This window comes from Wolffia australiana, chromosome 20 (assembly GCF_029677425.1).
Source record: "Wolffia australiana isolate 7733 chromosome 20, ASM2967742v1".
Taxonomy (NCBI): domain Eukaryota; kingdom Viridiplantae; phylum Streptophyta; class Magnoliopsida; order Alismatales; family Araceae; genus Wolffia; species Wolffia australiana.
The window spans coordinates 6,335,376-6,400,000 of NC_135854.1; the positions used below are offsets into that span (position 1 = coordinate 6,335,376).

Sequence of the window (64,625 nt, forward strand, 5' to 3'; positions counted from 1 at the left end):
TGATATCAATTACATTTTACAAGTTTTTTTCTTTTTGGGAAAACGCACATTTATTTGAAAATTCAGTTATTTTTTTCCCACATACGTATTTGCACGTCCATCTGTGATGTGGGTGATACTTAATAAATCTGCATAGCTTTATTTTGATAAGTTTTACTCTTTCGTAATTATAATTTTTTATTTAAGTTTAAAGATATATTTTAAAATAAGAAGAATGTCAACTTAATCAACATTAGTCAAACTTGAGAAGATGTCAACTGTCTTTATTTTGTAGTCAAATCTCCTACTGGGCATGTATTCAACAAATATGTCCTCACTTCAAAACATATAAGACTCAGGGATATGAGACTATGTGATGCATTTTTATCCAATCTTTGTCTCTTTTATTTGTCATGCGCATCTTCTCTATCATCAGGAGCTGGAAGCTAGAGCCAGTTAGAGCTGTTGGACGTAGACGGAACGGGACTGAACAGACTTCCGTTCAGTTATCCGTTCAGTTATCCGTCCAGAGCACTTTGGTTTGTACGATTCGTCATCCGTCCGGGTTTCATCATCGTCACAAGCCGTTCCGTCATTTGTCCGTCACAAAAACGGAACGGATAATGGACGTATGGATGACAGAACGGCGGCCTTTTTTATAAAAATAATACTAGAAATTTAGGATTTAGGCTAAATCCTAAATCCTTTGGCCCCCTCTCGTTCATTATTCTACTCTTTTTCTCTCTTTTCTAGTTCTTTGGTGTCTCCCATCTCTCTCTTTCCTGTGTGTCTTTTTCTCTCCCTCTTATTTGAAACTTGTGGTCTTACTTACACTACTTAATGAATAAACGATCACCTATTGATAAATCTTTATACGATCGTTCTCTCTTCTCCTACTCTTTTTCTCTCTACCTTTTCGTTCTTTATTTAATTTATCTACCTTTCTTCTATAACTCCCTCTCTCTGTTCATGCACAGGACCTCTCATTATTAGTTCTCCCTTTTCATACTGATGGCTTCGCTTTCTGCATTCTCTCTTGTTGTAACGATGACCTCTCTTTCTTTGGTCTTTGCGCATAAACTACCTTCTTCGTTCTTTCTCTTGTCATACTCCATGAATCCTCTTTCTTCATTTTTTTATCTTGTCTTCATAAACCCCCTCTATTCATTCCCTCTCTTCTTTTAGCCATTACATTTGTTTTTCACTCTCTAGCTCGTCTCCCCATGTTGGTCTTGTTTCATTCCTCTCTCTTTCTCTATGTCATTCTTTCACTTGTATTACCATCACCTTGCTTTCAGTCTTTCTTCACTCTCTCATCACCTACCCAGGAACCCTAACCATGACCTCTCTCTTATTTTGGCCACAAACTCTCTCATCCTTCATCGCCACTCTTCTCCGACTTAACCCTCACCTCTCTTTCTTCATTCTGTCTCAAGTCTCAACCTCGCTCTCACTTTCTTGATTCTCTTTTTTATTTTGCCTACAACTCTACCATCCTTCATCTTCTCTCTTCTCTGATTTACCCATCCTCTCTCTTTCTTCTCTCTCTCTCTCATGTCTCACCCACGTACTCTAGGTTTTGTTGATTTACTATGTGCCGATTTTACAGAAAAAGACAGAACTCCAGTTCTGGTACTGTGCCCGTACTCGCTTGTGCCCATCCTCGGCCTTCGCTGTCCAGTCCCTTGATGGTATTTGTCCCCGCCCTTGGTGATGTCATCATCCCCGTCCACATCCTCGGCAGTCGTTCACCCGTAAGTTGGGGGAGTCCAACCTGTCCTCGGTCGTCCCCATCCTCGCTTGTCGCCGTCCTCATCCTCTGCGGTCCCGTACCTGTCCTCGGCATTCGTCGTCCATGCCCTCGATGGTATTCATCCCCGCCCTTGGCGCCGTAGTCCTTCCCCTCATTGTCGTCATCCTCGTCCGTGTCCTCGGCCTTCAGCTTTTAAATTGAATAAATAGAATTTTTGGTTTTATTAATATTTTTAATAAATTTGTCATCCAAAAAGTCATATGTTCGTTATTTCCTTCATCTATCATCTGTCACAGATGATGGATGACTAAAATCTCTCTGTTCAGTCATCCATCTGTAGCTCTGGACAATGACGGATTACATTTTTTGAACAGACAGATGACAATCAGTCATCCGTCCTACAGCTCTAGAGCCAGTGTTCGTAACATCATTGTTATGTCAGATACGATAGAACTGATAACAGGTTAGACCTTACCAATGAATGTCAAATAATCCATTTTTCATATCCATATTTCATAATTCATGCGCTGAGGGCATGACTCACAAATTATGCAGAGTCAATTAAATAGTTGTGGGTGTGAGATTATTAGCTTTGATTGATGGTCCAACATGATCAACATCGTAAAATAATGGAATGGAACCATTGAAACAAAAACCAATAGATGGTCTAATCACATTGCGCAGAGTTGAATCATTTAGTAGGTGATTCCTCGAATGAGCGTCTTCAAGCCACACAGACATCTGGCCTCTAGATGTATCGACAAGATCCTTACTACGTAGATCTCCTCATCATCTTCTTAGACAATGCATCTAGAGATCTGTGAAGATCTTCTCACCATTCTCATGACTTGGTGGCGGCGAGGGCACTCAAGAAGAAAACAAGAATGGGCGGCAACTTTGGGAAACTCACTAAGATGTTTCTAGAAAAAGGCTTCAGGATCTTTATATTTAAATGTGAATTTTTAATAAAAAGCACTTACACTTATGTGTCTAATAAACCTTATGTGTGTGACCCTTTAGGCCCATATACTAGAAAAATTAATAACTCAATAAGCCCTGTAACTCTTTATTCAATAGGCATTCACTACATGCATATAATTTATAGAATAAATAATGATGTACTGCTTTAACCTAGCCAATAGGTCAAGTCACGAATATGTCGGGTGCCAAGGTACACAATATGCTAATTATTGAATGGAAGTTTACAAAACTATTTCACCAAGATAAATGATTTTATTTATTATTTCATGGAACATTGTGGCATCACTTATCAGATTTGTATGATCCTTCACCCATGCAGCATTGCTTGGATGACTTAGGGCAGTTTCTTGTTTTAAAAAAATATATTGCCCTAACGCCACTGGACTGAATCCTATATAAAATTTAAAGTCTGTTTTTTTATCATGGGTTTCAAGGGGAAGTTCTGTATGGTATATTTTAGTGGCAATAGCTAGAAAATTTAATCAAGCAGCATTCAAACATTAAAAAATCAGGAAAACGTGAGAAACAAAGCATCCAATTATAACAACCAAAACTAATAAATATTTATTGAAACCATATAAAACAATTCTAATAGATGCACAAAACCATATCCAAGCATAATGCCTTAGAAAATCTGTGTTAGCTTTATTCCTATTCAAATTTAGCACATGGGAGAATACCTACCCGTTCAAATCCCAAAATTATTTCAATATTCGCATCTAGATACATCTTAGTCCCCCGCAGTGAGGGTTGACTTGTTCAATTCTCATGTTCTAGAAACTTCCAAAATTGTTTAGAATTTTGTTGACAGTCTTCTATATGTCGCTCGAAACTTTAAGATTCTTCTAGAGCCTTTGATGCTTCTATAGTCTTATGGAATCCTCTATACTATTCTAGAAGCTAATGGATCCTACTAGAAGCTTGTGGAGTTTTCCAGATGTTCTAGAAAGGTGTGGAAATCTTCTAGAGCCAGAGGTGTCTAGAAGCTTCCAAAGAGCTCTATATAAAGAGGTGCCTACTTCATTTTGGGGGGGAATTTCGACAGAGATCTGGATGGAATTCTTGAGAGCATCATGTGAACAACCTTGGAGGGTTTGAGCTTAACTAACTGGAGAGTTGGAGAAGAGTTGGGGACAACATCGCATATTGTAAAGAGGCTTTTGTTAGGAGGTGATACCAAGTGTGTATATTCTTGTTGATTAGTCCCTTTAATAAACTTGTTCACTTTTATCCTTTTCTACTTGTTGTTTCGGACCTCTATTGTGAATATTTATCATCCCATTCAAGAAGGTTGTTTTTTCTTCAATCAGTATGCGGGTTTTGTTTAGTCTCATCCCTTTAATCTTGGTGGGTTCTTAAACTTGGTTGGATACACATTTAGGCTACATTAAGTTAAGATCCTCCACACCCTCACGTTAGCTCCTCTGTCTTGTTTCATTATGTTTTGTCGTGTTTTACATCATATGATGTTCTATGTTGTCACAAAATGTGCTGCACAATTTTTTCTCTTTACTTGAGGCGATCGGCTACATTTTAATCATTTCCTTTATGCAATGAGGTCAGTTCCTGGGATCATCGTATTCTTCCTGAGATCAGTTCACTTTTAAGTTTCAGTTTTGGTGGGCTTTAGCTGCTATTATATTCCTCTATATGTCATCCCATTTCTGAGGTCACATCCCTATTTATATTCTGTTATGTCCCTTGATAATACCTCTTTGTGTCTATAGTCCTATAGTATGAAGAAGGAAGACAGGAATTTTCAATTTCAATGGGTCGACTCAGGAAGAATGTCAGGCAAGGTCTCAATGTAGTTTGCACTCCTCGATCAGAAATTTTCTCCAAATTTATCTGTTCCCACTTCATAACTAGTCCCTAGGGACCACCCCCCCCTGTCAACACATGTGGTCTAGGGCAACAAAAAGCATGCCAGATATATGTGTTTCAGTATGGAGAGAACCTATGTTGTGGAAATGATCACATCAAATGTGTGATTAAATATTTTGATACGTAATATTTTAATATTTTACTTAGCTAATTTTTGTGATAGGTTGAGATATCATTTATTAAATACAAGCAACAAGAAAACCCATAAATATATCGAAGACTCTAATGTTTATAATAATAATAATAATATTTTATTTAGTTATCTGAAGTTCATATCGAATAAAATATTCTAGATTTTGAGTTATCCATCCAAATACACAAGATACTGAATTATGAAGATGAGAGAAGTGAGAGAGGAGCGAAGGGGGAGGAGAGGGAGAGGAGAGAGGGGGAGGAGAGAGATGAGAGGAGAGAAGGGTGAGAAGAAAGAGGGGAGGAGAGAGAGAAGATAGGAGAGGAGAGGAGAGAGAGAAAGGACAGACGAGAACGAAGAGAGAAGATAGCAGAGAGAGAGAGAAAGAGAGCGTGAGGATGGAGGCGTGGGGAGAGAGAAGATGGCCAAGGAGAGAGAGAGAGAAAGATAGAGAGATTAAGGGGAGAGAGAAGTTTGGAGATGAGAGAGAAAGAGAGAGAGATAGCGAGCGAGAGAGGGGGAGAGAAGAGATGATAGGAGAGGAGAGAGATACAGTAGGAGAGGATAGAGGGACAAGAAGAGAGAAGATAGGAGAGAGGAGAGAGAGAGAGGAGAAGACAGAGAGCGAGAGAGAGAGGAGAAGACAGAGAGATAGAGAGAGAGGACAAGACACAGAGAGAGAGAGAGAGAGGAGAAGACAGAGAGAGAGAGAGAGAGAGGAGAAGACACAGAGAGAGAGAGAGAGAGGAGAAGACAGAGAGCGAGAGAGAGGAGAAGACAGAGAGAGAGAGAGAGAGAGGAGAAGACACAGAGAGAGAGAGAGAGGAGAAGACAGAGAGCGAGAGAGAGAGGAGAAGACAGAGAGATAGAGAGAGAGGAGAAGACACAGAGAGAGAGAGAGAGAGGAGAAGACAGAGAGCGAGAGAGAGGAGAAGACAGAGAGATAGAGAGAGAGAGGAGAAGACACAGAGAGAGAGAGAGAGAGGAGAAGACAGAGAGCGAGAGAGAGGAGAAGACAGAGAGAGAGAGAGAGAGAGGAGAAGACAGAGAGAGAGAGAGAGAGGAGAAGACAGAGAGAGAGAGAGAGGAGAAGACAGAGAGAGAGAGGAGAAGACAGAGAGAGAGAGAGAAGACAGAGAGACAGAGAGGAGAAGACAGAGAGAGAGGAGAAGACAGAGAGAGAGAGAGAAAAGAGAGAGAGAGAGAGAGAGAGAGAGAGAGAGAGAGAGAGAGAGAGAGAGAGAGAGAGAGAGAGAGAGAGAGTTTTGTAATTGCCAGCATTCTCACAAAGTCTTTGCGATGACGAATAGTCCCCAAGACGAACCTTATCCAGTCTGTGTATCTCTTCTCTTCCCTTGATAATCACTTCCCCTTCTGACACTACCCCTGGTCCTCTTCTCTCTTTGTCCTTCCACTGGGTCCAACTCAGACAGCAGACCTCTCCGTGACCATCTATTTATTAAACCTTCTCCTTGTATTAATTTCTCTCTTCTTCCAAGCTTTCCTTGGACAATTAATACCAAAGTCGTAGAAGACGTTGAGAAAATGAAAGAATGACAGCAGGACCCATTCTACATGTCTTGATGACAACGGTCCCTACTTTCTCTCTCATATTTACAACCCTAACTCAACATTTGAGGATGAAATTTATTTTAAACTTATAAGTTTTACTTTAGTTTGTTTCGAACCTTTATTATGATTCCAATATACTGAAATAAGAGAAAGACAAGAGAAACCCAGATATCATCAAATACCCTGTCATACCTTCATTTGAAGATGACATTTATTTTAAACTTATAAGTTTTACTTTAGTTTGTTTCGAACCTTTATTATGATTCCAATATACTGAAATAAGAGAAAGACAAGAGAAACCCAGATATCATCAAATACCCTGTCATACCTTCATTTGAAGATGACATTTATTTTAAACTTATAAGTTTTACTTTAGTTTGTTTCAACCTTTATTATGATTCCAATATACTGAAATAAGAGAAAGACAAGAGAAACCCAGATATCATCAAATACCCTGTCATACCTTCATTTGAAGATGACATTTATTTTAAACTTATAAGTTTTACTTTAGTTTGTTTCGAACCTTTATTATGATCCCAATATACTGAAATAAGAGAAAGACGAGAAACCCAGATATCATCAAATACCCTGTCATACCTTCATTTGAAGATGACATTTATTTTAAACTCGTAAGTTTTACTTAAGTTTGTTTCGAAACTTTATTCTGATTCCAATATACTGAAATAAGAAAAAGACGAGAAACCTATTTACCATTAAAATATACTGTCACACCTTCATTTGAAGATGAATATTAATGTCAACTTATGTGTTTTGCTTTAGTTTGTTCGAAACTTTATTCTAATTCCTATATGCTGAAACAAGAAAAGACGAGAAACCGAGATTTAATAATATATCCTGTCATACATTCATTTGAAGATGAATTTTTTTAATCTTTATGCGTTTTACTTTTGTTTACTCTAAAACTTTATTGTGATTCCAAGAAAATGAAAAAAGAGAGAAACCCAGATATCATTAAATATCCTGTTGTACGTTCATTTAAAGGTGAATATTATTTTAATCTTCTAAGTTTTGCTTAAGTTTATTTCAAAGTATTATTGTGATTCAAATATACGGATACAAATAAGACGAGAATTCCATATATCATAAAATATCATGTCATACATTCATTCGAAGATGAATATTATTTTAAATCTGTAATTTTACTTAAAGTTTATTTCAAAGTATTATTGTGATTCCAATATACGGAAACAGAAAAAAAACAAAAAACCCACCAGGCATATTCATTTATAGATGAATACTACTTTAAACCTGTAAGTTTTACCTAATTTTATTTCAAAGTATTATTGTGATTCCAACAAACGGAAACAAAAAAATCCTTGAAACCCAGATATTCAAACTCTTCAATTTTTTCAGTAATTTTTTCATTTTTACGTTTCAGTTTAATTCGTGAAAATTTTTAATGCGATTTTAATTGACACAAACAGAAAGTAGGACCGTCCCCAATACCTTAGAATATCCATTCATACTCTTTAAAGGTCATAAATAAAATTCTCTCGTCATTACAGTACTTTTTTTACCTTTCTGTATTTTACCCAATTGGGTAGCGATAATTATAATTTACCCAGTTATTATAAAATAATACATCTGTTGCCACTTGCCAGTCTCTACCTTTCTCTCTCATCCACGCGTCGCAATCTCAGCTGTCCTTTACGTAATGGGCAACGAAGATCAACCTTTCTCTATGCCACGTGTTTCAATCTCAGCTCTCGGCCGGTCCTATTTGGTTATAAACTTATAGTTAAACTGAAATATTTTCAGAAGCTATTCAGTCACAAAAGCCTAAGGTATACTATGCTGAGATCAACCATATAGTCTCCTCTCTCTCTCTCTCTCTCTCTCTCTCTCCGTCTGTCTCTCCCCCTTCATCTCTCTCTCCTTCTCTCTCTCTTCTGTCTCTCCGCCTTCATCTCTCTTCCCTCATCTCTCTCTCCCTCTTTGATGCAGGACAACTAGGGAAAAGACGATTGTGGAGATGGGTAGGACAACGACAGGTGGAGGATACAGAACGGGTTTGGATGGACAGATAAAACAGACCACAGAATCCACACGATCGAATTCGAAACTTAAAACTGATGAAATGATGGAGGTGCAGCCCCGTTCCTCGTCGAGGGCGGAAGTACTATCTTCAACCACCGCGACGATGCTGAAGCACCAAATTCAATACTCAAATTCACATCACGAGGGAAACTCACGATAGAGAGAATTTTAGGGAGTTCCAAATCAAATCAAATCTGTCGGTGGTGGAGAATTCTCGCGAAACACTGGACGGAGAATACTTCGACACCAAAGAGTTCAGGCGTACCTCGGCAAATTCTGATCGTGACGAGACTGGGCGATTCCGGGCGATTCTGATCGTGGTTGTGGGGAATTCTGATCGTGACGAGACTGGGCGATTCCGGGCGTTGAATGGCCCGCTGGACGGGAGGGTTTGGTATTATGGGCATTGTATGGCCCTGGCAAAGAGCGTGAAGGACGAGTGCAGACACGGACAGGGCGGGCGTGTGCGGGCACCGATGTGGTTGGTGCGCCTTGGGCAGCCCTAGGCGGGTGGCCTTGGGCGGCTTGGGGCTGTCCTGGGCGGCAGCCTAGGGCGGCAGCCTAGGGCGGCAGCCTAGGGCGGCCTAGGGTAGGTTGCCTTGGGCGGCCCTGGGCGGCGGCCTTGGGCTGTCCGGGGTGGCAACCTTGGGTGGCCTAGGGCGGCTGCCTCGGGCGGCCTTGGGCGGCTGCCTTGGGCGGCCCTGGGCGGCGGCCTTGGGCTGTCCTGGGCGGTAGCCTTGGGCGACCTAGGGCGGGATTAGGCGGACGAGGAAGAAGGGTGGGGTGGAGAAAGAGGGAGAAGGAAGAAAAAAGGAAGAAGGGAAGAGAGACGGGCGTGAGCTAGAGAGGCGGTAGCCGGCGGCAGCGAGCGGCGGCAATGGCAGCGATCAGAGATAGAGATAGGGAGGCTGGGTTGGGGCAAGTACTCCAAGAAGAGAAAAATAACTCAATTCTTGAAATAAACTTGCCTAACTGTTTCTTGAAACAATGGCATATACATATAGACCTTGGAGGAAAGAGAAAATACAAATTACTAAAAATTAAAGACGAGGGACGTAGTTCGTGTCACGTCAAGGGGCAGTTGTTGATCTGCCTTTGGCGACGTGTCATGATGCGTGAAGGGGCATGCGTGCGTGAGACGTACCTAATGCTGGCTCGTTGACTTGATCCGGTGACGATGGCAGCATGTCTTTGGCGGTCGTGTTGACTTCAGATGACGGTGGTGACGCGTCCGGTGTCAATGTGTTGACGTCGTCGCCACCACTCTTTGTCTCTCTCCTCTCTCCCTCCTCATCTCTCTCTCATCTTTTCTTCTCTCTCTATCTCCCTCTTCGTCTCTCTCTCCTCTCTCTCTTTTCTTTTCTCTCTCTCCCTCTTCGTCTCTCTCCTCTCTCCTTCCTCATCTCTCTCTCATCTTTTCTTCTCTCTCTATCTCCCTCTTCGTCTCTCTCTCCTATTCATCTCTCTCTTGTCTTTTCTCTCTCTCCCTCTTCGTCTCTCTCCTCTCTCCCTCATCTCTCTCTCATCTTTTCTTCTCTCTTATCTCCCTCTTCATCTCTCTCTTCTTCTCTCTCCCTCTTCATCTCTCTCTCTCTTTTCTTTTCTCTCTCTCCCTCTTCGTCTCTCTCCTCTCTCCCTCTTCATCTCTCTCTCATCTTTTCTTCTCTCTCTATCTCCCTCTTCGTCTCTCTCTCCTTCTCTCTCCCTCTTCATCTCTCTCTTTCTTTTCTCTCTCTCCCTCTTCGTCTCTCTCCTCTCTCCCTCCTCATCTCTCTCTCATCTTTTCTTCTCTCTCTATCTCCCTCTTCATCTCTCTCTCTTCTTCTCCCTCTCCCTCTTCGTCTCTCTCTCTCTCTCTCTCTCTTTCTCTCTCTCCCTCTCCCTCTCTCTCTCCCTCTTCATCTCTCTCTCCCTCTTCTTCTCTCTCTCTCTCTCCCTCTCTCTCTCCCTCTTCGTCTCTCTCTCTCTCTCTCTCTCTCTCTTTCTCTCTCTCCCTCTTCATCTCTCTCTCCCTCTTCATCTCTCTCTCCCTCTTCGTCTCTCTCTCTCCCTCTTCATCTCTCTCTCCCTCTTCCTCTCTCCCTCTCCCTCTTCCTCTCTCTCTCCCTCTTCCTCTCTCTCTCTCTCCCTCTTCATCTCTCTCTCCCTCTCCCTCTTCATCTCTCTCCCCTCTTCCTCTCTCTCTCCCTCTTCATCTCTCTCTCCCTCTTATTCTCCCTTTCCCTCTTTGTCTCTCTCTCTCTCTCTCTCCTTCTCTCTCTCCCTCTTCATCTCTCTCTCTCTCTCCATCTTCATCTCTCTCTTCCAATGTCTTCCTCTCTGTGTGTATATATGTCTCATTTTGTCTATCTAATCTATCCGTTCATCCATCTAGGTATCTATCTACCAATTATTTCTCTCTCTCTCTCTTGATGTCTGTTTATACGTATAAATTTTGTTTCTGTCTATCTATCCATGTATCTATCTATCTACAATTTCTCACTTTCTTCCAATGTCATATTATTTTTTATAAATGCATACCTTTCCACCTATCCATCTATCCATTCATCCATCAAAGTATCTATCTATCACTTCTCTTTATCTCCTCTCTCTCTCCCCCTCTCTACTGATGTCCCCTCTGATTTATATATCTTTCTGCCTATCCATCTATCCATTCATTCATCTTTGTAATTATCTATCTATCACTTTTCTCTCACTTCCCTTTTGATGTCCTCTCTGCTGATATATATATATATATATTATATTTCTGCCTCATCTATCTATCTATTTGCCTGCGTATGCATGCATTTACGTTTATATATATATATATACCTCATGGGTAATCTTTCTCATCAACACATCACAATCCCAGCCTCTGTTTAGCTGCACATATGGACTGGCAGTTGCTGTCCATCGATCCTTCGATGTCGTTGAGATATGATGGGGATGGTGCTGAAGATCAATGCCATGTATGATGTGTTTTTATTAACAAATTGTCTACATCCCATCTATTTGTCATCTATATCTCTTTCCTCACATAATTCCAGGAGAGGAAGCTTTTATGCAATCTCATCAAGATGCTAGCATCCCAGCTAGTCTCTCTAGTTTTCCTTTCCCTCTCATACATCTCTCTCTCTACCTCAATCTCCATCTCTCTCTCCACACACAATTCCACATGAGATAGAAACCCTTGGTGCACTCTCATCAGGATACTATTATTTCAAATATCATTTAATATTTTCATTTTTCACAGATACATATGTGGGCATATATTATAGATTATCGGACACGCCACAAATACATAACAAAAACATAAGTCTATCAAATAATAATTTTTAAAGGGATAATGGGCTTTATCAAAAAAAGGAAAAAAAATTGAAAAGCAACCCTCTTTTTAGACGAACTCCTTTAAGGGCCAATAATCTATTTCGACGTGTCATATCTTTTTTTAATGAAAATTAATATTTTAAGTATTTTAGCTATTTCCGTTACTTACGTTCGTTAATATTATTGGGCCTCGAGAGTGGCCCATTAAAGGAGTTGACGGTTTTATCCACGTGGCATCGGCGACGAGCGACATTGTTCCACGTCAGCGTCCAGCGTGGACTGGCGCTTACGTGGCGGTAATACAATAAGAGTCGGGTCACCGCGGTGAGCTTACCGCTCCCTCCGTTACTGACAGGATATCGCCGGATGACGCCAGCCAGCGACGAATCGAAGAAGAGCTTTGACTTCTCCTAGAGAGAGAGAGCGAGAGATAGAGAGAGAAACTAGAGAGAGAAAGAGGATTCAATCCAATCCAATACCCCTTTGACGTCCGCAAGGAACGACGCTTTCTCTCTCTAGATTTTCTCTCTCTAGACTTTCTCTCTCTAGATTCTCTCTCTCTCTCTCTAGATTTTCTCTCTGAGGATATAAGGAGGAAAAGGCGGAGAGAAGAGAGGGGGGAGAAGAGAGAGGTCGGCGTTGTTGCAGGCTGCTGCCGAGTGAAGGATCGCTCTGCAGAAGAGAGAAGAAGAGAGAAAGGAAGAACAGCGGCAGAACCGGAATTCTAGGGTTTGTTCGTGGTTTTGGCAAGCTGGTTCGATCATTCGATGTGAGTAACGCTTTTGATTCACGGGAAACTCTCAAAAATCTCATCTTTCTTCTTCCTCACCAATGATTTCTGCAGATTCCGGAGAGCGGAACGAACTCTTCGATTTCGCCGGAAATCGATCGGGAGTTGGTTTTTTCTTCTTATTTCGAGTTTGATCCGCGCGAGCAATGTCCAGAACTAGGGTTACTAGACTCGTTTCCTCGATCGTTCCCTTCTCTTTTCTCTACTTGTCTCGCATTCTTTGAGATCAATCTCGAGGAAAAATCGAAATCGGAGAGCTCCGATTTTCGATTTCGATGGTGCCTTCCGGGCATCCTGCATCAGTCGGGGGAGCGCAATCCGTCTCTCCCACCATGCTCAGATCCAACTCCGGCGTCTCCGTTCCTTCCCAATCCCCCTTCTCCTCTCTCGTTTCCCCAAGAACACAGTTCAACCACAACAACAACATCAACAACCCTAACACCATGAACATCCTCGGAAGCATGCCCAACGTCTCCTCCCTTCTGAACCACACATTTGGGAACGGAGCTTCTCTCTCTACAAACCTCCAGCAGCGTGGGAATGCAAGCAATTCGGAGCTCGGTGGCGCCGCCGAGCCCGACCCGCTCTCGTTTCAAAACCCTAATGCAAATCAAGGTGTTTTGGAGAATCTCCAGCCCCACCAGCAGCAGTTTGCTTTGTCCCATGGCCAGCAACAGCAATTGAGAGGGTTGGGGAACATGGTAGCGGTTAAATTGGAGCCCCAGATGGGTTCTTCGGAGGCCAATTTATCTGCTCATCAGTTGCAGAATCTGCGCGGTTTGGGGACTGTTAAATCGGACCCGCAGGCGCAGTTGATGCCGGTCAAGATCGAGACTCATCCGCATTCGGATAATTCGATGTTCATACAACAACAGCAGCAGCAGCAGCAACAACAACAACAACAACAACAGATGCTTAATTTGCCAAGACAAACGTCTCATCCGGCGGCGCAGATGAATCTTCTTCAGCATCAGCATCGGATAATGCAGATGAAACAGCAGCAACAACAGCAGCAAATTCTAAAATCTCTCCCCCAGCAGAGAATTCAGCAGCAACAGCAGCAGCAGCAGCAGCAACAACAACTTCAGCAGCAAGCTCTGGCTTTGAGACCTCAAGTCAAACCATCGGCTTACGAGCCCGGGATGTGTGCTCGTCGTTTGACCCTCTACATGTATCACCAGAAGCACAGGCCCTCGGTGAGATCAATTTTTTGGTTTTTTTTCTTGGGAATTTAATTGGAATGTGTGATTTTTTTGGGGAATGATAGATAGATAAACAGATAGATAGATAGATAGATAAACAGATAGACGGAAAGACAGAAAGATAGATAAACAGATGGACAGATAGATAGATAAACAGATAGACAGATAGATAGATAGACAGACAGATAGATAGATAGATAGGTAGATAGACAGACAGACAGACAGATAGATAGATAGATAGATAGATAGATAGATAGATAGATAGATAGATAGATAGATAGATAGATAGATAGATTTAATTGGTATGTGTTTGATTTTTTATTCAGGATAATAATATTGAGTTCTGGAGGAAATTTGTTGCCGAGTACTTTGCCCCTCATGCTAGAAAGAGATGGTGTGTTTCGTTGTATGGAAGTGGCAGGCAGACGACTGGCGTATTTCCTCAGGTGGCCATTTTTCTTTAATTTTTTTCTTAAATGTGTTTCCTTGTTCAGGACTGTATCAAATACTCATGTTTTTCTCTGTGCTTAAATAGGATGTCTGGCACTGTGAGATATGTAACCGTAAGCCGGGACGTGGCTTCGGTACGTGCGGCCACGTCATAATCCGATGGCTTTTTTATAGAAAAACCTAATTTTTGAAGTAAAGGGCTGAATTTTTCATCTTCATTGTGATCATTTCAGAAACTACTGTCGAGGTTTTGCCTAGGCTTTATAAGATCAAATACGACAGTGGGACTCAAGAGGAACTTCTTTACGTGGACATGCCACGTGAATATCAGAATGCCTCTGGACAAATCGTCCTCGATTATGCCAAGGCTATTCAAGAAAGTGTGTTTGACCAGTTGCGGGTTGTTCGTGACGGGCAATTACGAATTGTTTTCTCTTCTGATCTCAAGGTTAATCACTTAACGCTGATTATTTTCATCCATGTAACTTTGCTATGTCCTTTCTTGTGAATTTATGAGGGTTTGTTATGATTTATTAGATATGCTCTTGGGAGTTTTGTGCGAGACGGCACGAGGAGCTAATTCCTAGAAGATTGATTATCCCACAGGTATTCATCCATTTGGCCATGTCTCCAAAATTTTCATTCTGAATACTAGTTTATCATTAATAAATACTATGTTTGTTGTAATTTATGTATGTTTATCTTCAAATCAGTGGTAACTTTACTGGGCTTCAAGAATAATAGGAAACTCCGCTGCAGGTTAGTCAACTCGGGCAAGTTGCGCAGAAATACCAGGCTGCCACGCAAAACGGAGCATCCAACTTGTCAACACAGGAGGTGCAAAACAGCTGTAATCTGTGAGTCTTTTATTTTTCTTCATTTATTGGTTTTCTGCTCTATTTATTCACTATCTATAAAGTGTAACCCAAGGGACTGACTCTATCTAGCTGAAATTTAAAGTTTTTACAATGTCATTCAATCGTACCATCAAACTTTGACATCTATGTTAATATCTTTTTGTCGATTATCTTCTCTTTTGTGGATTTACCACTGTAGATGACGTCATATTTTCGCAGATTCGTAGCTTCAACACGTCAGCTAGCTAAAGCGTTGGAAGTGCCGTTGGTCAACGATTTGGGATACACTAAGAGATATGTCCGTTGTCTACAGGTAATGCATTAGCCTTCGTCCACCATTATTTATATGGTTGGTTGAGAGAGAGAGATAGAGAGAGAGATAGATAGATAGAGAGAGAGAAGACTGGAGTGTCTTGTTGACCAGTCAGTGTTTGACGCAGATTGCGGAGGTTGTGAACTGTATGAAAGACTTGATTGATTACAGCCGGGAAACGAAAACGGGGCCAATGGGTAATTATCTTTAGTTTCATTATAATTACTTTTAAGATTCCCATTTTAGCGAATCTTTGTGTGTTTCTGCTATTATCAATGCTATTTTTCTTGTGTGATATAGTTCTTATTTAACGGCTGATGATGATCCGAATTCTCCGTCCTCAATCCGAATTATGTGTTGCTAAACTAAATCACTAAACAGTTAGTGCTCGTTTTCTTGACAAACGCTCGTTTTTTCATGATTTTGGATAAAAGGGTAAGAGAATGCTATTCGAATTCTGGATTTATGTTAAGCAAGCTATTAAGTTCAATAAAAGCATGAAGAATATTATACTTCCATAAATTTCTATAATTTGATGGTATTATTTTTTTAAAGCATTATGCTGGTAGAATGGAAACTTATTCATCTCATTAGATTTATGCTATCTCATGAGACTTGGATTAGCAAAATGATGGGCGGGTAGTTGGTTGGGTAGAAGGATAGGTAAATTAATCTATCTCACTTAAACATCGTACCATCACATGGACAGGCGCATGTCATAAGCTGACTCCTGAGTAGACATGGTCGTTCTGTTCTTTTTGTGCGAATTTGTGCGAATTGTTCGTTTTGTTCGGTTTTCCGAACAGAACAAAAGCGAGTTTGAACAGAATATTGCACAGACCCATATGCGGTTCTTTTGTTCTAGATTTGTACGAATTTGTGCGAATGTGCAAATTTCGTTCGTTTTTGAAAAAAAGAACAGAACAAAGAACAAGGCCCTGTGCAGTTCTTTTGTGCGAATTTTTTGTTTGTTTCAAACGAACAGAACAGAACAACCATGTCTACTCCTGAGTCATTTATGGCAGATAGATAAATAGGAAGATAATGCATAGTAACATAGATACATATAATTATGAAGATATAGATGTAATATATAAGCATATAAAATTAATATAACTCACTAAAACATTTTCCCATCTCGCTAGACAGACGCATGTCAAAAGCTTTCTCATGATAGATGGAACATTCACGAACCCACATTGTAATAATTTCAGAGAGCCTCGTAAACTTTCCGCGGAGGGCAGCCTCCTCGGCCAACATGCCCACCTCGATAGTGGACGATCAGCTGCCGCCGACACCGTCAAATCCCCACCTTGAAGACCAGACCTCTGTTCGGCAAGCCGGCACCAATGCTGCCGTGGTCAGTGTAAATAACCCTCTCAAACCCTCCTTATCCTCGTCCTCGGCCCCGGCCGGGCCCTACCCTGTGGCCCAGATCCCGTCAACCAGCTCCTCCAACTCCGTACCTCCGTCCCAGCAGAACCCCTCGGCATCAAACAACAGCGGGCAGCTGCTGCCGCCGCCGTCTTCCCACTTGAGCTCGTCCCCCATGCAGCAGCAGCAGCACGGCACCGCCGCCCAGTTCGGCGAATCGGACTCGGGCAGTGCGCAGAGCTCAGTTCAGCAGATCTTGCAAGAGATGATGATGTCGTCGTCTCACATGGGTGGGGAGATGAAGATGGCCAATGGAATCATGCCGGGGCTCGGCGGCGTGCTCGGAAGTGGCATGGGTGGCGGCGGAGGATATGGCGCATCGTTGGCGGCGGGTGGAATCAGAGCGATGATGGGCAACAACTCCCTCAGCTTCAACGGCAGAAATGGATTAGATTCGTCGTCGATGAGCCACCAGCAGCAGGAACTGGGGAGCAGGCTATTGAGCGGCGGGCTCGGAGCCGCGGGCAACTTCAATAATCACCAGTTTGGTTGGAAGACGTCTCCCTGACCAGTCCAGATGATGATGATGATGATGATGATGATGATGATGATGATGAAAGGAGATGGGGAAGAGAGAAGTGGTTTGGAAAGGTGCTGCCTCCCGGCCTCTGGGTTTTTACTCTAGCCGCCATTAATGTGAGTTTTTTGATACATGTTTTAACTAGATGATTACTGTTTTATGCAAGATTTGGGGAAACTAATGGTGTATGTTGGCATATGATCTTTGATTTTCAGGTGGTCATTTGTGTGGCTATGTTTCTAGTGTTTAGTAATGTAAGAGGTAATTAGGGATGACGCCAAACTCAATGGAGCCCCTCAAGGCTGCAGCAGCACTCTCAGATCCCTGTCTTCGAAAGTTTGTAATACAAGCCCAACCAAGGAGATGCCCATCTCTCTCTCTCTCTCTCTCTCTCTCTCTTATATCTATCTCATCTCACTATCAATATAGGCAATTTTTACTGCTCTCTCTGACAGTTTCTGTGACATGCCATTGCTGGGAAGGTACTGGGCGTCAAAGATGGACAGGGTGGGTGAGTTGGCTTGGCATCAGCGTGATGATGGTTCATCAAATTTGAAACACAGATAGAAAAAGAGAGAGAGAGAGAGAGAGAGAGAGAGAGAGAGAGAGAGAGAGAGAGAGAGAGAGAGAGAGAGAGAGAGAGAGAGAGAGAGAGAGAGAGAGAGAGAGAGAGAGAGAGAGAGAGATTGGAAAATGAGGAAAAAACAGGAGGACAAGGGAGAGGAGCACAGAGATTTAAACAAAAAGAGAGTTTGGGAGTAAGTGAATGAGCTGTAGAACTTAGATGGACGGGTAGGTAGAGTAGAGATGGGGAGAGAAAGATAAGTTGAGCTAATAAACATATGTGGCAAGAAAGTAGAAGAATGAACAGAGAAAGTAAGCTATTACTATATGATGGCAAATATCCCTTGAACTAATTGAATTTCCAGAGTAAACTAAAATCTATTACCAAAACCCAGTAACTAAAGACTAAGTTGATGAAAAAAGACGATGACTAAAGACAAAAAAAAATATATAGAAAGCACACGAATCTGTTTAATAACTTATCACCCCTGAACCAGTTGAATTTGGACAAAAAAGTTACATGTACACCCAAAACTGATTACTTAAAACTAGATAGAAATAAACATAGACGGATGCAGTGAGGGGATCAAAAAGAGTAGTACCCATGAGATAAAACAATACCCATGAGATACATCAAAAAGAGTAGTTACCAAGATCAGCCTTGTAGTCTCCAGAGTCCATGTCAGCCAGGCACTCCTCAGCAGACAAAGGATGAAGCTGCCTTGTCTTCCTTCTCAGATTATGCTTGTGCCACTCGCTCTTGAAATGCTCCCTATACAGACTCGCATCCTCGAAAGTCGCATCACATGTGCTGCACCTATTCTTCGCCGCACGTGCCGTGGTACTTCGACCTTCATCGATGACTCTCGTACTTGCAGACAAGTCCTGCCTTTGTATCTCTGTAGCCAGCTGGTCAATTGAGTTAGTGGTTGCCTTGGCCAAGCGAGGGCGAGGCTCGTCGAGCTCTTCTTGCTGGTCAACCTGGGTCTCGCCCTCCGCGTGAGCAGAGATGGAAAGAATTTCAACCCAGCCAGAGAGGCTTCTCACGAAGCTGTCGCACTCCCTGAAGGCACCTGGCTCTATCTCACACGCCTGCATAAGTTGCACACAATGCCACGTAAGAATGTGCATCCATTCATTTTTCCATTTCTCTGTCCATCCATACATCCATCTGTCCCTTCCCCCATCTAAAATCGATGTTTCAGTTTCTCCATCCGTCCCTTCATCTCTCTTTCTATCTATCTATCTATCCATTGATCAATCTGGCCACCTGTCATCCACTCATCCTTCTACCTCTCCCTCTACATCAGATGTCGACCTTTCCTGCTGATCTCCGACACCGATTCCATTGAAACGTCCAGGATACCAGTTTGTAGGATTAGGATTTTCAGGAACTAAATCATCATTACTGAAGGAAAACAATCGACTCGCTATTATTGGACCAGTGAGAAAGAAAGAAAGTCTACTTAAAGAAAAATAAATTAAAGAAAGACCGAATTAAAGTACTCCACAGTTGACAATCTACGGTGGATTTATCAAATATGTATTTTCGCCCTTCTGCCCATCAATCAGTCTATCCATTGCCGTTCATCTGTTTATCCATACATCCATCCATCCACCCATACATACATAAATACATTCATATCCATACATCCATCCATCCATCCTTCTCATATGCTTATATAAGATATTAATTAGACAACGCTACCCAACTCCGAAGTCATCAAATAGGATCGACTATTACCAAAATACTGCTACCCTTATGGATTTTCCAGAATTTATCTGATCATTAGACAGGAAACTTACAATATGCAGCTGTTTCTCGGATTGTTCTTTTGATTTTATATCTGCACCCCACGAATCAAGCTTCTCCTGAAGAGCAGATGCACTTTTCTCGGGAACGACGAGTCTCAGCCTCATTGGGCAGCGCCGGATTGGAAAGTGTTTCTGAATTTCACGAATCACTTCAAGAGCCTAGGGAATAAAAGGAGAGTAGGTTAAAAATGTATAATTTAAAGTAAAATGCAGATTTAGGAGAAACACTATATTAGATAACATCTCATATTTTCAATAATATGATTATTTCCGAAAAACCCACAGTAAAATTTCATCGACCAATACAAATTATTTCAAGGCAAACGGGCACCTGATAAACATCTCCTAAGAACTGCATAAGCATATGATACAAGAGACAAAAGGAGGGAAGTAACTGCGACACGCAGACTGAGGAGGGGATCAACATGGGCTCGGATGTGGAACATAAGATCATCACTTGAGTAGCACGTGATAACTAACAAATGAATGAGCTACGACCGGCCCACTAATAAGGGTGGGGAGATAAGCCCACTAAAGAATAAGTGCCCCGCTGGAGAGTATCTAAGGACCAGCAAGGGGGGAAGCTGGTAGTTGGGCGTTCTCTAGGGACGGCCTGCATTCGGTCGGGTCACGGGGTGGACAACGACGCACTAGATTCGATGACCCCCACAGGAAGACTGAATTTGAAAGGCCATCTGATCTTCTACAAGCGAACATGCAGTGATTTCCACTGCAGGGTGCAGGTGCGAGCAGTTTTTCTTGATTGATACCTTTCTTTTGAGATAAAATCGTATCAGTATATTTTTATGCCAGATAATTGCGTAAAGATGGGGAAATTTTCTGAGGAAATAGAGCGGCCCCAGGATATAAACGACATACAAAAGAAGAGAATTACCTGTTTCTTAGAGTTCTGATTAGGGTCCACAGCAAAATGGATTTCATGCATGAACCGCTCGATCATACTAATCGGATAAGGCCGGTTAGTTTGTGGGTTTATAGTTTTCTCCATGATTATTGTCGCTATATCACGAAATTGGCTAGATAGCTGAGAATCCCTTTCCTTTCCCGCCACTTGGAGTTCCCCTTTTTCCATAATCTGATTCAAGAGCTTCGGTTAGAACATTATACTTACTGAAAACCAACAGTAGCAGAAAGCAAGAGAAATGTTTTTCACTCATTTTTTATTAAAACTATTTCCCATACTTTTCTAGTCTTCAATTTTTCAATGGATTCAACAGTCTCTTATAATGACAATTACAAAAATCCAACGAGTTGGTATAGGTTCAACTTCAATCCTTTGCTTGCTTTCGGGGAAAAGCACATGATGATACTCGATTATCTGTGACAACTTTTGAGGAACATTAATCATTCTAAAAAGTCAGAAAAACCCGAGAAGATCAATCCTGTACTTCAATTTCAGACTAACAATTGTCTACATCAAATACTTTTTTCGTTCAAGATCCATCTCTTCCACAAAGTAGTCATCCTTATTCAGATAATACCTTAAATCCTCCCAATAACAGTGAAATCGACCCAGATCACGCACGAATAAGGAACAAATATAGGGGAAATAATTTATTTTGAAGAAAGAATAGGGCAAGAAATGATTATATATTTTTGTTATTCCCAATTATGTACGATTCCAATTCACCCGAACTCCTTTACGACGTGATTGAGAACTCGCCATCAGCAATCATTCAATTACCTCCATCAAGCAACCAAATAATTTTTTTTTTGAATAAACCAGCTATGTCGCCCACCACACGCGCCAAATTTATCGTAGGCGATTAAATATTACTTCTATTTCTCAAGGAGTCATCTTGATTAGAATAATACCTTCAATCCACCCAGCTAAAGCCGATAAAACAAACAAGCCAAGCGCAATTGAATATTAATTCTGTTTCCCAACCCACTAGGATATTAATTCACATGAACTGATCAACGTAGTCATCGATTAACCATATTCTCAATAAAAAAATCACGAACATAATCTATGCTTGCATAAATCTGCCAAATTACTCCACCAAGCACGCCAAAAAAAAACATTTTTTTCAACAAGAAAAAAAAACAAACCTCGAGACAAATCTTAGATTGATCGTCGGTGCCAAACGCGGCGATCAAATCCTTGGACTTGGCGAGGACACCCTTGGAGACATTGGAATAAACCGTCTGCGACTGCAACACCTCGTCCAGGTCCTTCTCCACCCCAGAACGCCATGAAAGAACCTTGTTCTTGTAGCAGGCGATTTCGAATCGAAGGCCGTGCTTCTTCAATCGGACCACCGCTACGTTCGTCAATCTCTTCTGCCCGATCGGCTGCAGCAGCGACCGCGACATCTCTCTTTGCCCTCCTCGGAAGAACAATTAGATATGATTTCACAACAGAAACTTATATAAATAGAACTTGTTCATATACTTTATATATACTCAGTGAGGAGAAAATGCATTATTTCCAACTTATTATTGTTATTTATATTTGATTATCATCGTAAACTTGTTAATTATCAGTAGTTTGACTTTGCCAAAATCTCTCTCTTCGGATTTCAGTATAGTTATATAAACTTGGAGATTGGGATTTTCATAAACTTGTTAGTATCAATGTTTACAAATTGCTAGATTCCCACTCTTTGGATTTCATTAGACTTATTAAAACTTGGAGAATGGAATTATCATAAATTTGTTAGTATCTATGTAATGAAATTGATAGATTCTCACTCTTTGGATTTCAGTATAGTTATATAAGCTTGGAGAATGGGATTGTCATGAACTTGGTAGTATCAATAGTTTGAATTTGCTAAATTCTTACTCTTTGCATTTCATTAGACTTGTATAAACTTAAGGAATGGAATTATCATAAACTTGTTAGTATCAATGTTTTGAAATTGCTAGATTCTCAATCTTTGGATCTCAGTAGACATGTATGAACTTGAGGAGTGGGATTGCCATGAACTTGGTAGTATCAATAGTTGGACTTTGCTCAATTCTCACTCTTTGGATTTCATTAGACTTACTAAAACCTGCAGAATGATATTTTTATGAAATTGTTAGTATCAATGTTTTGAAATTGCTAGATTCTCAATCTTTGGATCTCAGTAGACATGTACGAACTTGAGGAGTGGGATTGTCAAATACTTGGTAATATAATTGGTTTGAATTTGCTAAATTCTCACTCTTTGGATTGGAGCATACTTGTAAACTTGGAGAATGGGATTGTCATATACTTGGTAAGATCAATATTTTCAATTAAGTGTAAGTAGAAAATATCTCAGTAGACTTATATAGACTTTGAGAATGGGATTATCATTAACTGGTTAATATCCTTAGTTATGTTTGCTAATTTCTCATTCTTTGGATTTTAGTGGAATTCTTAAATTATCACTTAATAGATATCAGTAGACTTATAAACTTGGAGAATGGTCCATCATAAACTTGTAGATATCAATATGTTTACTTACCAAATTCTTACTCGATAGATTTCAGCAGTCTTATAAACTTGGAGACTGGGACTATCAATATTTTGTACTTAAATTCTCACTTGATAGATTTCCTTAGAGTTATAAACTTGGAGAATAGGACCCTCATAAACCAACTTAGATAATGTATAGGGACCAAACAGTCATGTAAATTTAAGGGAAGCACCTATAAGCTTTTTGCAGCTACAACATATGTTCTACATACTTAACTTGCACTAAAACCTTCATTAGATATTGTTTTTTAAAAGGCACTGTTCTTATTTAGATCCTCAGATTTACAAAAATATTATAAAGAAGTTGATTAAAAGATTAAAATTTTATGTTAAATGATAAGTGTATGTTCTACTAATGTATTATTCATGAAAAAAAGTTGGTGTGGAAAGATAATGAGATCTTATTTTAGATTCATGGATGATTTTACGCCAAATAAAAATGAATAGGTATTATTTCTGGATCTCAATGTTGGATTGGATGCTTTACATGGGGGAAATCCTACTTTAATGTGTAAACTTCGGTGCTTTTATTGAGGATTTAAAAATTGATCATATTGGAACCAATGGCAACTGCTACTTACATCCTTAGGCCTATTGGTACTAGGTTTAGCCTAAATAATCGTCTGGTTGCATGAGGTTGATGAGCTGGAAAATCTATCAAGAAACTGGAAAAAATGTGGATAATGTTATATTTTTTATTCTCATGGATGAACTCAAACTTCTGTCTTGGATCCAACATTATTTCAATGATGAACATAGGCTTCAGTGCCAAGTTGGGTTGACACTCTACCAAATTCTACTTCTATGCAGTGGACACACTTTTAGATGACCTTGTTCATTCAGTGCTAACTTTTACTGTAGGATGAGGATTATCAAACACATCAATTCCACAGTATAATTGAATAAATAAAAGTTCTAATTACATGTGACTGTGAAAAAAATTAGTAACCTCAAGAAAAGGTAAAAGCTCATCCGCAAACATTTATAAGATATCCCACTTTTCAGCCATAGTGTAAAAAATCATTATGTTTGTATTGAGATAATCAATCAACATTTTGTCTATATTATGCCCAAATCATGACGTAAACTATGATAGTAACGGTCTTTTTTGTGGTGAGGCTCCAATGGCAATGAAAATTTTTCAAAGTCTACAAATTATATCTCTAAATGAAAGTTCTTTATTATTCATGTCATTTTTCTTTTTATCACTGTCCTCGTAATCTGATTTGTCCCTTGTAAATGCATAAATTATGTACTAAGGATGGATCAAACAAGAAATTAAATACAAGCTATATTTAAGCCAAATACTAGCTCATTGAAGCCTTGTCGTACATGGGTCTTCCATGGTAGGTGATAAAAGTTGCTGAACTTTGAGCCATTATCCTTCAATAAACTTATGAAAGCATTGAATATTTTTTTACTGCTAGCATTAAAAAACATACATGGAATATAAAATAGAATGGAATAAAAGTAGAAGAGTTCATAAATTATTATTTACTTGCTCAGAGAGGTTATAATCCTTCATCACCAATTTCAATACGTCCACCAAGTATAAATCTAAATAAGATCCAATTATTTGATGAAAAATGATAACTCATTCACAGGCTGTCATGCATCATCAATACAATGCACGATAATCCCACGTATAGCAACATAGTTCAAGGTTGTCCAAGTGTGCACTATAAGTGACACTTTTTCAACGAGGCACATAAATTCTTTCATCTTAAACTTTTCCCCTTCCAGTTTTTCATCTTAGGCAGAGAAATTCTTCCAGTTTTGTCAATGTGATGGAGGACCATCCAGCTTTGAAGACCCCATCAAATCAGTTCGTTGAGCAATTGCTCACTCACAAGACCCAGCCTTTGGAGTACCCGACCTCGTCAACGGGCCACAAAGGTTTGGCGTTATCTTTCCTTATGTTTTCTTTTTTTAGTAGGCCTTGTATGTCGGCCACGTATGTGTTTGTTTTTTTTGTTCGTTCGCACGTGTTTGGAGCCGCTGTATGAACCAACACATTTGTGTGTGTGTGTGAGCCCGAGTGTGGGCATGGTAGAAGGTCTCTCTCTCTCCTATTAGGGGGCCCTAATTACTTTAGTTGGGCCTTCTCCCCTTTATTTCTAAGGGGGAAGGCCCATTTGCCCCTATAAAAGGTGGGGCCACCCATAGGAGAGGGAAGAGAAGAAAAGATTGAAGAAAATGTGATTTTTAAAGGATTTTTCCTGATTTTTTAGTTTTTATTGAGTTCTTGCCATATTTACAAAAATACCACTGTAAGGTTAGTAGAGAGCAAAAAACCCTAGAGTTTGCTGGAAACCGTCCCCGTCTTCGCTGGAAAGTGCCACCACCGCCTTCGCCGAAGCTCCGATCGCCGCATCCCGAGGCTATCTAACGCCGCTCGCGGCTGCTAGATGCCTCCCAAGGCTGCCTAGAACCCTTGGGGCAGCCCCGCGCTGTCCGTGGCCGCCGTAGTAGCCCCCGGCTGACATAGCCCTAGCGTGCGCCGCAGCCCACCGTAGCCCTAGCGGGTGCCGCAGCCGCCACCGCCACCGCCACCGCCGGAGTTCTGCTGCCACCGTTGCTAGGCCTTCCTGTCCATGACCATTGCTTCCTTGTGCTGCCTATGCCGCTGCCGCGACCGCATTCATAGCCGCGACCCCCCAGCCGCGGCCGCCGCTGCCACACCCGAGGTCGCAACCGCCATCATTAGGGGCGGCTACGTGCCTCGCCCCATTGTTGCCACTATGTCTCGCCGCTGCTGCGCCACCCTGCCTTGCTCCGCCTTGCCTCGCCTTCGCTGTGCCGTTCTGCCTCGCTGCCATCGTACCTCGCCGTTGCCCCACCGCCGTGCCGCTGCGCTATCACGCCGTCGCACCTTGCCACTACCGCGTTGTTGTGCTGTCGCACCCACGTTTTGACTATGACTTACGAGCCTTTAATCATGGAATTCAAATAAGTTATAGATCGGATGTAGTAAGAAGCTTAGGGAGATGATTGAGTGGTCAAGACATGATTATCTGCCCTCGGTATAAGAGGAGATTGACTCAAGGAAGACGATGTAGAAAAATTCCTGGCTAGGGTAGTGAGGATACTGGAGAAGGTCGTCTCCAATGATCCCCATTACACATTAGTACTAATCAAATGATGGATCAGGGTTTGACGATAAACCATACCCTAAGTCGTTCGAGAGTCTCGCGCGAATGATGGATTATACATGTGCAGTAACCGATGGCGCTAAAGGTTCCATGAGAGAGTTTGAGACTACTCGGTATCTTCTAGAGCGCGAGGTGTAGCCTGGCACCCCACGGGCTGGAAACTTAACCTATCGATTGGGTTAAATTAATGAGGTTGATATAGTTAATTAATGAGGTTGGTAAATAAATATTATTGGGCCACAGATGATGTCAGATGTCATCGATGGCATCGTCCGACGGGTAAAATCGTTAAGTGAATGTAACTATGTGATGCGATTGTCCTAAGTGGAATGTACGTGCAGGCCCGACTCATGAAGATTCGCCGAACTCCAAGCTCCGAAGCAAGCAACTAGTGACGGTGATGGTGACCTTCTGACCCTCGTCGGAGCGACATTGGCAACTACAGCGCTGAACGGAACAAATCCGTAGGGGGTCGCACGTAACAGACGGGAACGGTCGGTACCTAGAAAGACGCTCAATTCATAGTTTTCTCAAAGTGATTTTCTCACCTACTCTAACTCGAGCGCGGTGGAGTGCAGCCAAAAATATACTGTAGAAAGTAATTTAACGGGCGAGCAAGGGGAATGACGTACCTCGTTGGTGACGGTGTTCGTCGTCGAGGTTTGTTTGACAATGTATATGCCGGTTCGAGCTGAACTTGTGAGAGACGTGCCGAGGAAAGGTATGATTGGCTCAAAGGGCAGTGATGAAGCGGCGCAAGAGGGTGTTGTCGGAGGTCCTAGCGAGGAGTGGCACGGACGACGCGTGTGTGCGCAGGTGGCGGCAAGCGACGGGTGCTGTGGGCGCGCAGACTACAATTGGCAGCTGGCTTGCGGGCGCGCAGGTGGCGACATGCTCACGGATGCACGGGCAGAGGCCAGTGGCAGACGCGTAGACGGCGGCGGCAGAGCGGGTGTGCGGGCAACGGTTGGAGGTGGGCGAGCTGCAGTGGCTAGCGATGGACTCACAGGTGAGCGAGCACGCGGTCGGCGGCCGTTCGAGGGAGCGCATGTGCGCAGGTGCAACCGGCGGAGGACGCACGGGCGACGGCCGGCTGTGGGCCCGTGAGTGGACTTGCGGGCGTGCGGGCGCACGGATAATGACTGGCAGTAGGCATGTGGGCGAGTAGGCAGCAGCCAGCGAGGGTCGCACGGCGAAGTCAGCCGCGAGCACGCGGGCGACCACCGAGGGTGGGCAAGCGAGCAGCGGCCGGGCAGATTTGCGGGTGTGCAGACGGCCAGTTGGCGGCCTGTGACGGGCAAGAGGGCGCGCGGGGTGGCAGATGACGGAGGGCGGGCGCACGGTCTGAAGGCCGGCGGCGTCTGCATGGTGCGCGGGTGTCGGCCGGCAGAAGATTTGCGGATGGCAGTGGCCGACGGGGGAAAGGAGTGTCTCTCTCTCCTTTTCCTTCCTCCTCTCCTTCTTCCTCCTATTCTTCTCCTTTCCTCTCTACTCACGGTGAGACCTGGACGATAACTGACAACTGCAAATCCAGATCTGAAAGAGAACGCGGGGGCCATCATGGCCTTATATAGGGCCATGATGGGCCCCTTACAAAGGGTCCAACAAGGGGAGTCCAATAAGGGACCTCCCCTTTTAAAACACAACTAAATGACAGAGGAAATGAAATGACATGAAAGACAAAAATGACGACAAAAACTGATATGAACGAAGATGAAAACATAACGATGCACCTGCGGACATGCTCTACCCGAGGTATTTAAACTCGGTCGTGTTCACGGACACTTTGGCATGCCGGTCAGGCTGGACTCAGACCGGTGGCGATGCTGATGACGGCAATGACGGCTCCGCTTATGACTCGTTGGCGTCGTCTTGATGCTCTCCATCAATGACCTAGAGGGTCACATAGACAGGGTCATAAGGGCATTGGTGGATATATTTTACTTTGTAGGGTTTTTGAGAAAAACCTTAAGTGAAATATAAAGAGGAAAAGGGGTCTCACTTTAAGCACCCATGCAAGCCAGATTCGAGAGCTCTCCCTTTCTCCTCTCTCTTCTCCACTCATCCAAGGAGAGTGTCTTCATGGTGAGAAGATCTTCTAGATTTTCATGAAGAGTTGAAGAAGAAGACGTGGAGATCCAAGCACCAAGTGATCGCATGGATAATTCTAAAGGCCGGACGCGTGAACGGCTTTTGAATGATCTCGAAGCAACAAGGTCAAGGGTGGAACGAGTTCCCCAAAAGGTACATTCGATGTTTTATTTTAATGATTGATTGTGACTCGATAGACACGCTTCCGCATCCATGGAAACATGTTTTCCATGGACGAACCAAGGCACCGAACCCAACATAATTTTCATGATATTAACTTAATAATTAACGTGTTATTAGACCCCCCCAGCTTAAATCATCTGCAGTCCCTTAGTAATGGCCTTGAATTATCCATGGGTTCTCCATTAACCTTGTGAACCTAGAAGTATAGTATGAAGCATTGAGGATATCAAGTACACATATAAGTATGAATATATCTATTTATTGGTAAAGCGCACAATAAAATTTCTCATGGTTTTGGAAAGACTCGGTGATCATGAGGGAAGCTTAATTCTTCACATGTGGTGACTACTTAGCATTTGGTATTCTCATTTAGCCATCCTCCTACCTGAAAGTAAAATTTCAGTGTTATTATCCTCTTGTTCAAGCACATAATATCAATTGTCTATCAATATACCATGTATGGTGAGACTCTTATGTAGTTACGGAAAGAGAAGTAGAGAATGATGGATGGATCAAAAGAATGGGCAATGGTAGTTAAGAAATAACGGATGGATAAATAATACTTAAGACAAATCAATCCCAATAAAAGATGGATGAGAAGAATACACCAGAAGGGTGTAAAGAAATTAAGGATGTAAGTATCTAGGAATGCATCTACCTATGTGAGGGAGGACAAATTCAATGATCAACAAGTCCTTAAAACAAAGGTGATGCATGCTTGAAAACACAAGAAACCACATAACGACCTTTTATTTTTCTTTTTTTTTGCTTTCTTCATTTTCTTTGAAAAAGGGGTGAACTAAAAATGGAAGGTTTATAATGACAAAAGGATGTGGGAGTCAAATATACATCATTGGTATAAAATTTTCCCATGCTAGTAAGAAAATGACAATGTATAATGAGAATGTATAATGAAAGAATGAATTAAAAAACACCAACTAGCATAAAGTATTGACTGTGAACCATATCAAAGGTATGTAGAGATAATGTGTTATAGATATGTTCCTAATGCGTTAAGAAACAGTAGGTAAAATAGTGAAAGTTAGGCCAGAAGAAGTGTATTTTGTTTAAGGGGACTACAGTGAAGCCTAATGTGGATTATATTTTTCATCCACACGCTTAACTTCTTGTTAAAAGTATCTTCTAGGAAAGTTTTCTATTTTATCTTCTAATATATTTACAAACCTTGACAATACGCAAATAATTCATTCCTGGGAAATAATTTAGAATACACAAGTGAAACTTTTATTTTAATCACACTTCCCTAATTTTATATATATTATTTTGTTAATAATATTATCTGCTAATACTTTTTTTCATTTCAACCTAAATATTCATGAAAAATAAGTTTATCCCTACAGGAAAAAAATGTTAAAATAATCATAGAAAAGAAGGTTGGTTAAAATCATATAGGAAAATGAAAAAAATAATGGTGGGAACAAATAATAATATATATATATATATATATATATATATATATATATTTATGTATATATGTATAATTTTAAGGAAACTATAGATTATAAAGTGAGTTGCAATAATGGCAGCGGCCACCAAGATAATACCTACTGATGGGAGAGAAACAAAAATAATGTTTTTGCCTTATGGATTTTGAAATGATAATGGAAACGGAAATTCAAAGAAAGAGAAAAATAACATTATAGAAAAAGAAAACACAATGTTTTACTAGTTCAAAATGAATTTAAAATTTTGTTCCGGGCCAAAGGGTTGGACTAGGATCAGATATGAAAATTATCTACCTGAAATTTAGGACGAAAATATAGACCCATCTGCTCCCAGCGAAATTCAACCTGAAATGCAATTCCCAATGGGGAGAAAAAAATAATAAAAAATGGCACCATTCAGTGTCTCCCGACCTGTCATACCTTATTAAAATAAATATTCATTTTATTATATATTTAATTTCAAGTACTACATTGAGAACCACAAATAACTGCTAAAAGTTAGCTGCAATATCTATATATATATAAGGCTATTAAGGCCCCTGGTACAAACTATCTTGGCATACAACTTTTCAAACTCTCACTTTTAGACTAGGAGACAACCCTTAGCCACCAAAAGAATTTCTCCACCACTTTTTCTCCAGCTTCAACATTTATTTATACTTTACATAGCCCTTGTTGTCTTCTCAATTTATCCTTAAATACCTGCAATATCTAAGATGTGTGGATAAATCTTTGCAATATCTCCAATAATGAACACCAACTTCCACAATTTCAAGCAGGTTATAGATGGTTGATAGACCCAAAATGTTGCATGTAATCATACACATTTTAAAATCATCTTGGGATCATTTCATGTGTATTGTCTTTAATTTTATAAGAAATTTGCATTTCATGCACTAAATAGAGCAAGTTATAAAAAATTACATTTTAATGTCATTTTTATGCATGCTCCACATACTCAAGAATTTCTTAATAAAATATATTTAAGACATTGTTAATTTCTAATGTTCAATTTAGTTTGTTATCACGCTATTATAGATATTTTGTTGTGCCAGTTAAGGCAGACCAGGCGCATCAGCGCCTAGCCAGCCACAGGTAAGCGAGCACGAGCGCTCAAGCTGGCCCACAATATGCAAGGGCAGCGCCAGGCAGGCAAGCCCAGCCGGCAACACAAGGTACACAAAGGCCCATTCAGGCCCACAGAGAGGAACCAAGTCATGATACAAAGGAGAGGTATAACATTTTAATTCGATTGAGAAGGCATGCCGAAATTAATATAGTGCCACAGGTTTTTATATTTTCCGATATGGGATTTTGAATCCCCTCATCTCTTCCTACTCTCGCAGCGTGCCGGGTCACCAATGGGCAAGAATGTGCTCGCGGCCCAAAGGGCTGCGATCTAAAGAAAACAAGAATTAAAATTGTGATAGGGCTTCAAGCCAACCAGCCCGAAGCTCGTGTCTTTTCGGGCTATTTTAAAAGATGGATATGATCTCATACGTCTGTTCTTATTAAAGAAGACTGGACAATGGGAAGTTCTCCGTCACATTTAATATTTTATATTTCTTTTTCAAGGCTTCATATTGGCTGGCGAGGATGACGCAGACATGGGACCCCTCGATGGACGAATTAGAAGAATGGATTGCTGATGGGGTGGCTGATGGTGCATGCTGATATGGTGGCCTGGGTGATTTAATCGCAGCTGTTGACCCATTGCAAGATCAGATCGAACAGACAGGGGAAGTTTGGTCCAACCCCGCCCCTGGTCGTCGACACCGCCGCCAGAGACCATTTTTGGCCAGTGAGGGGGGACTACAGGGCCATCCAACGGCCTAGGAGGACCCCCAGGGACGTTCCCGTCCATCGCAAGACCTGGGAGGTCTCTCCCAAGCCATTAAAAGAGGACTCAAGACCCCCAAATTCCCCATTTCTTGACCATAAGCCTCACGGCAGCAGGGATCCCTTCCGGCGATATAGAGAGCAGCAAGAGGGCTCCATGAGAAGTCAGAGCATCCTTGGACTTGCACCCAGATGGAGGAGAAGAACAAGGGAACTCCTAAACTGAAGCTTGGCGGCGGCAATCGGCAACTCTCTTCTTTGCATTAGGGTGATTCAGGTTCTTCACGACTCTCTTCGGTTGAATTTTATGTTATAGTATACTCTGAATGCAAATTTTCAAGATTTGAGATTTGAGACTGATCGAGTTTTCTTGGATATTTGGTTCAGTAATTTCGGTTTAGCATTTTATCGAACATCTTGCATGTTTGAGGAAAGTTTATCGTCGGTTTACTCTTATCTTGTACTCTTAGAGGCATTCACTCGAACACCGCCCGGCTATCGACGGAATTACCTCTATTTCTTACTATTTTACTTTAAAAAACATATAAAAATATAAATCTATCCTATGTTGATATTCTATCTGGCATTCTGTCAAACACCACAAGGGCTTTCGATAAAACTATCCCTTAATCCCAAATTTTTTACTATAAAAAAATTATAAAAACTTATTACAATATATATATATTAGCTATTGAGCAAGTATTATAACAATATAAGGTATTCTCTGCAACTATAAGCGATTACATATATATATATATATATATATATATATATATATATATATATATATATATATATATATATATATATATATATGTATACTTCCTCGTTACCTCTAGCAATCTCTTTATTCCTTTCTTAATATCTCTATATCTTTCTAGCTACTTAATCATATTATAGTTAGATAATTACTTATTCTCTCCCTATCTATCTAATACTATTCTTCTTTACTCTCATTAAACTAATTACTCTTATTAAGTAGTTTCTAATTCTTCACTAACTATATTACTACCATCGTTAACTATAATAGCTAATATCTTACTTCTTTATTATTATTATTAGTATCTCTCTCTCTTCTCTGTTTATCTTATTACTACTTATTTCTCTTATTGCTAAAAATAGCTAATATTCTCTGTTCCTCTTATTATCATTAGTATTTCTCTTATTCACCTATTATTTTATCTACTTACTACTACTTATTTCTTCTTATACTTACTGCTCTTATTATTATAGCTTATTAACTCACAACTCTCTAAAGGTCAGTCCCTGTGGATACGACCTTACTTCAACTATGCAGTTGAGTGAGTTATACTTTTATCAAACTTATTTGATTGTAGGCAAATTAAACTTACAATGACAAGTAAAATTTATTATGCAATTTGTCTCCCATCAATGGTAACTCAAGAGATTATGTTGGTGGATGATTCAACGTCTTATAATACAAATAGTAAATTTATATTAAAACCAATCTAAAAAATAGTTTCTTTTGGATTGAACTCTGGTATGGTTACCTGATGCAAAGTCAAACCAGCTATACTCCATAAAGCTGATTTTTGACATATATTCACTTTTCAAATAAATGATTCTCATATGTTATCATTTAATAGTTTGGTTGATTTTGCAATATTCTGATATTGAATAATTTAAATCACTTTTGTTGGTTTGAGAGGTAAAATCATGCCCAACTTGACCGAATTTATTTTTTATTCATTTAAAAGCCTTATTACAAAATTTCAACGTTTTTATTCATTTAACAAATTTCAACCAAGCTATGTAGTTAACGTTAAGAGATCTACCTGCAAAACAAATGCTCCAAAAGCCAAACTGGACAGAGTCTAAGATCACTCATTTCATATTTTCCAAGTTTTTGATCAGATTTCAAGAAATTAATTCATTTTCTCATTTAAATAAAAGGGGAATGTGCAAAAATAAGTAAAATAGCATATTGGAATCATGTTATCATACTGTTCATGTAATGAATATCCTTATCATGAAATATGAGCTTTTGAAGAAGCTCATCAGTCAAGTCTTTATTTTCTATGAGATTTGTAACTGATATATTTTATAATCGTAGTAACATACATGATTTCAGGAGGAAATTCATCATATAGACATCAAAATTAATCTCCTAAATGTTGGGAAGGCGCCTTATGAATAAGATCTTCTGTTCTATTATTGTAGTTGCAATTATTTTGTATACCAAAATTTCAATCGTTCAGTTATGTTACATCATTCATAAATCAAGAGCATATATATCAAATACATGAATACAAACAAATAATCAAAGTTTTGGTTATCCGTATTGACATGTCTTGAAAGTAACCATACAAAATCTTGATTTGAAAAAATATGGCGAAAATTTTTAAAAAATAGATATCAAGGCGATGAAAACAATTTAATAGTGAACATAAATAATCAGAGAACTTACGCCGCGATATGATTGGGATGACCTAAAATCCTTTAAAAATGTGCATCCGATATTACAGTAAAGATCAATATCAGTGCTGCTTGCATAATCACTTTATTTGCAAAACAAGAGATTTTTATTCAAAAATATTTCTACAAATAGGGAGGCAATGAAATAGAAGTAATGAGAAATCACATAACACCATTTATTTAATTACAAAATGACCTACTCTTATATCTGAGTGACATTTTATATGATAAACTACTGTATGGACTCAAAAGTACAGTCAAATTGAATCTTTAAGGCATTAACAATTCATTATATTAAACTAATCCGTATCTTTAATAGGTTTTAGTTTTCTAACCTTTACTACTCTAGCACTTAAAAGTATTGGCCTGGAAAACAAGATTTAATCATTCTATCACTACTGATGCAGGAAAATGGCGCAAACGGAAAAATTTAACGCTTCTACCAAATTATTTGTGGATACAGTAAAGTACCCCTTGCGGTTAACCAAAATTAATCACTTATCATCATTGAAATCAGCAGAACTACTTCTGAAATATTCAGCAACAATATCTAGTCAACGACAGAAAAATACACAATTTTTGCAGCTTTGAAGTATTTTCCTGTCAAGTAGCTGCTAGCTCTATATCTCTATCATGATATCACTTACTACCTATAAATATACGGCATGATATGAAAGATATTTCAAGTCTCACCTTCCCACTTGTGGTATGTTTGAGCATCCTTTACTGCACACTATCTTTTCGCCAGTACACAAGAACTTCCTCTCTGATGCAACAAAAAGTAAGATAGTAATAAATTTATATTTAAACTCATGAAAAAATATGAAAAAAAGGCAGAATGTGATACGATCCCGGATCTAGGCTCGTATCAGAGGGACGGTAGAGGACGAGAAAGGTAGAGATTCCCGGGGTAGAGAGGTGAAATGGGAATGGTCAGGGGAAGGCTGAGCTGAGGAGGTAGGCATCGGCCGGGGACGAGCCGCCTGAAGACGCGGTGAGGTAAAGACGATCTCGCGAACGGGGATCGTAGAGACAGAGGGGAAACCAGACCTAGACGGGGAGAGGGGAGACACAAAATTTTTTCTTTTATCTTCTTGTTGGCTGCCCTCCTAAAAGGAGGGCATCCCTATTTAAAGGGAAATACATAATAGCAAATGACTAAAATGCCCCTGTGGACTAAATGACGAAACTACCCCTAGATAGGTTTAGGATCCTCTCAAGGACCCTATCAGAATGCAACTGTCATGAAGCCTTCAGCTAAGTGATTTTAATATCTCACCTTGGCTACTTTGAAACTTTGAGCTTCAGAAGGTAGCCACTGTTTTGTTGTGGGACCAAGGCAAAGATCCTGGATAAGGCACTGATCCACAGTAAGCGAAGAGGCCGCTGAGCTCGGGGCAGCTGGCTGGGTACGGGATCGAACGGTGGAAGGGATCTCGCCGGAGTCGCTTGCTTCGAAGCGGCCCGGAGCAACCAAAAGGGTCGTGTTGAAACTGGGCACGAACCGTGACCTCTCCCTTAGCTGAAGCCTCCCTGGCCTGCGGCGCGTCCGGCGTGCCGACAAAGGAGAAGCTTTTCTCGGGGAAGCCGATCGCTGCACGGTGAAGCCGGGAAAATCTTTCCTTCTTGAAGTCATAGCTCACGACCTTATGAGAAAGTGCACCATCTTAGAAAGAAGAATAGAGCATGGAGAAGCTATATTTTGAGGGATAAATATGTGATGTCCTAGAATGGAAAATAATGTTTGGTATCAGAAGTTTATTTTTTTTCTAATTTAGTCATATGGTGTTTGTTTGATAGCACAAAGTTGGGGTATGAGGAATACTAACATAAGAATACCATGTAAAATAATCAATTAACTCACAACCTTATGAGAAAGTGCACCATCTTATGTTATGAGGAAAGCAGATGTTATGTCTAGGAATGAAACATAAAAATGGGTATTGGACATTTTTTATGAAACGATTTTTTACTTATTTTATCCTTGAGTAACCAGATAATAAACAGGTAAGGCTATGATGCACGTCATATTAGGAATACTGACATATAGGAATACCACATAAAAAGGCACACCATTAAAGGATAAATTAATTCACGACTTATGAGAATGCACAAGCATCAAATATGTGACGGGCATATTGTGAGGACTGCGGATGTGATGACATTGAATGCATTAATATTGAATGGAAATCATTTGGGATCGAATATTTCAGGATGGAAGCAGTGTTTTTTTTTAAACTTTGTCCTCAAATAACCAGCTTATGAACCGGAAAGACTACAAAGCGCGACAAGTTCGAAAGGAGGAATACCGACTTAAGGAGTCATTAAAAAGAATGTACCATGGAAAAAGATCATGGAAACAGAAGAGTAAAAGAAAATCTTCACTTGTGATTACCAAAGAAATTACCATCAAAAGTACATCTTGTCATTACTAAGCGGGATATCCAGAAAGTCTACTCTCTTGATTGTTGAAAGAGAGGCCTAAAGGTGATGCCTACATTTGGCTCACAAGCATGTGAATAAAAATGCGTAAATATACGTAAAGAGAGAGAAATGCATAGAATAGTTTTAGGGAGTGTACAGTTATGTTGCGAGGATAGGAACCAGTGAGCTCCCGGAACCTGCAGATGCTGAAAAGGAGGTTTTCAAAGCTGTCTCTTGCATATTCCTCAGTTAGTGTTCTGCGACGTACTTCCCGTTTTCCTGAGCACAAAGAGAGGTAGAATGTGCTTAGAAATCAAGAGGGAAATTCCACAGGTGATTTCTAAATCAATAATTAAATAAAAATGGTTTATTGACGAAAGAGGCCATGCACACATTCATAATGAGAGTAATTAGAGACCAAACACCACCTGGAGAGAGGAGGTCAAGAAATATTAGTCAGTTCCGTAAAACATAATAAAGGAATGGTTAGGATTGTAATGTGATTTGAGACCTGCCTACACCTTTTTCTTAAGACCTCTAAGATAAGATTTTGATTGGGATTTGCGAAATATATGATTCACCTACTTGCTGCCCTAGCTACAGAGATCCACTGGGCTTCTGATATGAACATTGATTTGGGCTTGTATCATGAAGGGGAATAAAGGAGATGCAGGATAGGACGGGAATGAATGGAGGGGTCAAACTGATGAGGCAGGGGTTGACTAGGGACAAGCCATCTGAATATGCAGTAAGGGGTTGACGATTGCAGGGACGGGGATTGTCAGAGACTAGAAGAGCACCGATCAGCAGGGGTAGGGATCAGACTCAAGGGGAGCCAGTTGAAAATTTGGTGAGATGATCAATGATGGTAGGGGACTGAGACAGAGGATTGAGGCAGCGAGCCAAGGGGCAGATGTTACCTTACTTTTTGACTTCCCTCCTAAAGAGAGGGCTACACATATTTATTGAGAAAGGGAGAAATCTATCCTAAAACATCACATGATGAAAGTGCCCTTAATGGGCTAAAATGCCAAAGATACGTTTGGGGGTATAGGACCTATCAGCTTCCATAATTCCATTGTTATAGGGGGAAATTCGATATGGGCATTCCTCCTTAATTCCATAACTCCATTCTGCATAATTCACGATGGGCAGGACACCATCTGGCTTAAGTTTTTCAAAAAAATACTGATCCACCAACCAATACTGATACACCAGTCAATAATGAATATTAACAAAGAAAAAATAGGGAAGCTTTAAAGTCTGAATTAAGATATACTGGAGGATTTTAGATAAGGGGAAAAATAGGGAAAAGAATCAATAAACAGGCAGAGGAAAGAACGATGCAAGAGAATTTCCCGACAGGAATGGTCTACAGTTGCAGGACCTCAAGCTTTCACAACCAATTGAGAGTGCACTCTTCCTTCAATGTGCAACTGGAAAATTCTTCCTTTTTTTGTCCCTAGGTCTGCCTCCTATAATAGAATACAAATATCAAGGCTAAAAGCCTAAACTACCCCTCTTTAAGTCTTCGGGTCATACAAAAATCTCGTCTTGATCTGAAACAATGGAGTAGATCATGCCAGAACTAGAAGCATTAGTATCCTTCACATCAAGCACACCTCATTTTTCAATGGTGGGTTCTTGGAATTCTGATATGATCCTGGATCTAGGCTCATATTGGAGGGACGGTAGAGGACGAGGCGAGGTAAAATTCCTGGGGTAGAGAGTTGAAACGGGAAGGATCGGAGAGGAGGCCGAGCAGAGGGAGTAGGGATCGGCCAAGGTCGAGCCGCCTGAAGATGCGGTGAGGTAGAGACGATCACAAGGACGGGGATCATAGAGGGAGAGAGGGAGGACAGACATAGACGTGGAGAGGAGAGACAAGAGTACTTCTAACTTCTTGGCTGCCCTCCTAAAGGGAGGGCATCCCTATTTAAAGGGGAATACGTAATAGCGACTGACTAAAACACCCCTGTGGGCTAACATGACGAAATTACCCCTAGGATTCTATCAAAGTCCTCCTTGTGTACAAAAAACCAGTACATTTATTTCTATACCAATATGATCACACATAACAGTCTCTTTCAGTCACTTCCACTTAAAGCCAACCAAAGAAGATAGGGAGGACGGCCCAGCCCACACAAGCTCAGTGACTTTTCCCTTAAGAAGAAAAGGGAAGAACTTGTTGAGTTTTGGACCTGCCATATTCTACTCCAGCCCGATCTATTGTTCCTTTCCGTCTCTACCATTTTCTTTAAGTCACTTCCACCTTCTCCTCACATTGTCTCTCCTTCTCTGAAAGATCTGTGAAGTCCCAAGAGGAGAGATCATGCCATCATCGTACACTGTTCTGAGTTTGTCACAACCATTTTGTGAAAACAGTTGGAATATCGCAGTGGCTCGCAATATGGCTGATGTCAGAACTGCTACAAGAATCAAGAACAAAAATGAGATAAAACAAAGGCCAAAAAACAAAAGCTGAATGTTGCCGAGTGGTGGAATTTTAGAGGCCAGAAAACTTCACAGATAAGACAGCCTTTCCCCACAGTCCAGTATTTCATGAAGTTTCTAACTTTTAATTTACGAGTTAGATTTCAGTCTTGCATTGTGGCGTCACAGTGCTATCTGAAGCATGTTTCTATTTATTTAATTTCTTTATGTCCCCTAACAGACTTGTACATCATTTGCATTTCCCGTGCATAATGCTTATTATAAGACACTTAATAGCCCCACTCTTCTATTCCTTGACATACGAAATCTATGAGGGATGTAATCCTTCATCTATCAAAGTTTCTTGTTTGTCGTTTCATTTTTTCTCCACCTGAAAGCTAGGGTTTGGAACTGATGAGTGTATTTCCACTTGTAACAAGAAGCAATGGTTTGTCGTTCTAGATTACAGCAGAAGATGATATCACTCTTCCTATCGAGCACATATCCTCCCATTTAGGAAGGTGGTATGACTAATTTGTCAGGCGACAGAGGTAGAACCGCCATTCTGTATTTTATCAGTGTGTTTCAGCCCGAATTGTAACCTCCTGTCAAACTATTGAGGCAGAAAGACGCAATGAAAAGTAGGTCGTTCTGAGCCTAAATTAGAGTTCTTGGGCCTATCTGAGGCACTGAGGTCAGTAGGTCGCCCCCACTGCCTAACCTTCTCTCTTCCCTCCTATAGTAACAGTTAAATATAAGGGCATAATAGGCCCAAAATGTTGTAATAGTCTTTGGGCCAACAAGCCCAATAATCGGATCAAGTATCGGGCCCATAGACCCATTACCCGATCCGTTTAAATGACAGATCGGGTAAGTAACGGCTAGTCAAACTAGCTGTTATAACTAGCCGTTTAAAGTTAAAACGGCTAGTTTAACTCTTGCATAATATAAGTGCAAAAACTGTTTATGTTTAATGTAAGCTTATTTTTGACTTAAGACTTGTTTTCTGCTCTTCTATCTATCTTCTCTATTCTTCACTATTCTCTCTCTCTCTGAGTAATGATCTGAATCGACAGTAACTTGAAGTCTAACACTCTTCACCGAGACTTCTGCACTCTTGCGATCCCCAAAACTTGCATTCATCCAAACTCCTCAGAAGTCGCCATTGTCATATCTCTCCTATCGATTTTTATCCATCTGCTTTGGCAGATGGTGCATCGGCTACTGATCTCTGCAGTCCTTGCCCTCTCACTAACTTCCTGTCTCTGGTTCATGAATATCGTGATGGTATTGGTGGCCAGCAATAAAAGACTACGAAGGCAGCTGTGATGGCAGGAGGGAGAAAAAGCGTTCATTGCATATGTGCTGCTTGTAGATGGAGTACAAGTTTTTGGCCCTGGCGAAAGACTTAGAAGCCGCAATATGAGATTACAAATGAAAGGAGCAACGGTTATAAAGATAATGTCACTGCAATAGATAAAAATGAAATATTTTTGTGATAGTCCATCCAAGGATTTGAGTCATCAAAGTTATGGTTGGAATTGATGATCAAATCTAAGATTTTAAAAAAATAAGAAAAATGATACGATGGCTAAAAGGAATCAGCCGTGATAGGGAAGAGAAAATGATTATACAACGGCAATATAACAAGGAAAATAAGTTATTTAAAAGAAGAAAGCTTTTTTTTTGAATTTAAAAGAAGAATTTATTTGCAACAACAGAATAAAATGAGTTCGATGGTACTACAAATTCAGAGCAGGGAAAGAGAACTGTAATCATGTTAAATGGAGGTTATTCTGACACAGGTGAGTGATGTCGCATCGTAAGATTATTTTTGAGAGAGAGCAACAGATGAGCATTGTAGAGAGAGTAAGAGTAGTGAGTGACGGAAAGAGAGAGAGAGAGAGAGAGAGAGAGAGAGAGAGAGAGAGAGAGAGAGAGAGCTAAGAGGATGGAAGACAACTTCATTATTCTTCTTGGCCGCATTCATTGTTCTTCACAACTCTCACTATTCAAAGGGAAATTATTCTAAACGGGAAATTACGAAAATGGTCCCTAATGACCTGAAATGACCAGAATACAAATAGGGATAGTATCAGCCCACTTCAATGGAATCTAATCCTGCAAGTTCCGTTGAAATTCGTGTCAATTCATATGGCTCTTGTAGGATTAAAGCATCCCAGTGGAATCATAGAAGGGTAGAAAGATGAGAACTGGTCAGCTAATCACCAGGGACTACAGAGCCTTATCAATCCCAAGAAGTCTACTCATTTTAAATTAGTCTGATAATACTTTATGCCTTTTTTCCTTTCTACAATACCGTAAATTAAATTTCCTCTCATATTGAAGAGTGGACGAATCAGCATGGAGGAGTTTAAATTAAGTAATAAACTGTAAAAACTATTAAGGTTCTTCTCTTTCACTTTCATTTAATCCAGAAGCTGAACGTAAAGCTGTTGGAAAATCAAGTTTTTCAAGAATGGATCTTAATGCTTGCGGCAGTCTGACTGAAAACAAAATTTATCTGTGGATTCCAAAACTAGAACAGGTGTCACACAAAATTTAGTGTTTTAGAATAAAACTCACCGAACCATTTCTTCGATTCCGCAACAGCCCAGTAACTCTGAGCCTCACTCCTGGGCCCAGCTTTCTTTCTTGTCTCACCTCCACTAAATAAAAGAAGAGCGTCATCCTCCTCTGCAGCAATCCTAACACCTTCCTCTATGTGAGATAAGAAAGTAGCAGCTTGACCAGGATGCATCTGATATGGTTCCAAGAACCATGAATCTTCCCGATCCACTTTCGCACAGTTGCTGCTAGTATAAATCGAGTGGCCAGCAACCATTACAAGACTATGTAAGTCAGGTAAAGGATAATAACCATTATCCGCTTCTTGAGCATGTAAGGAGTGTACAATCCGTAAATCACTGAAGGACACTGATAGAATGATAAGGATGGTAACCCCAAGAATCAGTAATAAAGTTAAAAAGGCAACAGCATGGGTCTTTTGGAAGTAGATAAAATTGTTTCCCACATTCCATGACATCCGTGATTTTTCATGTGGTGAACCCCTGCCCCTCCAGGACTTTCTTGGGGCTCCTGATTCCAAGTCAAACTCTACTCCAGGGTATGCATTAAAGGATTTTGAACCTTCTTGACCTAGTACCAGGCTGCTCATGATTTCATGGTAATTAATACAGGAACATATTTCAAGGATCTCGAGACAATTTGTCCAAATTATAGAGGACTCATAATGTATGTGGATTCACATATTCCTCCTGCAACATGATACCCGAATCAACAATCAGAAACTGTCTTCGTTTATATCTGTGAAATAGCAATCATATAATGCTTCCAAGATCCAAATTAGAAATAGTTACAGTAGTCCCCAATTTCTGGCGAATCCTTCAGACAAAAAACGTCGAAAGATAACAGATTAAGGGATTCACAAATTAAACTAAAATCGCCGTTGAAAACCTGACATGATTGAAATAAATAAATCTGATAGGCTAGAAATACATCCCAGCAACATGATCCCTGAATCAACAGTGAGAAACTATCTCCATTTCAATTTATAAAAATAAAAATCATAAAATGCTTTCGATGTCCAAAAAAAACTAAGTAGCTTCGGTACTCCCTTGTTTTCGGCGATCATGCAGGCGAGAAATCCGAATGATCACAGGTTTGGGGATTCACAATCTAAACTAAAATCTCCACTTAAAACATGAAATGATAAAACGAGCAAACACAAAAACCTTTCAACGTCCGAACGAAAAACACCTTCAGAAATCCGTTTTTGGCGATCATGCAGATGAAAATTGCCGAATGATCACAGATCAAGCGATCCACAAACTAAACTAAAAGCTCTTCCTAAAAGCCCGATTAGACTAAAAACCAAATCAAACAGACAGGAAAAGTTCATTCGAGGGGGAGTTTAACCGTATCATCGGAGCATTCCAAGACTTAAAAGTTGAAACAATCAACGATCAATGCTCCGCATAAATCGTTTAAAGAAGCAATTTTCACCCATAAACCTCGAAGATTTTCAACAAAAATCGAGATCTGTTCCCCAGCAACAAGTCTAAACGAGATCCTTCCTTGGAAGCATTTAAATATAACGATGACGCAATAAAGACAGGACAGATAACGTCATCCGGGGTAGGACTTCATAGATAGATTACTGTTTAATTGGAAAGTTTTGGGTTGTTAGCTATTAGGGTTTGACATTTAGGACCGAAGACCGGTTTCACATTTAGGACTGAGGACAGATCAGAATAAGTCCTGGAAGAAACTAATAATTTATTTTTTCTTTGAGGTCGAACATTAAAAAATACAATTAAAAGAATAAATTTCGGCATTGATGAGTGAGAACATAAAAGCCAGTAAATAAAAGATGTACCCCCACAAGTCTTACGGTGCTAGATATACATGACTGAGAACAAAATAAGCCTCGGTGTCAGGTATAGTCAATTTATAAACGTAAAAAGAGTGTAAATAAAAATAAAAAATAACAAAAAATAAAATAATAATAATAAATAAAATGAGATAGCAAGTATTGAGTGCGAGGCATTGCCAATTGAGAACACCTTTGATAAAAATTCACATCAGTCCGTGGGTGTAAGGCTTCGCCGATTGAGAACTCCTCAGTCCTTGCAGGCTTCGTCGATTGAGGAATCCTCTTGTGAAACATAGCTCGGGGCCTCCTGGCCGATGGGACCCTGTCTTTTCCCTTTTTTACCAAGCACCGGTCGGACCAGACCAAATATGGCCGAGAGTAATTTGAAATTATTTATCTTAGGGTTTTGCATTTAGGACCGAGGACCAATAGGACTGGACCGAATAGGACCAAAAGTAATTTAAACATTATTTATTTTAGGGTTTTTCTATTTATTTTAGGGTTGGACATTAAGGACTGGTAAGACATGGCCGAACATGATGGGAAGCTGACCTACCCCTGCTCCCGCTTCTGGCCCCTGACTCTTGCTCTGTGCCTCATCTACATATGAGGATGAAGAAGAGCTCATCACAATAGGTGACAATGAAACGTCATTCCTCATGCAGGGAGACCCTCTCTGGTATGGTCACACTCTCCCTCCTTCCCCCCTCTCACTTTCATGGTATCTAAATGCATGTTAGCTACTTCCAATCTATTACAGGTAAATATTTTTTTACCTCCTTAAATAGTTTCATTCTCATTGACTTCCTTCATCCAATGACATATCCCCCAACTTATCAATAGAAAACATTTTCTTCCAATTATATATAAGTTTCTCACTGCATTTTGCTCTTCAAAAAATGTCTAATATACAGGGTATTGGGTTAAAACTTTCTCGCTGCCACTTATTTCTTGAACCATTATGTCTCATAGCTTCAAATATATGCATGTAGTTGGATGTATCCATACACCTAGACACATATAATTCTTCCTATTGATTCAGCTTTGACTAAAGAAAAAGTTTCATCTTGATTAGTTTTTCGAATATGTATCTCCTCCCTTCAAGTCTAATCAGCTTGGGATTACTGTTGTTAGGCTAAGGCCCTTCAATTTACATTACAACAACTGATTTAGAGACAAGGGATGATGTGTATGGGGATAATACCAATGCTTCCCTCCATTGAAAACCATTACCTACCTTGCAACTATACCTGAGACAGTGACAATAATTATAAACATAAACTTTGATAAAAAAAGTTAAAAGGGTGATCAGGGATAAGACTAAGAGAGCATCTAAGTTATGGAAACACTTCAAAGCATGCCATATCAAGATGCGCATAGAAAATCTTCTACTGTTATGACACCTATCTTTCGTTATTTTTCAGAGACTAGACGTTATTCAAAAAGATATCTAAAGGAAGTAAATGTGCTTTGTTGGAACTCATTGTTAGTGTGGATCTAAATTTATTCTTCCCTAACGATCCAAAATTTAAGAAAATTTTAATATTTTATGCACAAAGTGATGAGACGTACACACAAATTGGGAAAACGATACAATGTGCTACATATGAAACATTTTTACTCTGAAAAAGTCCAAATTGAAAAGTTTATCAAGATAATGGAAAAGGGTATCTCAAGATGGACAATTGGACCACCTTAAACCAAGTTGCTCTACTGAGGACCAGTTTGCACTGGAATTATGAAACATAGATACTTCATCAATGAATTCTTAGTGTTCCTCAATTAATTGGTTCTTATCAAGGTTTATAATTGGTAGAGGTATTACAAACTACGTTGAAGGATTATAACCTCACAAATAAGGTAATGAGTACTTATTATGTACTAATGCATAAAGTAACATAATTTATCTAATTTTTTGGTCTCTTCATCACAACTGATAATCTTAATAATAAAACCATGGATGAAACTTTATAAAGTTTCATGAATGGTAGCAGCTCACAGTTCAGTGACAAATATCACACTCTAATGATGACAGATGTTCTACACTTTCAAATGAAATGAGGCCTGAATGAAGCAATATTTTCATTTTATAAAATTTCTTCATTTCAATGCTTTTTTAAGTATTATTTGTTACATACTTTGACTCTTATTACTTTGGAGACAACCTCATATTTTTACGAAGATAATGATGAACACATTTTTTTCATGAGTAATGCTCAATTTTCATTTAAACAAGTTCTGTACAAACTTCAAAATCTTGTTGTCACAGTTGGAGCTTCACCAAGAATAGTTCACTACTATCTTACTTTATGGCATGATTTGGGAATGAAAGATAAATTTTTTTTCATTGAAGATGTCCTGCCCGGTGGAACACTCCTTATTAAATGATTGAAGCAGCTTGGGAGAAGCGAGCTGCATTAGACAAGATGCTGAGTGGTTATCTAAATCAAAAAAATTAAAGTTATTCTATCATGTCTGAAAGAGTGGTCATTTGGGAAGGTCTGTAAATTATCTTGAAGGTTTTTATGATGCAACTAACATCCACCCAAAGTCATAGCCACAATCATATCTATTACTTTGAGGATGCATCAACTTTCATTAGAAAAAATACAATCAAAATTATTTCCAGTGGAAAATATTTCCCCAAAATTTCCAAGGTTTCTTAGAAATGAATAATAAAGTTAAATTAAAAGTATGCATGATGCAATGAAGGATAAGTTGATACATTATCAACATCACATAAAGTTATTCCTTGCGATGACCCACTTAAATAGTGGTTTAAAACTGGGCCTAAAGAGTTCCTCCCTATTTGTGCCTCAAGTGGTCCTTTGAAGCTTCTCTCTTCATTACGAAGAGGGGTAAACTGATGGAAATATAATTCTCTCGATTTCCTTTGAAGAGGGGTAAGCTTCTCTCTTCATTCACGTCCCTTTGAAGGGTGTATGACTATCGACAAAATCTACATTCGTTTGAATGACTTTAGTATGACGGGGTTGTAAGGTCAATGAAGAATACCATGAGGGAGATGATCGAGTGGAGGATATTGAAGAGAAAAAAAAACAAAAAAGATTGTGCCCATTTTTTGCAATATTATAATTATTTAATTTTTGAAATATCTTTCCCATTCTGTGCGTTTAATCATGGTGTTTGTATATTCTTCTTTTGGTTTAATGCACTGAGGTGAGAAACCATAAATCAGGGTTAATTATTTTGTTCAAGGCATCTAATTTATAAAATAATATTTATAAATTTCCTAGGAAGGACATTGCAAGTAAGGGTTTAACCCACAAAGAGAAAGTATTGAACAAGTGAAATTTAATTTTATTTTAAATTCCCAATAGCATTTTTACTCACTAAATCTAATTTAATAAAATAAGAAGTAAAAATTAATTTATATTAATTCTGAAATTATAGGAAAATAATTTATTAAGAATTTATAAAATAAACCATAAAATTTAATGGAATTTTATCGTATAAAATACCGACTAATTTTAAATAAATACCTTGGCCAATGGTTCAGTAGTGTACAATGATGGCCGATGGTGTTGTATGAATGGGGTCAGCAAGTGAACTTAACTATCATCTTATTGAATGGAGATGGATGTGGATATGTGCCAAATTGCAGCAGAATAGCGTGAGTAATGCAAATTTTAGTGTTTCTAATGGTGACAAAGATGGAGGCAGATAAACTTTGGTTCATGAAAAATTTGGTGATGACATGCACGATAGTAACAACCTAGACTATCGGCAACGGTAACCCTAGGACAGTCGATGAGTCCAAAAAAAGTAAATATCTCACTAACCTCATCATCACATGCCTAATGGGATGAGTGATGCTTTTTCTTCATGTCTCTTTGTAAGATTACCATTCCTTCAATCCTTCTCCCTTAGAACAAAATAATGGACACAAATGAGATTTTAAATTAGAAAAAACTCCTAGATAATTCCAATTAGGAACGTAATCCATGGGCGCCTTTTTCAGAAGGATGGGGAATTCATTTGTAGATATGAGATGAATGATCAATAGAGGATGTTAATATAAAATTACCCTTCAGTTTCAACCCAAAAATTCTTCTAGATAATTAGATATCACCATTTCAAGTTGAAGCACTCATAATAGTTGATATTTTCTCTCCACATCACAAATTGCTAGTGTTGTGGAAAGTCTTTCCATTTCATGATGATTCAGAATACAATCTGCATTTTAAATGACTTTAAGTCAGTATTGACTCTGGTCCTTGATTTGGTAAAAAAAAACCAGCGATGATTTAGGTGGAAATTCACTTTAAATTCCAATATCTAATAATGATGTGCCATGTGCACATCAAAAGGATTGTATGTAAAACAAATTTGTTGCATTTAATGGCATGCTCTTGAAGATAATGATTAAATAATTGGCTGCAGCAAATGATTAGCTGAGATCAATGTTTTTTCATATCCTGTGGGTGCTCTACATCAATAATTTGCTGTAACATACATGTATTGGATCACACAGCTGATAGAGTGGAATTAATTGATTTAGATCAATGGGGTTGGCCATCGGTTCCGGGTGGCCTTCCATATTTTCTTCAAAACAAATTTGATTTAGATCAATAAAATATTTTCAAAAACCTATCAAGATATATTCAAATTATAGAATTATCTTTTTTACAAATTATACTTCAGAAAATTTAAGGAAAATATGAAAAAATCCAAAAACACAATATACCATATTAAAATATACTTTTACCCCTAAAAATTTAAATAAACCCAAAATTATATTCTCTGACTCATAAACGTATTTTCTTTATAAATTAATGTCCAAAATATCTGTCAAAACACTGTTAAGCATAGAAAAAATTATAACTTGATTCTAAAATCAGAAACCATTTTAATCCTTAATATCATGCATTTATGTTGATTTTAAATGAGAAGAAACACATAGAAAACATTAAATTACTATTAATAATAACATGCTATTTCTGATTATCATGAGGTGATGCCTACAATTACCTATGCTGGATGTGGTGGAATGCATTAAATGTAGCCAATGTCATCTAGGAATCTGAATAAAGTGGAAACTTTTTATTTTTGAGACAAACTTTATGGATTAATGTTTGTTTATAATGGCAAGGTTATGCCTTGGGGGAGGGGGTGAATTATGCATTTTATAATTTCTAGTTGAAGTTTCTTAACATAAAAGAAAATTCCCTCCTATGGATATCTGACCTGGAGTTTTTTAAATTCCTAGTCCAAGTTTAATGCCCCCAAATCAAAAACACTTGGTAAAAGGGAATACACTGGATATTAAAAAAACATCAGTGAAGAGTTTGATGTCAGTAGCCCCCCTTAGCTTTGTTGGATGTGGGAGTCCCCCACCTTCTCAAAGGTTGCTCTTTCCTTGGCCCACTTAATCTTATCCAAAATCCGCTAAACTTTCTTAAGAATTCAAGTAATAATCAAGAAAATTCACAAACAGATATCAATGATTTTCAAGTGACAAGCATAAGTATTTAACATATAATTTGTGTTCAAGATAATATGTATGCAAGATACTCTATGTTGAGTAAACTTTGTACTCAACAATATATGTATTCGAGATGATATGAAATATAGCTCAATAAATTTCAAGTTTATATAACTCACTCTATATAATAACCTTTATTTGTATTGCCTCTTCGATCTTCAACTTCCTCCCCCTTTATTTAAAATGTTTCCCACCTCTTTAATTATCAATCTCTTCAATCTTTTCTCAATTTTTATGGAAGAAGTTTCTGTTTCCTCTAAGAACTATCACACATAAAAATGGAAATGTGCACCTTGTGATGATTTAAACCTCAGATCTTTGCCTCTTCTCTTTTCCTTTGAATGCTCCTTCTTTATCTTTGTCTTTAAAATTACAGTTTCCTCTTGATGAACCTGAAATAAATACACAAAGAAAAATAAACCCAAACGTACCTGGACTGGACAATCAATCTTTGATTCATCCTCTTCCCTTGGTTTCCTTGCGAGAGATGAAGACAATTGGAGCAAAAGCTTGAAGGCCTTTTCTGTCTTTCTTGAGGAAAATTGCTTGCAGAAAGAGTGATTAAGGAGAGTTATTTCAAATAAAAAAAAATAGAGCTAAAATAATGGGTCACTTTTTGTTTTTAAGAGAGTAGGTGGCAGAATTAAATGCATACAACTTTTTAAGTAAAGTGAGAAGACTTACTTTTCTTTCCCTTTTCTTTCTCTTACTAGTAAAACTTCACAGAAGGGAATTTTTGGGAATTCTAGAGAACCTCTGACCTCCATAAAATTACATCAAACGGTGCAGGTAAAGAAACAAATTATATATTATAAAATAAAGACAAGGTATCATGGTAAATTGTCAACTTGTAGATATTTGTCTAATGTGCATTAATTAAATTTTTGAATAATTTTCAGAAAATTATGAAAATAAAAATATTATTTATATCTTCAAAAGTTTCATTTGACAACATCTATTGTTTTCAATATCTATCAAACTATAAAAAATGTACCATTAATTCATTAATTCATATAATTCTGTAATTAAATTACTTGGATTCTTAATTCATATTATGGAGACTTCTATTTCAAAATCAAACATTGATTTGATCAATATTTTTGTGTAGAAGATATTCAACTAAATCACTCAAGGTGTTACGTGAACAGAAGCGATATCCTGGTCAATGTTTTTGACTGAACAATGGATTTAAACTGATCTAGAAATTTGGGATCTAGTAAAAATAGTTCACCCTCCAAGTTTGAGGTCAAGAGTTATTGGGGTAATCCATTTAACTTACTCCTTTATTTCACTATGTGAGGGAATTCCATGAGCATAGGTGATGTGATCATTTCCAACTCATTCAGAAAACTCTTTCAACATGATTTAAAATGATCTTTAAAATATAACTTTTATTGGTTGAAGAGTTGCATGGGTTTACCAAATTCTATATAGACTTCATTAGGTAAATTCATACATTGATTTGAAGTCAATGGCCTTCAATCTTCAATTACTTTGTAATGCAAAGTCCCTTTTATGGGAAGTCCATGCATTTTTTTAAAAGAATTGAATATGATATGGGGAAGAGAACATAAACACACAAAGAACAGACAATACCAAACCAGATCCAGATAAAAATCTAGTTGAGGCATAAGTATTTGCTAAAAAGTGGACCTGACCAGCACCATCCAACTATAGTTGCTCTAGGTGTGCACTAAAGAGAACAACTTATTGTTGTACATCTCTATTGATGGTTTAAAAATTTTCAAAAATTTCAAGTATATTATTTAAATTATAAATTAAAATTTTATTAATTAAATCACGCTGAAAATTACTAGTTTTCCCTTGCATTAAATCATACATTAAAATTTCTCGCATTGAGTTGAGTTTGGTTCATTAATAATTATTTTAAATTAAATATTTTATAATCAATTGCGCACGGAGAAGTTAAAAGAGAATAAAAACAAAAAAGGTTCAACGCCCATCAGTTAAATGTGTTTCACTAGTTAAAGAGCCTGAAAGAACTAGAACCATGAAAACATAGATGGTTGATGCTGGAACTATTAATATAATAAGTTTCTATGCTATATCTATAATGGATATTGATTTCTAATTCAAGGAAATGTCACTAGGGAATCTAGTTTTTCAATGGATTGAGCTTACTTGTCCCAGATTCATGAATTAGTGATATGAACTGAATATCCCATTTACCTTGTTTTTAACAAAGATAACTCCCGCAATCTTTGATCAATTAACATGGCGTTAAACCTCAAGGATATATGAAACTGAAAACATTGATATAACAAACAATCATCTTTCACAGATTAAATCCATAATTTCTTGGCTCCCTAAATGAGCTTCTCAAATCCATTTAGATGTTTGGATTCTCAACCTGTTAAATTTTATTACAATAAATAATAGACTATTCAAAGTGTTGGATGCCCTCTTTTTTCCTCAACCTGTGCTTCTGAAATCCAATTTCCTCTCCACCCAATCTCACTAGAAGCTTCATTTGGGAGGAGCAAGAGATGAGACGAGGGCACTCAAAATGCCTTTCATGCGTATCAAATGTGGCATTAAATTGCATTACAATAAATGGTAATAATATTTATTCTAGTTTCCCACTATTTCTCTTCTCTTCTGGAAATGAGTGATTTCTATATCCATTATTTCCTACATTTTATCTCTTCTAATATACTAGATAATATGTTTTCTATCAATCTTTAAAGCATATTTATTCTAATTTGGATGCACATGTTATGTACTCTTTAACTGATATAGTGGTTTAGGTCCACTCAGATAGCATTTAATGAAACTCGCAGAAACACATAACAAACTAATAATCATTACATAAAATCTTTCTCCATTTAGCAAAAACATAACATTTTTTCTATTAAACGTAACAATTTCCTTATCTCAAATCATTTTAAACCATTTTGAGTCAACTCCTGATGTACCAAAATTTAGGTTACATAAAACATCACTTAAGGATTCTGACTTATACACCAATATTTATAACTTTCCTTACAAATTTAAGAGTAAGAGTCAAATTTATAAGGGGAAAGTATTGAAGAAGTTAACTCTAACTTTGACTCCTATTTTTACATTTTTTATTAATTTTATAATTTTATATTTAAAATAAAGTAGTCTTGATGAATTCAAAATATTATCAGAATTAGGTAATATATTTATCCTAATTAACCTAATTTATCCACAGAGGAGTGATGCATGACACGTGTGTGTGACACAACACACACAAACGCACAAGCATTAGATTCTTTCTCATATTCCTGATGGTGACGTGGCTACATCATTGCAGAAATCACCCCCTTGTACACACATTCATTTTTTGAACAAACCATATCCATTTCAGCTTAAATTGCTCCAAATACAAACCCTAGTCCAGATGATGATTCCCGGCACCTCTCCTCTCATTCCCAGATGCAGAATCTAAGGGTTTAGAGTATAAAAAATACACATACACATGTTGCTTGAACCTGGTTCTCTGATGGTGGAATTCTTGATGAAACTTATCGATCTGTACGGGATAGTGACGCATTAATTCATCAACTCAATGTTTAATTAGGTAGATAATTAGTAGATAATCATGTTTTTTCTCCTCACGTAACATTTTCTCTCTCTATGTGCGCTCTTTACAATTTAAGTCTGAATTGTGTGATTTTGGATTCTGTGGAAAGCTTGTCTAGTCCTGTTTTGAAATCCACATTTAAATCATAAATCTGACCTTAACTAGTCGTCCAATATTTCAAATTACATCAGAGTGTCTTAAATAGTTGCGATTATCCTCCCATGGTTTGACTTCGACTTGTCGTGACACCTGATTTTTCATCTTAATTTTAGCATGCACAGTTTTACTTTATGTACACGTGATTTTTTGTTTTCAATGAACATGAAAGAATGCACATCAAAGAGTGTTGTAGTTGGTGGTGACATGAGGATCATGAAGGTCACGGCTATGAAAAACCTAGGAAAAGAATAATGAAAAATATGAAGATTTGACTAATCTCATTTTCAGGTGCCCAAGAAAGATGGGGGACGTCTATTTCTAGATCAGATACAATGGATATATAGATGATACTAATGTGGAAGTACCATTAATATTTAACCCTGAAGCTCCTTTTGGATAGTTAGATATTCCGACTGGAAGTTACATAAATCATAGACATTAATGTGTTACCTCTCCTAATTATGGATCATCAGCATGGTGCATAATCTTTGATTTTCCTCTAGTTTTTTCTATCAAAATTAAAATTTTAAATGACTTAAAATTATGCTCAGATACTTCTCCTTGATTTCACCTAAAAAAGGTAATGATTGGCATGGAAATCTGTATTTAAGTCACAAATTCAATCAGATTTTACCTTGTGTACCTAAAACAGTAGAAGGTAAATGATAACATGCATATTTAATAATTTAATATGATCATATTTATAAGTCTATTTGCATTAAATCATTCATATTGGCATGTTATCAAGCCTAAAATGATTAAATCTAATTTTAGAATGATTTTTTTGAATTTTCTACAATTGTTGTGTATTTTTTGGGAATTTCTGACAATAGATTCTAAAAGAATATAATTTTTGAGACGTAATATGATTTAACTGGAATTTTGTGACATTAAATTTAGAAAGATATGATTTGTCTAAGTCAATATATATATATATATGTATTTTTGGGCTTTAATGTTAATTAATATGAATTTTTAATTATATTTTTAGCCCTTTTTTGTGCTGCCACATGTTGCCCTCCGATTTGTCGAACGGTGATGAATGATAGCGGTTGCTGATGATTGACAAGAGCCAAGCATTAGCAAAGTTAATGATTGGCGTCAGCCAATCATTAGCTAGGGAATCATCCCCTCCTGATTCGCAAAATGATGGTTGCATTTATGACTGATACATCAAATGTGTATTTTTTTCCATGCAGGATGACATGGACGAATAAAAAGAAGAAACCTTTTTTTTGCATTAAATGCTACATGGAACGAGGCACAAAAGACAAAAAATGTTTTTGCTTTCTCTCTCTTTTGATTCTTTAAAGGAGGCGACATGGCCGCACGACGTGGTGCCACATGTACACATGGGCTGTGCGTTTAGATGTGGCACGCTCACATCCTTTGCTGAAAAAATAAGAAAAGAAAAGAAGAGCAAGAGAGAGAGAGAGGCAACGTGGTGCGAGCTGACATGCCTTTGAGAGAGAGTCCTTTTTTATTGTTTTTCATTGTCCTTTTTTTAGGTACATGTGGACTCCAAAAAGTTCACGCACGGAAGATGAAAAGACATGGAATCTCAAGCGATTTGACAGTTTAATAGAAACAAAAAATGAGAAGGCTGATGAGGAGAGAGAAGGAAATCAAGGGCTAGGGTTGGCTCAACTTCAAATGGCAATAATTTTTGATCTACAACTCTGATTGATTTCAGCATTACTTCGTCTTCCCCTCCTCTTTCCATCAGTACCCATCTGATCTATAAATAGAGGCATGGATCACTATGTAATTCATCTTGGACTTGCTTCCTACTTGTGTGGGCTGATTGAAAGATAGTGAGTTTTGAGATCCATCAAGTGTGTTCTTGGTGTCCAGATGTGTGGGGAGAATCATTAGAGAAGAGGGGGAGCTACCAGAACTCGTAAATCAACGTGATCCTGGTGGAACACATGGATCTAAGGTAAGTGTCTTCACCTTACGTTGTTTCTTTTTCCAACATCATATTTCGCTTAATTAGTGTTCTTCATCATATTGTCCTCACATTTTACTCATTTATATTCCATTATCTCATCTCTACCTTTCCCATCATACCGCTCATGCATTCGATCACTATCATATCTGTCACACCCTCTACCTTATTCTCATAACACTTCACGTAATTCTACTTTTATTCCTTGATATCACTTTCTCGCCTATTCCATCCTTGTATTTATCTCTTCTCTTATCTCTAATCACTATAGTTATAAAATTAAATCCTTAATCATCGTCTCCACTTTGTGGAGACGATCTGTACTCATCACTAACTAAAATATTTCAATGTACGGGTTAATATATTTTTATTGAATTATCTTAATTACCAACGAAGAATTAGAACCCCTAAGTAAGATAAACTTCATCGCATTTATTCCCATCATTGAATCAAGTCATGCCACGTGTTATGGAAAAGTAGCTTCAGTTGTTGCAAAAGATATGCTATTTTAATATTTATGTATTTTCACATGTAAAAAGCAATAAGGACCAAGTCTTTGAAAAATGTGATGTAATCATTGGCCGCACATAATGGACTGCAGATGCCAATAGTTCATTGTAACTAATAAAAGGTATTGTGACTCATTTCCCACAATCTGAACAAAACAGATTGGGACAGCTGGAAGAGAGGAATGAATGCACTTTTTAGAATACTAAGAGAGATTAGGATGAATCAGATATTTTAGTAATGTGTAGAAAATTTTAGTTTTAGATTCCTTGTTTGTCACTCCTAGACAAGTGATTTTAGTGTAGTAAATTTTAGCCACTCGTAGATAAGTGGTTTTTACCCTGCTTGGGGGACACCAGACCAGTCTGATGTGTCTCATGATGCTTCTGAGAGGATCAAATTTGACTCCTAAATGATTTTTACAAAATCTACTGTACAATCGTTTACTCTGCACAAAATTTCTACAATGCGTACAGTCACATCATAATTATTTTTGAAGTAAGCTTATCTTGACCTCAATACTCCTTCCTGAAACGATGGAGAATACTCGAAGAAGGTTGATCTATGATAAATTAATGATGTTTAATCCTCAATTCTCAAGAGTCAACACAAATCCTCAATTCTCAAGAGTCAACACAAATTTCTTTAACAATGCAATTTGACAATAACTGGCCTAGAATAAACTTCATAATTCAAATATCATGTTAAAGTAGGTGAGTATAAGAGCAGGTATGAAACCTTCAAATAGGATTTCATATAGTAATATTTTCTGATCTGATATTTGTAATAGAGGATTTCAGTAAGAATTGAGTTTCTGATCTGATACTTCTAATAGAGGATTCTGATAAAAATTATTTTATGATCTGATATTTCAATCAATAGAAACTTTGTATGAGCTGAAGATGAAAAATTATAATAAAGAAATCTAGATATTTATTCTGACATAGGAAATTTCAGATCGAGGTTAGTAACCAGATATTTAATCCTGTATACACATTACAGGTATCAGAGAGCCAATAATTGAGTTGAGTAAATCAGAGAAGACATATAATGCTTATTTGATAGCAATGCGAAGATTCAAAAAAGTGAATTCACAATTATGGTTTATGATTCAGAAGCCAAACATGAAAATATATAAGGAACGAGGGAAGTTTGACTCAATTTGATTAGGTATCATATTTTAAGTGTGAATCCTGGATTAACGAAGCAATAAAATTTAAAAGATAAACACGGAAAAAGGATAGACAAATGAATATCAGTACTGGCAAGAACTCAAAAGCTTTTTGTTCATATAGAATTTGTTCTCAGGCTGTTTCTGCATGTCCAATATTATCCAAATGTAATTTTGAATACGTAGCTTGCCTTTGAGTATTTTTTACTCAATTTGATCTTATTTAAATGTACATTAATGTTTATGAAGAACTCAGATCAAGATACCCAACAATTTAATTGAAAATGTAACAGAAGGAGGAAGTGGTTAATTCACACTATTGAGAATTGTGTGCCTTGTAGATGGTAAAAAATTCAGTTAACTGCTAAGAACCTGAATTTTTATTGATATAAAGGTGATAAAATCATACTAATGTATTATGTAGAGACTTAATCAAAGATTTCAAAGTTCCAGCTTTACATTACTTCAAGTTTTTATTCATGATTGCAGTTTCTTGAATATAATTCAAAGAAAAATATTAAATGTAAGGAAGTCAGGTTCTGAATAATGACTCAAGGTGATTTTGCAAGTGAGGGAAGATTTTAGGTATTAAATAACAGGACTGTCTTAGAAGTCAAGTCTAGAATGAAGCTACAATGGCTGAATGATCAAACCTGATGTTTCTCTTTTGAATGTTGGAAACTTCTTTATTTTTGGGCAATCTGTCAACATAAGAGAATTTCACCATGAAACATAATCATGAAGTCACAGGACCACTTCTTGGAGTTATCATTTTGTCAATAAACCACCACAGCAAGAATCAATCAAGAGAGCTTTCTGAGTAAGAAGGAAGTCCTTTTATATCTCATTCGGGGATATGTTTTTTCCTTACATCTCTCATGTTTCTAACCACAAATTTTAACCTTCTCTCTATATTAACAACCTAATGGGCTAATTCTCAGACCAATTCTAATTAATATACATATAAAATTATCTATACCTATATGAATTCCCCTTTATTATCACCACATTTACTATCCTCAATTTATAGATCCTTATAAATAATGTTCTGACTCATTTAAATTATTTACAATATGTAATTAAATCCATAATATTTATTCTAACATATAATATATTTCATTTATGAATTTAAAATCATAAATCTTGTAAAACATTAATGTTATATTAAAATAACTATTTATGACATTAATCTATTTATGAAATTAATGTCATCAATTTACATTAAAATGCAGCACCACAGCAAAATATAAATTTATTCCCGAATTGTTATAAATGAATGTAAAATTTAAAAATATGCATTTCTGTTCATTTCAATAAAAATAAACAAGTAAACTAAGTGAAATAAAATTATATCTATTATTATCAATCCTCTATCCTTATTTTATAAATTAAATTCACGAAATATAAACCACATTTTCTTGAACCTTAGTGGATGTTTTCTCCAATTTGATAATGCTACTTATAATATCTTCACAAAATACTAACATTTATTTACAGGACGTCTGTAAAAAATACCTTTCTAGTTTTTTTTTTTGTTTTTGTGTTTTTCAATTATTGGCAAAATACTCGGTGCCGGGTACGTCCAACCTTGTGGTTGTGCCTGTAGACCGATCCAACCGTGCCTTGGACGCTAGCCAGGGGGATTTTATATATGAAGTGGAATGTTTATCAGCGTTTATAGGCGTAGAGTGAGCATAAATATCCCAATTACAGTCGGATCCTACTGGTTCACACCATGTGCAAGAAAAGAAAAAAAAGGTACATGAGTGATACCTGGCAGGTGCTCGGAGAAGGGCGCTCTTGTCAACCTCTCACCGGACGACCCCCCCCCCCAATAGTGATGATGCATGGAGTGTGTGGAGCTCTCTCCCCGGTCAATAAGTGGCATCGTTGAGGCACATGGTGGGGCATCAGTCAGGTGAGAGGGCGAGCACTATCGCCTACAGTGCTCCATGCAATACACCAATGACGGGTTCTATCCTTTGACACAATGCTGCGCATGCGAATAGTCAGTAATCCGAGGAGCTCAATGCGGTGGCAACCATGAGTTGCTTGAGGGAGTTCCTGCCAGGAGGAGTAAAGAGTAGAAGGGGCTTGAGTGCATACACACGGTTGTCAAGGGCATCTGCTCTCTATTTGACCTCGCGCAATTGGTGTCGAATGCTAATCAAGCGGGGCAACATCGTATGATGTCCTGCCATACTCGTCGCAATCGCCACTAGGAGCAAGTATTTGCACGGAGCATGTTTACTAACACCTGTAAGTATGATTCTACGACGACATTGTGAAGGTTTCACTCCTCGCAGAGAAGCAAACCATCACAAATCGCCATAGCCTTGACTGCTATGTTAGTTTGGATACCATAAAAAGACGCAAAGGCAAAATATTGCACAGTTTTGATTTTTGTTATTGAAAATAAAGGAAATTATTGCACATTTTTTATTCAAATGCTCAATAAAATCTGAAATGCGAGTCGATACTTATTTTGGGTGGCCTTGATTATCCAAAGTTTGACTGCATTTAATTTTTTTGTTTTGAGCGATTTTTACATCAATAGTTCCATACTAAAATTTAACCTCACTTGCATTTCATGTCTTTAAGATGCATTCAATTAGATACAAACATGAAATACCCAAGGTGGTTAACCTAATGGCTCTCGAACAAACAAAAGTCCACATGCGTCATGAACTTTTGATCATAGTGCAAAAGCTTATACGAGAAAGATAGTATACCTTTCTCAAAACATACTGGGAAACCCCTCTCAAAGTATTCTGAAGACATAAAGACCCCAATTCCTTCATACTTTATCAGAAAACTATGGCAACGATGTCTGACCCATTGTTTAATTATCAGGTCGCCATATTTTCATTTAACAGCCTGGGAATACCATCACATTTAAAGTAAAGCAAAACATGGATCGCTCTAGAACAGAGGAGAACAAATGAAAAATTGGGAAAACTTTTGTGTTTGTTGAAGAAGAAAAAGAACCCAGATGAAGGGAGAAGAACCAAAGTATTCTGAAATCATAAAGACCCCAATTCCTTCACACTTTATCAGAAAACTATGACGACTCACAACCCAGTGTTTAATTATCAGGTCGCCATATTTTCATTTAACGGCCTGGGAATACCATCATATTTAAAGTAAATGAAAAAAATGAATCACTCTATAACAGACGAGAGCAGATGAACAATTGGGAAAACTTTTGTGTTTGTTGAAGAGAAAAAAGTGAAGACGAAGCATGAAGAAGCTATGAGGAAGGAAAGAGTAACAGAGTAAACTCGCCAAGGGGACCAAAAAGAAGCTTAATAAAGATTAGCCCGTAGTAATAAACCACATACCCTATACTCGTTAGAGAATAGATGAAATAGGAAACATATAAGTTTCAACATAGACTAGAATTAAATATAGATTGGGTTAAAGATAGATAGGAATCCAATGGACAGGATTAGAACAGGACATATCCGTTATACTAGTTATAATGGCTATGATTTAAACAGATTGAACAGTCTATGCCGTTCGATCCATAGTCGTAATACCTGCTATAATGGCTATGATTTAAACGAACCTTCTAAATATAGTACTACCTCAATTTGCATAAATTCTAACCAATGTTAACGATTAAATGTGGGAAATAAGAGACCTAAATGTGGGAAATAATTTATGTGCATCGAACATTGATTAAGCAATGTTCTCTGCCCTCTCTCTTTCTCTCTCCCTTCTTTCTTCTCTCTCTCTCTTCTTTCTCTTCTTCCAATCTCTTCAAGCGAGGTCCAATTCTTACAAAAAGAACCCAGATGAATGGAGAATAACCAAAGAAACCTAGAATAATCTCCGCATTTTATATCCCCGAAGAGAGGCTACAACACCTGCAGTGCAGTCGACGTAAACAGGAGTAACTAGACGAGGTTTCTAGTAGTCAGACTTGAAGGGCCGGTAGTTCTTGAGACCAAGAACTATCCCCGAAGAGAAAAAAAGAACCCAGATGAATGGAGAATAACCAAAGAAACCCAGAAAAATCTCCGCATTTTATATCCCTGAAGAGAGGCCACAACACCTGCAGTGCAGCTGACATAAACAGGAGCACGTAGACGAGGTTTCTAGTAGTCAGACTTGAAGGGCCGGTAGTTCTTGAGATCAAGAACTATCCCGGCAACCGAGCCAGCAGCGGCAGCGGCGGAGACGGCGAAGCAGGCGGCGCTAAGCGTCTGCAAGCAAACCCACCGCCGGCTCCACTTCTTCACCCTCTTCTGGTTAATGTACATCTGAATCGGAAAGTAGACGGTGAGCGGCCAAAACCCAATAGCGCCGAGAAAGCCCACGACGTCGTTGAAGAAGGGCAGAAGCATGGAGATGACGGTAACGGCGACGACGAAGGCGGAGCGCCAGAGAAGCCTGAAGACGTTGAGTTGGAGAGGAGCCCATCGTTGGGAGAGGAGCTCGGCGTTGATAATGGAGGAGCGCGGCCAGCGGCGACGAGCGGAAGACTCGACGAAGGCGAAGAGGGGTTGGCAGTAGACTTGGAAGGCGCCGACGAGGTGGACGACGATGGCGGCGTTGGCGAGGTTGAGCAGCCAGAAGGGTTCGAAGAATCCGAAGCCGGTGAGGAGGTTGCCGGGGGCGGCGTCGCCGAAGGCCGCGTAGCCGGAGCAGCCGCAGAGAAGGTAGAAGAGGGTCGTCACCGCCACGCTCAGCAGCGATGCTCGCTTCATCGTCTTTGCCTCTGATGGGGGTGATTTCAACGTGTCCTGAGGGTTGACAGTTTGTGTTTTGTTAGGGTTGAAACGCCAGCTCTCTCTCGCTCACTCTCTTCCATTGAATCTCTCTCCTTCTTTATCTCTATTTCACCTTCTCTCCCCCTTCCATTAAATCTCTCTCTTTCTCTCCCCTTTTGAATCTTATACTCTCTCTTTCTGGTTCTCTGTCTCTCTCTCTCTCTCTCTTGCATCAAATCTCTCTCACTTTCTCTACTCTCTCTCTCTGTCTTTCCTATCTCTATATATCTCTCTCTCTTTCTCTCCTCTCTCTATCGCATCAATTCTCTCTCACTTTCTCTACTCTCTCTCTATCTTTTCTAGCTCTATATCTCTCTCTTTCTCTCCTCTCTCTATTGCATCAAATCTCTCTCACTTTCTCTACTCTCTCTCTATCTTTTCTGCCTCTATTTCTCTCTCTTTCGTAAAGTCTCTCTCTATTTTTCTCCTACCTCTCTTTCTCTCTTTCATCGAATCTCCTTACTCCTCTCCTTCCTCTCTCTTCATCTCTTCCACTGAATCCCTCTGTATTTCTCTCCTCTATCTCCTCTCTTTTTTTTTCTCTCTCTCTCTCTTTATGTACTCTCTCTCTTTTTATCCATCAAATCTTTAAAATTCTCCCTTCCATAAAACCTCTCTCTTTCTCTCCTCTCACTCTATCTCATCTTTCTCCTTCTCTTCCATCAAATCTCTCTCCCTTTCTCCCCTCTATCTGTTTATCTCCTCTTTCTTTTCCATCAAATCTCTCTTCCTCTCTCTCTCTCTTTTCCTCCTCTCTCTGTTTATCTCCTCCTTCTCTTCCATCAAATCTCTCTCCCTTTCTCCCCTCTCTCTGTTTATCTCCTCTTTCTTTTCCATCAAATCTCTCTTCCTCTCTCTCTTTTCCTCCTCTCTCTGTGTATCTCCTCTTTCTCTTCCATCAAATCTCTCTCCCTCTCTTCTTTCTCTCGTGTCTCTCTCTCTCTCTCGTCTCTCTCTCTCTCTTTATTTCCTTTTTCTCTTTCCCTTCCATCAAGTCTCTCTCTTCCTCTATCTTTTTCTCTTCCATCAAATCTCTCCTCGCTCTTTTTCTACACTTTCTTCCTCTTCTCTTTTTCTTTCCTCTCTCTCTTTCTCTCTCTCTCTCTCTCCTTCTCTCCTCTCTCTCTCGCTCTTGCTCTCTTTATCTCTCTTTATGTCATCTCTGTCTCTCCTCTCTCTCTCGCTCTCGCTCTCTTTATCTCTCTTTATGTCATCTCTGTCTCTCCTATCTCTCTCGCTCTCGCTCTCTTTATCTCTCTTTATGTCATCTCTGTCTCTCCTATCTCTCTCGCTCTCTTTATCTATTCTCTAACTATCTCTTTCATCAAACCTTTCTATGTTTCTCTCGCTCTCGTGAAATCTCTTCGTGTTTCTCTCTGTCTGGGTTGTTCAATTAATGCGAGGTACAAAATTGAAGAGACGTCTCTAAACTGGGGAGGTTGGTTTGAAGCTGTGTTACCATGTTGCAGATCTTCTTCTGGTGAAGGAAAGGAAAGTGCAGAGGGAGAACAGAATAATTACCTGAATCTCTATGAGGATCATAGAGTAAGAATAGGCGAAGGCTATGTCCCCAAATGCCTGAAATGAACGCCATATCTTCTCAGTTTGGGTAATGGGGCCCACACTGATGCCTGTTAAACTACCCTTGAAGCCACCATTTGCTGACCAAAGAGTCATAGTCAGAGGTGCCTATGATCAAGCTCTAACCCTAAGTTATAACTCAAGTAAAAAGGAAGTACAGATATTCGAGGTACAATGAAACTTGGTGCAATATCAATGCCAAAAATTTGAAAATTATTAAATCAATATGGTTCTTGTATTCATTATGCATTACATTGGCCATAAAAGTATTCGCGTGCCTTTATGCCTTCATTTTCCATCTAATTGAGTTGATTCGAAGTTTTTACTGGTTTGCCAGTAAAAGAAATCAAAACTTTCCTGCACTAGCCATTTAATTACTGAATTAAATATGTAATTTGGGAAATAATAAACTGTTTTGGTTCTGAACTTGTAACTAGTTCAAAAAAAAAATGGTTGTCATCATATTGCGATAGAAAGATAATACATGTGCTAACCCTTAACATCATAGAAAACCACAAGTCCTTTAGAGGGAGCGTTTATCAACAGATTATGAAGCGTCACTAGGTGGTTCAACATCATAGAAAACCACACCAGTATTCTCTGAAATGAGTTTTGTATTGGTCCTTTGAATGTCAAACCAATTTTTTTCCCATAAACATTAGATAACAGTAATAAAGTTGAGTAGGCCAGGTAATTATAGAGAGGATCTGATTAATTAAAACTTTTTAATCGACATAAGATCATAAAATTTATTCCAGTTTCACTTGTATACTTCTATTTTAGCAGCAGGATTGTCACTTTTAGCATTGCGTTTGAAAACATAATATGTTCAATATCAAGAAAAAATAATCTCCACTATTCCAGGAGCAAAAAACATTTTTAAACCTCAAGTTGTGAAATACAATACATACCAATAACTTTAGCTATCCCCAGAGCAAGACCAATGGAGGAGTAAGTGAATGACATGATAGCTGCAAGAGTTGAAAGCCACCATATCTGGTCAAAACCAGGTATCTGAGAGAAAACAATCTCCACTGCCCCAAATATCATCATGTAAGCATCGCCTGACACGTGGCAGGGATCCTTGGGCCCCCTTCGATGGAAACAGTCAGCCCTTTTAATGGCCCTGCATATTGGCCAGGATCACAAGTTAAAACTGATGGGCGTACAGGCCGTTTGATTCTGCTTTGATGGCTGAGATTGAATCAGAGAGGCAGGACTCACATCATGCTGATGGATGCTGCAATGGTGTACCCAATGGCCACGCCAAAGATATTGGCATACTGTATCCACCCACAGAGCAACACCTTCATCCGGCCTGACCCAGAAGATAATTTGATCCGAGATTAGCCAAAGGTTGAAACTTTGTTTGCAAAAACCAAGATAACAAAGTGAGAGACAAATACATAGAAATAGGCAGATAGATGACAAAGAGAGAGATAGAGAGAAAAAAATAAAGATAGATATATAGCAATTGAGATATAGATAGACATATAGATATGTGGATAGACATACATACTGACGGATATATAGATAGATAGATAGATGAATAGATAAATATATAGATACATGGATGCATAGATATATAGATACATAGCTGCATAGATATATAAATTCATAGATACACAGATACACAGATGCATAGATACATAAATGCACAGATACATAGATATAAAGACATGTAGACATAGATTGAGATAGCGGGATAGATAGATAAAGGTAGAAAGATAGAGGGATAAAGAGATAGAGATAACGAAAAATATTTGGATAGATGTACGTAGAGAAAAATAAAAATAGATAAATAGAGATGACGAAATAGAGGGATTGAGAGATACAGAGATGGAGTGATGGAGAGCGAGAAAAATATATTGATAGAGGTAGAGAGAGAGATACAGGGATAGTGACATAGGATA

The 64,625-nt window shown here is 38.7% G+C and overlaps 4 protein-coding genes across 7 annotated transcripts in view; 1 reads left to right on the plus strand and 3 right to left on the minus strand.

Annotated features, from left to right (window-relative positions):
- The first annotated feature begins 12,267 nt into the window (after positions 1 to 12,267).
- On the plus strand, positions 12,268 to 17,679 carry SEU (SEUSS transcriptional co-regulator). The gene is made up of 11 exons (XM_078591386.1): positions 12,268 to 12,435; positions 12,511 to 13,652; positions 13,985 to 14,104; positions 14,194 to 14,242; positions 14,342 to 14,556; positions 14,646 to 14,714; positions 14,868 to 14,965; positions 15,185 to 15,278; positions 15,406 to 15,475; positions 16,493 to 17,348; positions 17,448 to 17,679. The coding sequence occupies exons 2-10, from the start codon at positions 12,732 to 12,734 to the stop codon at positions 17,218 to 17,220; spliced, it is 2,364 nt and encodes a 787-aa protein (XP_078447512.1). The 5' UTR covers positions 12,268 to 12,435; positions 12,511 to 12,731; the 3' UTR covers positions 17,221 to 17,348; positions 17,448 to 17,679.
- A 566-nt stretch (positions 17,680 to 18,245) lies between these two features.
- LOC144716274 (sequence-specific DNA binding transcription factor) lies at positions 18,246 to 21,991 on the minus strand. Its single transcript, XM_078591387.1, has 4 exons — positions 21,685 to 21,991; positions 20,507 to 20,707; positions 19,603 to 19,770; positions 18,246 to 18,888 (listed from the first exon to the last, which is right to left on the minus strand). The coding sequence occupies exons 1-4, from the start codon at positions 21,946 to 21,948 to the stop codon at positions 18,430 to 18,432; spliced, it is 1,092 nt and encodes a 363-aa protein (XP_078447513.1). The 5' UTR covers positions 21,949 to 21,991; the 3' UTR covers positions 18,246 to 18,429.
- Positions 21,992 to 34,724: 12,733 nt separating this feature from the next.
- On the minus strand, positions 34,725 to 43,197 carry LOC144716107 (uncharacterized protein C57A10.07). Its single transcript, XM_078591156.1, has 5 exons — positions 43,041 to 43,197; positions 41,688 to 42,379; positions 36,826 to 36,947; positions 35,524 to 35,890; positions 34,725 to 35,010 (listed from the first exon to the last, which is right to left on the minus strand). Exons 2-4 carry the CDS (start codon positions 42,277 to 42,279, stop codon positions 35,549 to 35,551), a joined length of 1,056 nt encoding a protein of 351 aa, XP_078447282.1. The 5' UTR covers positions 42,280 to 42,379; positions 43,041 to 43,197; the 3' UTR covers positions 34,725 to 35,010; positions 35,524 to 35,548.
- A 17,027-nt stretch (positions 43,198 to 60,224) lies between these two features.
- Positions 60,225 to 64,625, minus strand: part of LOC144716259 (amino acid permease 3-like) — a 5,742-nt gene continuing 1,341 nt past the window's right edge. For all 4 annotated transcript variants that reach the window (XM_078591361.1, XM_078591364.1, XM_078591365.1 and 1 more), the window contains 4 exons: positions 63,937 to 64,030; positions 63,624 to 63,838; positions 62,653 to 62,792; positions 60,225 to 61,104 (listed from right to left, as the gene is read on the minus strand). In XM_078591361.1, coding sequence (XP_078447487.1) covers positions 60,457 to 61,104; positions 62,653 to 62,792; positions 63,624 to 63,838; positions 63,937 to 64,030 — 1,097 coding nt within the window. In that variant the 3' untranslated portion in view covers positions 60,225 to 60,456. The remainder of the gene's footprint in view (positions 61,105 to 62,652; positions 62,793 to 63,623; positions 63,839 to 63,936; positions 64,031 to 64,625) is intronic.

Excerpts from the sequence above, each read along its gene's own strand:
- SEU (XM_078591386.1), top strand. The coding sequence starts at position 12,732 with ATGGTGCCTTCCGGGCATCCTGCATCAGTCGGGGGAGCGCAATCCGTC. Across the intron at positions 14,243-14,341 it reads TAAGCCGGGACGTGGCTTCG|AAACTACTGTCGAGGTTTTG; the intron begins GTACGTGCGGCC and ends TGATCATTTCAG. Across the intron at positions 14,966-15,184 it reads GTGCAAAACAGCTGTAATCT|ATTCGTAGCTTCAACACGTC; the intron begins GTGAGTCTTTTA and ends ATATTTTCGCAG.
- LOC144716274 (XM_078591387.1), bottom strand. The coding sequence starts at position 21,948 with ATGTCGCGGTCGCTGCTGCAGCCGATCGGGCAGAAGAGATTGACGAAC. Across the intron at positions 20,708-21,684 it reads AATCTAAGATTTGTCTCGAG|ATTATGGAAAAAGGGGAACT; the intron begins GTTTGTTTTTTT and ends CTCTTGAATCAG. Across the intron at positions 18,889-19,602 it reads CCGAGAAACAGCTGCATATT|GCGTGTGAGATAGAGCCAGG; the intron begins GTAAGTTTCCTG and ends CAACTTATGCAG.
- LOC144716107 (XM_078591156.1), bottom strand. The coding sequence starts at position 42,279 with ATGAGCAGCCTGGTACTAGGTCAAGAAGGTTCAAAATCCTTTAATGCA. Across the intron at positions 36,948-41,687 it reads GGAATCGAAGAAATGGTTCG|GAAAACGGGAAGTACGTCGC; the intron begins GTGAGTTTTATT and ends CTTTGTGCTCAG. Across the intron at positions 35,891-36,825 it reads CCTATCCTCGCAACATAACT|GTCGTGAGCTATGACTTCAA; the intron begins GTACACTCCCTA and ends CTTTCTCATAAG.